We start from the raw sequence: 72089 nt of genomic DNA, 5'->3' as shown, positions 1-72089 counted from the left end.
AATCAAAATATATTTGATAGACTCATTAAAATTCATTACTTCTAAGGAGTGGTTTTCATGCCCAATGTATTTCAGAACATAATTTTATCCAAAATAAGGTTCTTCACTTCCTTAACTCTAATATCCATGTGGTAATAATCAAATAAAATAGTACTGCAATGGTTCTTTTCAGTTCATGGTGTTGGTTATTTAAAGCCCTGCATGGCATGAGTCCAAGGTACTTGAGGAACCATCTCACCCCAATGGGACAGGCCCACTTCACCGGTGCCAGCAGAGGAGGCATGTTGCAGACTCTGTCAGTCAGGGATTACAAACTGGCAAAGCCAGGAGAAGAGCCTTCTCTGCTGTCACTCCTGCCCTTTGGATCCTCTTGCCTCCTGAGGTGAGATTGACACCCATCCTCCTGACCTTCTGCAAGAACCTGGAGATCTGGCTCTGCCAGTAAGGCTGGGGCTGCAATGGAGAATTTTTTTTTAAATCCCATTTATATCCCACCCTTCTCCGAAGACCCAGGGCGGCTTACAATCTAAAGCACAAATCAATGTGCTTAGCAATAGCCTTCATTCTATGTATATGCCTGCTTATTAGGGCTTTCAGGGGGGGGGGCAAGCGGCATTATTACAAAGTCAGCTTAATTGCCCCCAACAATCTGGGTCCTCATTTTACCTACCTGGGAAGGATGGAAGGCTGAGTCAACCTTGAGCCTGGTGGGATGCGAACCTGCACTAATTGCAGGCAGCTGGTGTTACTTAAGGAGGCATTAGCCCACTGCTCCACCAAGGCTCTTTATCACACTGGAGGTGGTTGATGGGACAATAGTACACCCCACCTCCTCCCCTGCGCATCTGCTTCCTCTCCTCCCACCTTTTAATCATAATTTTTATGTTTAATGTGTAGGTGTGTGTGTATTTACTGTTTTTAATCCTGTAAGCTTCCAAGAGTCATCTTGTGGCAAGATGGACATTAAACCAATTTAATAAATAAATAAAGCAACCAACATCATTTAAAAAGATTTCCCTATAGCACCTTCATTTTCTCTCAGGAAAATCAGATTCATGAGTTAAAATGGCATCCTTAATGGTGGGGAAAGACTGGAGCTTACACTGGTCAGATAAAATGCACCAGATCAAGACTGCCAAGTCAGTCTTGACTCCTGGCAATTGCCCAGACAAGTTCCTTCTTCTTTTTTCTTTTTTTCTTTTTTTTTTTTTGACAAAGTTTTAGAAGTGGTTTGCCCTTGCCTTCTGTTTTATTTTATTAATTAAATGTACATGCCATCCATCTCACTCAGAAAAGCAACTCTTCTTAGTTTTCAGAGAACAGCTGATCCAAGCTGGCAACTGTTAGCTAAGGTAGGGCTACAATTCATGGTCACCCAGTTTCAGGACCAGTGCTTTAAAATCAGTGTTCCCCGCTCCCAATCTTTTGGGCACCAGGGACTGGATCCATGGAGAGAGGTTTTTCGGCGGATTGGAGGGGGTGTGTTTTTGCCTGCTGCCTGCATCCTGCGGCTGGAACTTAACTTGTTTGTGTGGCCCGGTTGCTGGCAGGGAGTTGGGGACCCCTGCTTTAAAACTGCTGCAGCAAAGTGGCTCTCATAACTTTAGGGTACTGAAACTCGATGATGATCTGGCTGGACTCTTATGAATTATGTTTGAGAAATGAATTTGAAGTGCCGGATGACTCAAGAGAGCATGTTTTCCCTGTCTTCAGAGTGTGGGTGGCAGAGAGATTCCGGAGGACAGGAAAACAGTCTGTTGGATATTGCCACACAGGTAGTTCTCAACTTACGACCACAACTGAGCCCAAAATTTATGCTACTAAGCGAGACAGTTATTAAGTGGGTTTTGCCCCATTTTATGATCTTTTTTGCCATGGTTATTAAGAGAATCATTGCAGTTGTTAACTTAGTAACACAGTTGTTAAGTGAATCTGGCTTCCCCATTGACTTTGCTTGTCATAAAAGTCGCACAAGGTGATCACATGAACTTGGGACACTGCAACTGTCATACACATGAGTCGGTTGTCAACCCTCTGAATTTTGATCATGTGACCATGGGGAGGCTGCAATGGTCATAAGTGTGAAAAATGGTTATAAGTTCCTTTTTTCAGTGCTGTTGTAACTTCAAATAGTCACTAAATGAATTGTTGTAAGTTGAGGACTACCTGTATACATTATTTACATATTTGGATTTTACAAAACCATAACAAAACACTCCACAATGTTTTGATTTTCTAATTAGTTAAGCTTAGCCTTGATGGCTTATCAATTAAGTGGATTCATAATGGGCTCAAAGACTATATCAAAGGATCAGGGATTCCTCATCAAACTCATATGAGGTATCAAGTCCTGGGATCTCCTTTTCAGTGCATTAATTAAATCTTTAAGTCAAAAAGGTAATGATGAGTATATCATTTAACGGACATAAATGCAGAGCTAGGAGAAAATAAATAATACATGCAGTTATATGACATCACATCTTATCATAGTAGGAGCATAGTACTTGTGGTGATGATGATGATGATGATGATGATGATGATGATGATGATAGCATTGGAAGGGACCTTGAAGGTCTTCTAGTCCAACCCCTTGCTCAGGCAAGAAACCCTATACCATTTCAGACAAATGGCTGTCCAGTCTCGTCTTAAAAACTTCCAGTGTTGGAGCATTCACAGCTTCTGGAGGCAGGTTGTTCCACTGATTAATTGTTCTAACTGTCAGAAAATTTCTTCTTAGTTCTAGGTTGCTTCTCTCCTTGACTAGTTTCCATCCATTGCTTCTTGTCCTGCTTTCAGGTGCTTTGGAGAATAGCTTGACTCTGTCTTCTTTGTGGCAGCCCCTGAGATATTGGAACACTGCTATCATGTCCCCCCTTGTCCTTCTCTTCGTTAAACTAGACATACCCATTCCAGTAACCATTGTTTATTTTGGTATTGTATCTTGGTATACTTGGTATAGATGTTGGTATAGTAATTAACTAGAAACCAAAGTGGGATGTGACTGCAAAAAGAGAGGCATGAATTCTCTTGCAAGATTTTTTAAAAATCCCTAACCTAAAATCCAGCACTGAACCAATTGCCCAGAAAAGTAGTAGATTCAAGCAAAGATCAGAAAACCATCTCTCTCAAATATTTGGGATTCTTGTACTCCAGAATTCTCTGACTAGTTATGAGGTCTTATACATACTGTATCTTCTTCCTTTCTAAATTCACCCTAAACACCAGTAAAATAAGGTAGGTTTCCTGGGAGTATGGAGAGGAAGTCTCTGTGAAAGACCAACAAACTAAATTTATTTATTTATTTATTATTTTGACTTCTATACCGCCCTATTCCCGTAGGACTCAGGGCGGTTTACAGGGCAATTAAAACCATACAATGCAAAAGTTAAAATAAATTTAAAACAAGTAATTAAATTTAAGCCCAAAAATTAAAACTTTAAAACCCAATTAAAAACCCCTCAGTCCATCCTGCCCATCACAGGATTATCCCTCTTTCTTGCAAATTCTATCTTTATTTTAACTTTTAGCCTCCAGTAGTGAGACCTGTGTAAGGTGAAGATAATGCTAAGCGTTACTATTTGAGTATGTTGTCATAACTGGGGAAAAAAACTCTTCCTTTTTTTTAATTAACCCAAGGAGTTGTGAAAATGTTATTGCTCAAGGATGAGTCCTTCCCTGGGTTGCCAATCGGAGGATAATGAGTCAGAGCAGAGATAAGTTTTCAAATTCTATATAAACTGAGGATGGTTGAAACCCAGAAACATTCAAAGGGAATAAATATTTTATAGGACTGGAAGTGTCTGCAGTGATTTTAACTATGGCAGGTCTCTCCGTTTGGATGTTCCTGCTTCTCACCTGCAACTTTTCTGCTTTTGCTGCTCCAGCGAATTCACCAATCAGTGATGCTGACTTGAATTTAGTGAAGGTAAATAAATATATACTCAAAATTGCTGAAATTTTAGCTGTTCCCTAATGATACTGAAGTCTAATTTTAACTTTTCTCTCCTCAACTATTTCCCCCCCCCCGTTGATATTATATTTACTTTTGTGTTTTGTGAGATGTGTCTCATCTTTTTACTCATACTTTGTTCATTAATTTAATTACTTAAGATAATGGATTAGGCTTCATTTCTGCAAAACAGACTATCCTCCTTAAATTTGCACCATCCTTAAAAAAGCTCAATCTCTTTAGGACAGGGGTGTCAAACTGCCAGTCCGCAGGCCAAACGCATCACCAGGAAACCACACCCACCCCATTGCCAGCAATGAGAAAAAAGCTCTGATATGTCGCACGATGTCACGTGATGTTGCGAGTTTGACATGTCTGCTTTAGGAGTTCATTTTTTTTTTTTTAAAAAAGTGAACTCTACTTTTTGGGACTTTAGCTTCAAATTTATGTGAAGAATCTTCATCCACTTCCCCAAAACCATAGAATGATTTTTGGATATGCTGGATATTATTTTATGTTATTAATACTCATATGTATTACTAGAAAGAATTTGAGAACCATAGAATTCCATCAATTTTCCCCTTGCTTGGTTTCTTTTCGTTTTAGCTTATTTTTTTAAAATTCAGAGTAACTTTACTTTTGTTTCCTAACAGAAATACTTAAAAAACTTCTACCAATCCAACGATGAGAGAAGCCCTAAGATCCGTATGGATGAAAATGAAATCTTGAGTAAAAATCTCAGAAAAATGCAAGAATTTTTTGGCCTGAATGTGACTGGAAAGGCTGACTTGAAAACTTTAGCAGTGATGAAGAAGCCAAGGTGTGGCGTACCTGACTTGGGGTCATTTGTGCTTTTAGATGGCAATCCTAAATGGGAGAAAACCAGTATTACCTACAGGTAAAAGGATTGAGGTACTTTTTTTACAGGTATCAAATTAACATACAGATAGCAGTATCGGGGGGGGGAGGAGACAAAAAAATCAAAATCTCAATCACATGATTGAAGCCACACCCCTTTTGTATGTCACATGATTGTGTCTGTCATCTTCCCTTTTTTGAGCCTCCTTCCAGCAGATGCCCCTGCATCAATAGAAAATATGAGCTTTGATTGATCTTGGCATCCAGTCCATTTAGTGAGGAGAAAATTCTATTAATGTTTTCCAAACTTTATTTCATAGCACATTTTGCATTTTCAAGAGCTTATTTAAGACCAGGAGATATTCAGAAGCAGGATTCCTATTTAGTACATCAGGGATCAGCCTGGCCTCTCTTTAACACACAGTATTTTCTTTCTGAAATAAGGGAATGTTTATCAGTCAAGTAAAAGCTTTAATATCGATTTAGCTGGAAGCAGATATGGGCCATCACATCTACAGTAACAGAATCTCAAAAACAACCTGTGGCTGGAAAAGAGGCAACATTTGCACCAAATCACATCTAAATGCCTTTTAATTTAGTACAGTATTCATTGTTTTTAAAAAAAGGAAACCCAAAGAGAAAGTTCAGAGCAGCAAATTAAATCAGGACCCTAAAAGTGAAAAAGAGGTCCCTTTCTGCTCACTAGGATCCAATTCATTCTTAGTTCTGACTTTGTTGTTGTTGTTGTTGTTGTTGTTTTTAAACGGAAAGAAGCATATTGCTTTAAGCCCTTATGAAGAGAAATTAGAAAGTCTCTATTGAATATGATCAATTTCCATTTGAGCCACTTTGGTCTAATGGCTAAAGCAAAAGACTAGAAAATTGGAAACCATGAATGAGTTCAAATCCTACCTTAGCCATAAAAGCTGGCTAGGTAACTTTAGGCCAGTTATTCTCTCTCCGCACAACTCACCTTGCAGGGTTATTGTTTGGGGAAAGTAGGAGGAGGAAGGTGTGTGGGATATGTTCACCCCCTTGAGTTATTATAAAAATAATAAAGGTGGGATATACATAAAATACATTTTAGATTCAGTAAGAAAGCATTACTTTCTATGTAAACCAATCCTTTCCTGCAGGCTCAGACAGAATTGGGATAACTCTGGAATCTTGGAAAGCCGGTGTGACTCAGTATCTCCAATGCTGGTTTAGATAGACCACTCTTGTGGCTGCCTAATAATTTATTCCGGTTTCATTTTAAAGGATTGTAAGTTACACTTCAGATATGCATCCATCTGATACAGATGAAGCCATCAGAAAAGCATTTGAAGTCTGGAGCAATGTGTCACCTTTGAGTTTCACAAGAATCTATGATGGTGAAGCGGATATCATGATCTCTTTCTACACCAGAGGTAACCACATAGGTTTAGCCCTGAGCCGAGTCTGGTTTCAGGGACCACTGTTTAAGCAAAAATTAACTGCCTAACTGAACTCTTTGCTTCTTCTACATTTAGACCATGGTGATAATTCTCCTTTTGATGGTCCCGATGGAATCCTGGCACATGCTTTTCAACCAGGGCAAAACATTGGGGGAGACGCTCATTTTGATGAAGAAGAATTTTGGACAAAAGATGGCCCAAGAGGTACGTCTAAATCATTCTTGAACTGTAAACATACAGATTATGCAAGGACATAAGCACCTGAGATTTATCTACAGATGCAGCCAGATGAGATGGTAGACCTGGAAATATCGGCTAGTTTCCCAATATGGGCTACAACCCCCAAGAACCTAGATGAACATGACTAGGAATTACAATTTTACTTAAAGTGTAAAACAGTAGTTATCGCAGGTAGTGGGCCGTCACTGAGCAGGATGAATGGTACAGAAATTAGACCCAGTTCTAATTCAAATCCTGCATGGCTTCCGTTCCATAAAGAGGAGTTTAGCCTTTCCCTTCCCATGCCCCCAAGTCTTCAGATTTATCACCTCAACCCACAGTGCCTTCTGCGGCAACTTTGTTCTGTTTCAAGAAATGGAAATGAAGTTTACAAACAGAAAGGGGTTGTTGCTTTTTTTTTCAGACAAATGAAACATGTTTTAATTGCCTATATAGGTTGTGGGTGGGAACCAACCCCTTCTCCTCCCCTGTCAACTATGATTACTAAATCTAAATGGGACTATTCCTTTTTCTTTACATGCTAAATGTTTTTTTTAATCTGATCAGTTATGAATTTCTTATTGCTTTCTACAAAAAGGATTTTCTTTTTTCTTTTTTTTTCTAGGCCGCAACCTGTTTCTTGTTGCTGCTCATGAGTTTGGCCATTCGTTGGGTCTGTCTCATTCCACGGATGTTGGGGCCTTGATGTATCCTACCTACTCCTACACAGCGCCAAAATTATTTCGTCTTCCGCAGGATGATATCAATGGCATTCAAGCAATCTATGGTAAGGCCAAGAGAAACCAAGGCCTAAATTGAATGCAAAAGCGTGCCTTTTGCAACTTGACTTCTAAATGTAAATGAATACTTGTAAAGCAGTGCGAGCATTACTAACTGCAAGATCCTGTTCATTTAAGTAGGATTTCCAAAATAAAATTTTCTGATACCGTTATATTCCTTAAAACACTGTCATAATTAATTTCATTCTAGCTAGAATTTCCCACTATCAGCAAAGATACATTGGAATTTGCACTACTCCAAACACTAATGTTAAGAAAACAGATCTTGATCATTACAATTGTTTTTAGTATCTATTCGATAGCTTCCATATCATTTTTTTATTATTATTTAGGAAAAAAAGAGAGCCCAATACAACCAACAGGGCCTTCTACACCAGAAGCGTGTTCTGCTAAGACTACTTTTGATGCCGTTACCACCATGCGTGGAGAATATTTGTTCTTTAAAGACAGGTGAGTTGCATTCTTAAAATAATTCTGATAGTTTGAGTACTATTTTCCCAATAAATGGGATGTGACCCTTAATGCTATTTTTATGATATGGAACTCCATCTAAATTTCCCCTCTTTGAAAAAATGCCACATTGGGTAATGTGCCACTTCTGTTTTACCACTAGGCATTTTTGGCGTAAACATCCTCAGCTCTCCTATGTGGATCTCTATTTCATTTCTCTTTTCTGGCCAACTCTGCCTTCCAATATCGACGCTGCTTATGAGAACTTTGTGCAAGATAACATTTTCCTTTTTAAAGGTGAGTAATGACTGATAAATTTGTCGAGACTTGCTCTTGCCAAAGGGGGGGGGAAAGGTTTTAGGAAAAAAGAAGGAGGATCCTTTGTTTGTTCAATAAACCAATGTCTACTTTGTTAGTCTTTCTTTTTAGGTTATTCTATCTAGTGTTTCTTAATTGTTCTTCTTTTAGGAACTCCTTCCACATTTAAAAATTGTGCAGGACCCCAAAAGAGCTTTTGTTTATCTGGGTTATATTTATCAATGTTGATCATATGAACAATTAAAAAATTAAGCATTCATTGTCGCTACAGAGTACCTTAGGGAGTACCTTAGGGAGCACCTGCTGCCGGCATCAACTTCCCTCTGCCCTGTGCGTTCCCACAGAGAGGGCCTCCTCAGGGTGCCACCAATCAGAGAATGTCGATTGGTGGCCCCCAGGGGGAAGGCCTTCTCTGTGGGCGCCCCGGAGCTATGGAATTGGTTGCCGGTTTAGCTCCGGATGGAGCCCGACCTTCGCTCCTTCCGTCGTGATCTGAAGACACTCTTATTTGAACAAGCCGGCCTGGCCTGATGGGGGATGGGTGGGGGTTTTATTGTCATTTTTAATATATGTATTTACTGTTTTTAGTTGGGCATATGTTTAATTCTTTTTAACTTTTGTATTTTTATATTTTTTATGTCTGCCTTGTTCATCGCCCTGAGTCCTTCGGGAGAAGGGCGGTATATAAATAAAATTATTATTATTATTATTATTATTATTATTATTATTATTATTATTATTATTATTATTATTATTATTATTATTATTATTATTATTAATTATTATTTGTCACAATTGTTTGATGGACTATTAAAACTGTGGTGAACAAAGGTGAATATACGTGTCCCAGAATAATATTGCAGGATCCAATCTGAGTCAGTCACCAGGGAACCTCTCTCTAGCGGAGTGTGTATTTTAAAATTGTATTATTTTTTTTAACATAGGCTGGGAAATAATTTTGGCTTGGTGGATCTTTGATAGGGTCTTGGGGAAGGGACCCCCAGTGGTCTTAGAACCACATGTTAAGAAGCACTGGCTTAGGCTAAATCATACAACCTAGTAACTGCTTTCAGTGATCATATTAAGCCAAAAGCCAAACACGCACCCACACCCACACTTCAAATTATGGTTTACTACACTGTCTGAATTTATCCCATTTGGTAAATTATTCAGAACTACTCATAGCCTAGTCTGACTTTGTGCTGGCATTTCTTTAGTGTGACTGGAGGGCAGATAACTCAGTTCTTGTCTTCTCCTGTTCTCCCTCTGCCTAATTTTCCAGCTTGCCTTCTGCTTTTTCTTTGCATTTTATCAAGATAGCTTGGCTGGCAATGCAGAACTGAATTTCAGCCTGCTGAAAAGACCTAAGCCAGATCCCAACTCCTTACAGCTGCCACTTGGTTTTTTTTATGTTAGGATGGTGTAAAGTCCATAGAGAACAAAGGAGTCCCCTTTCTTCCTAACAAGCATTTATTGCTAGAAATAGACATACAGACCCCTGAGCTATGAATGCCGATGTATAGAATTTTGAGCGTCTAAAAAAGCTTCATCTTTCTTTTAAAACCATTATCCAGTTTCTCCAGATGCTGCATGTAACAGTGGGAAACATTTTTTTTATTTTTTATTTATTTTTATTTTAATCCCATTTATATCCCGCCCTTCTCCGAAGACTCAGGGCGGCTTACAATTTAAGCACAAACCAATGCAATATGACAAGGCTCAGAATTGATCATTTTTTTTCAATATTGAAATCATATTTTTCTTAACCAAACCTGAGGAAAGCCTAAGAGTATCACAAAAGTATAATTACATTTAATATTACTCCATCTCTTTTTAGGAAACAAATATTGGGTTCTAAGTGGATATGATGTAATTGACCAGGCTCAAAGTATTTACAGATTGGGATTACCAAGAAATGTGAAGAAAATTGATGCTGTATTCAGTGATCCAGAAGCTGGGAAGACCTATTTTTTCATTGGGAACAAGTATTGGAGGTATGGCTCAGTGTTCTGTGATCTTAATATGACTTGCTTACTATGTGGTTAGTCTTGAGATATTAATCTTTAATAAGCAATATTTAATTGAAATGTAATATATATAATAGTGTAGCAATAAGATAATAAACAAAAGAGGTCAAAATTTGCAATATGGTGGCCATGCATTGCGATCCAAGCTCAAGGCCTATTGTACATGATAGAGCATGAAAGTATAACATAGATTTCCCTTGACTAGCAACATGTGATGCTGATCCAATCAGCTTCTATCCTGGGGGAACACAATCCAGAAGAACATACTAGAGATTCTCATGTTTCAGTTCTGCTTACATCGATACGGTCACATAAAGCAAAGTATATTTCCCATAAGGTTCTTTTAATGCCTAATACAAATGTGTGAATATTCTGCTTGAATATTTGATTCAAAGTAAATGCGGTTGAATTTAAAATCAGGGGTTTTTTTCAAAGGAATCAAGCAAACAGAATAAAATCATGAGCCTTCAAATCTTCCGAGTAGAAAAAGAATTCTTTATTTCATTCTGAAATCCAAACAGATTCAGTAATTCAGTTTGAATATGCAATTCAGTCAAATCTGGAAATCCAAACTGAATCAGATCACAATTCCAAAGCAACAAATGGAAATAGATATTCCCTGATTTGCCCATTCCTCATACTTAATATTGGAACAAAACCCTACAGCTTCTTAATCTCTTCTTCCATTTGAGCCACTTCCAACGATGGCATTAAGCAAAGATGACTGGAGATAAGAAAGGAAAGGAATACTTTCCATTTGCTAGTCCTTTCTTGGAATAACAGTCTGAATCTTGACTGGCTCCTCCTCATTCAAATGTCTCTCCCACAGTCATTTTTATCATTTGAAAAGATACCAGATTGGACTCAGACTGTTGAATGAATCTATTTTCCACTGAAATCCACTGGACTTTAAGCATGATTAACTTCTTTAGTGGGAACTAAATCCAGCCATCTTCACTGGACCTTTCCCACAGTTCTTAATGGCAGGCAGCAGTTTTAATCAATACAGCTGTCATCATTCTTATGTACTGGGCTTTTTGAGGGAATACCATGTGGGTTGCTGGAGCAGCTAACGGCTCTCCAGCAACCTAGACTACAAGTCTCCTGTGCTGCAATTGGCTATCTCCAGGCGGCAATGGTTGATTCAAACCTATTGGCTGCCGCCTAGGGGATAGACTATACATTGCGGCTAGTTGCAGCCATTTCTCCAGTACAGTTCCAGCACAAAATAAACAATGAATTACCCTGTACTCCATTCTGCATCTTCATTCCTGTGCCAAAGAACCCTCTATTTAACAATCATAATTCAAAAGCTGTGATTGGTTTTTATGATCCAGAGGATGACTGATTCCCTGCACCTTCTTTAAAAGTACTGCAACTGCTAAACATCCAAAATTTGGAAGTGGTTTTTGAGATCACCTGGGTGAACTTTTCCAGCATGGAAACTTTGAGATGTCCAGGCAATATCAGGACTGTAAGATAAACTGCAAAGTTTTAAAACAGAAGAAGGTAGTGGCAAGTCTTCGTGGATATGCCCATGAAGTCATTTTCTCCTTAGAGAGAAAAGTACCGGTATGTTGAGGAAATTTTCATTTCCTGTATTTGGCTTGACTTCTTCGATTGATCAACTTGAATCCTTTTTCCTTTAACTAAAGTGCCTTCTATATTGCATTTCAATCATGACATTTGTTATTTCCATTCAGATACAATGAAATGGAAAAAAGCATGGAAAAAGGATACCCCAGAAATATAGCCCAAGATTTTAAAGGGATTAAACCCAGAATTGATGCTGCTTTGTACGACAATGGTGAGTAAAAGAGTCAGTTGGTATGGCAGAAAAACAAGGTTTACTAGAACCCAGGTTGACTTAATTTGCATTTATATTATCATCAGCATTATTAAATTCTTTCTTCCTAGTATAACCGCACTGGGCATTATAACTTTTAAAACTTCTGCATTTAACCTTTTAGATAGTGGTTTCTATAATAGTGCTTTAACCATTTTGAATTTTTTATATAATCGTCATTTTAAAAAAATCACAAGAGACTTGTGGCAGCTTAAAGACTAGCAAAAGTCCACAAAAGCTTCTATCCTCCATTAATTCAGTAAATGAAAATAAAATAAGCCTGTAATTATATCCCTGCATGGCCTTAAATCTACGTTTTTCTGATTCATAGTTTGTGAAATAAAAAATGAGCAGGAATGACTTAAGGACTAAATCACAATTGGCTGGATTTATAATTGGTTGTTGGTCATGTGGCTTAATATCTGGTACGAACCCGGGCACTAATATCTGTAAATCATGATTTATGACTTACATATTTGTGTATTGTACAAGCCTAATCAATCACTGATTCATAAATTATGCTTGAGCGGTGGCTCAGTGGGCTGGGACGCTGAGCTTGTCGATCAGAAGGTCGGCACTTTGGCGGGTCGAATCCCGAGTGCCGCGTAACAGAGCAAGCGCCTGTTACTCATCCCAGCTTCTGCCAACCTAGCAGTTTGAAAGCACGTAAAAATGCAAGTAGAAAAATAGGGACCACTACGGTGGGAAGGTAACAGCGTTCCGTGCACCTTTGGCCTCTAGTCATGCCAGCCACATGACCACGGAGACATCCTCGGACAAACGCTGGCTCTTCGGCTTTGAAACAGAGATGAGCACCGGCCCCTAGAGTCAGAAACAACTAACACGCATGTGCGGGGGAACCTTTACCTTTACCTAAAGTTTAGTCAATATATAATCCAAGTCTCAAAGGCAGACAAAATATACCTTTGCTTTTTTTTTTCTTTTGCATGTTACTGTTGGCTTGAAATTTTAGAATCTCAGCCTATCTTAAGAACAAAATCTTTTCTATATGGTCATGAATGTTTTTGCACACATAGCTCAAATCTTCCTAAATTCGCATTAGAAATCTGTAAAGAGGAAACTTATCTTTGGGTCTGGAAAAAACCAGTTTTTTCATTTATGTTTCTTTCTTTTGTTTCTCCCCAGGATATATCTATTTTTTCCGAGGAACAAAAGTGTTTCAGTTTGACCCTAAAGACCAAAGAATTGTTTGGCCTATTCGCAGAAGCAATTCTTGGCTGAATTGTTAAATCTTTTAATCAATGCTACCTATTGGTTATAACTAATTTTGATGTATAGACAACACAGAATTCAACAAGCTTAACTGAGAATGCAGTAATAACCTGTGGTTTTGTTTTTCATATAAATGTAAAGCAGGTTTAAGCTGATTAACTGTATTAAATTCTAATATATAGATATAATATATTCTGCTCTCCCATAAACTATTTATTGTGAATGATATGGTGTTTGCTTCTTTTGTTTGACTGCATGCAAATATTACTACAGTATTACATAAGATTACATAGCTGTACTTTGGAGTAATTAATTTAAAAAACATATAAGCTGCTGACTAAATTAGCCAAAAGCACAAAAAAAGAGAAATGATATTTAACCATATTAACCTCCACATATAAAATACTTCATTTATCTTGAGTTGAGTTGAGTTGAGAAGTCAAGATAAAATGTTAATTGAAAATGTTAATTCACAATGCAAAAACACAGCATTTATACTTAATGTGAGACAATGTGAGAAATTCACATCTGCTGTTTGATGTATAATATTACTCACAGATGTAAAAATTGCCAACAACACATCTTCATAGTACAGTCATGAAATGATGAAGTGCATTTATGAATGAGACTGTCTGCCATCCTGATTTTGAGGATAAAAAAAACATACCTAAAATATTTTGCAGGATACCTCATCTACTACGTACTATATACTATGCACTCCAAAATAATACACACCATATCACTATTGTTTCCGCATCATAATGTATCCTATAGAATTCAGTCTGTACATTTAGGCCTCTAGGTTGCTCTTAGTGGAGGTAAATGCTGATAATGTCCACAATGTATTTTAGAAAAAATAGAAATATTGGTAAGGTAAGAATTCTGGATTAGATAAAATTCTTATCGGATACTTTTAGAGATGCAACACAACATTCTGTGTAGAGTGCACTTTTTAAAAAGAATTTAAACAGCTACAAGACAAAATTGCCATCAATTCAGTATTTTAGATATAATCTCAGAGTTTCCTTGGTACCAAATGAAAGCAGTTTTCTCTGGATATCTTTGTGTGTGTGGGGTGTTTCTGAGCTTTATATTATAGTTATGTGGAGAAAAAGGATATTATTGAGCTTGTTTATCCATCAATTTGCAGCTTCCCAGACAACTCACACTTCCTGCTTTGAAAATGTCCCACAAGCAGGGTTGCTTCATGTTGTCCTCCCTTGGTCTAGAGCTAGTTCTCACACCAGTGAAAAAACATGGCAACAAATCTGACTATTGCAGAAATGAGGAATAGAGACAAAGAGGCCTCTCCCATCAAAAGGGGGAAGACAAGCCATCTGTCATGCAGAACAAGAAGGAAAAGGAAATGCAAGAGGGTTCGAGTGCAAAAAAACAGAATGAGCGCAGTACTTGAGTTGCAACAGGGGCTGAACTTCTTTGGGTTATGGCTTCCAAACTTGCTACAATAATTATTACTTGTCACTTCATTCTTGGATTTCCTTGTTACAAGAAAGTTTCTAAGAAACTTGTTTGAGTGCTCCAGTCCTGAATGGAGGCCAATAGTGAGGAATAGTTTGACAAACTGGGGAAACTACAAATGACCAGAAAGATGATTGTGCAAATGAATGTCAAGCCAAATCTCACATAAAACATGGCCGCCTCACAGCCAAAGCCCATCACATCCTTGATAAAAAGCAGACCGAGCTTTGATCTCACTGTTTTGGCTACCATATTGACTGTTGTGTAGCGGGTTCTTTGGCGCAGGAATGAAGACGAGGCAAGTGAGTTCAGGAAAACTCATGGTTTATTGCTTGCAAGATCTGAACTGAGAATTGGTTTGTAACTAGCCGCAATATATAGTTTAGCCCCTAGGCGGCAGCCAATAGGTTTGAAGCAACCATTGCCGCCTAGGGACAGCCAATAGCAGCACTGGAGACTTGTAGTCTGGGTTGCTGGAGCAGCTAACGGCAGCCGTTAGCTGCTCCAGCAACCCACGTGGTATTACCATTGAGCCCAATACATATAACATTGACCATATCATATAGATGTTCCTGAATGCCGGAAGAAGAAACATTTAGCAATGTGAACCCTGCAGAACTCTGAATTGCAAAAGAAAGAAACACTCCCATTTCCCAACAGCAATTACTCTAAGTCAGCTAGGTTTAAATTCCTTGAGGGTTCAGATGTTGAGATGATTACCAGCACTGCCAATCAGTCATGCCTTAAAGCTACTGCTTTTTTAATTTAAAAAAATGACATTATTTTCAGAAGAATGGTAGAAATAGTAATAGCAATAGCACTTAGACTTATATACCACCCTATAGTGCTCTCTGAGAGGTCTGCAATGTCAGCATATTGCCCCCAACAATCTGGATCCTCATTTTACTGACCTTGGAAGGACGAAATGGATGCCTGTTTGGCGAAGACAATCTGCAAGATTAGAACAGTCAAAGAGGTTCTTTCAGTCACAGGGCTTTTGAAAAGCAGTCTTCTGTTTCACTCAGAGTGATCAAGAAAGGAGCATGGACACCCCCAACATGGGTCTGCCTTACTTCTAGGCCAAGTGACAGGAAGAATTGTAAAATTGGGGGGGGTGCTTAGCAAGTTCATCAGAGGAATCCTGAAATTCTGACTCTGTATTTTGGGTTTTTTTTAATCAGGTGATATTGTCAATAGTTTTGGCCAAGTTTCACCTTCTCACCCAAGTGACAGGAACTGTAAATCTATTATTGTTATTTTAACCCATCTTCAAAGGACTGGCTGCCTGGGCTCATACAGTACTAACAATTTACAAATGAAGAATTCCATCAGCTTGAATATTCACTAGGTCAAGCTCTAATCCTATTACTTGGAGGGAGGATTAGTGAGCCTTGAAGAGTGAATAAGTGTATTAATGTTAGGAAACTGCCAGCTAGGATGAAAGGGGAGAGAAGGTCAAATGAGGGTCTAGCTTGAAGTCATTGCACAGTGGCAAGTGTCATAAAGCTTTACCTCCCCCAGGAGCCATGAAGTCATGAAGGTCGTTCCCAAGGGAAGGCAAGTAATCTGGTGAAATTCTTGTAGCAAAAGTGGCAGACAATAAAGTCACTGATTTCAGATATTCAGGTGTGGCACTAGTTGCTTGCATCTGACAATTAATGGCTAAAGTTAAAATATCATTTTACTTCTATATGCCCTCACCACATTTCCAGAAATGCTGGAACATGTCTAAAAGTTTAGACTTATCTCTTAGAGGAAGTTCTGCAAAATGAAAAACGTAAGTTGGCTACAGCTTCCAAGACATTTTGCATTCTTACTGTAGACTGTGCTTTAAAACCAAAACAGCTGTGTTTATACCACATTCTTGGTAATTGTGTGATTTGTTTGGTTCTGCTGAGTGTGTTGGGTGAAACTTTGTGATCATGGTTTATTCAGCATACCAAAGTTAACTGAGAATGATCACAAATGAGAATCTCATTTTTGAAGAAAGATACACAGGTTTGTACTACAAATCACCATGCTTTCAATTATTTTGTCCTCAAGAGCTTTATTATAAGTACTGGAAAACAAAAACTTGAAAGAAGACTTTCTTAGTAGTTAGACCTACTTCACTTTTTTTAAAAAAAAAGTAACAAAAAACTTTGGCTTACTTTTATCTTCCAGAAAACATTTCACCAGCAAGGAAATACAATTTTATTTAAACAGGATTTGGCCCTAAACTAATTTTAAATATATCATAGTTGTATAAAAATTGTTTTATCGACTGATGCTTTGCTGTTCTGAATTTGTTTTCCATCACTTCGCATGTAACTGCTTTTTGTTCTTCACACAACATGCTTAAAGGTGAAGGCCGAGCAGCTGCATTCATGCAACATAATAAATTTTGCTAATCTTATCTTGTTTCAAGGGACGTGGTGGCTCAGTGGGTTAGGACACTGAGCTTGTTGATCAGAAGGTCAGCAGTTTGGTGGGTCAAATCCTGAGTGCCACGTAACACAGTGAGCACCTGTTACTCGTCCCAGCTTCTGCCAACCTAGCAGTTCGAAAGCACGTAAAAATGCAAGTAGAAAAATAGGGACCACTACACTGGGAAAGTAACATTCCTGTGGTCAGCCATTAACTGTTGACAGCCGAAGGAAAAAAGCACCATTTAACACATTGTAAACAGCAGTGGCTCAGTGGGTTAGGACGCTGAGCTTGTCGATCAGATGGTCGGCAGTTTGGCGGGTCAAATCCCGAGTGCCGCATAACAGAGTGAGCGCCTGTTACTCATCCCAGCTTCTGCCAACCTAGCAGTTCAACAGCACGTAAAAATGCAAGTAGAAAAATAGTGACCACTACGGTGGGAAGGTAACAGCATTCCGTGCGCCTTTGGTGTCTAGTCATGCCGGCCACATGACCATGGAGATGTCCTCGGACAAATGCTAGCTCTTTGGCTTTGAAATGGAGATGAGCACCAGCCCCTAGAGTTGGAAACAACTAGCACACATGTGTGGGGTAACCTTTACCTTTTTATCTTGTTTCAGTTTTTTAAGACTTAGTGCATGTTATATAAATAAAACTGTTCTGCTAATTGTAAACCTGTAGGATAAACAACAGATATGCAGAGGGATCTACGAAGGAGAGTTTAAAACAGTCAAATGGCAGCTATGGCAATATAGAGGAAGCAATTACATGGTCATGCCTGATATCAGATTTTTTTCCAGCCCCTCTACGAAAGCCTCTGAACATTAGGCAAATAACCAGTTCTCTCGAATAAAGGTATTTAAGCCTAATCTATTGGAGACCCACTCAAGGCTCCAATACCAGCCAAGGAAAAATGTCTCCAGAAAAATTCTGTTTCTAAAGTACCCAAGGAACCCTTTCTCACTCATGAGAAGTGTTGCTTTTGGCAGTTTAAGAAGTGTCTACTTTGTTTTATAGCAAACTCTATCTCCACCCTCTGACATCTATGCTCCTTGATTTCTCTGTTAAAATCGGAGAGAAAGAACTCTTCACAACTCTTCACTACCCTCAAAGGATCAAGATGTCCACTTTTGCCTCAGGATTTCTTGGAGCAGGTACCTCATGACTGACTTGCAGCTCCTATTTTCCCCCCCTCCAAAAAAAAGGATACAGAATATAATTTAATTTCTTAATGCTTAAATGTTTTATTCATCCTAACACTCCTTGGGGAAGTTTGGTTCTTCTGTGGCCCCCAAACGTTTTAAAACATATAGGTAAAGGTAAAGGTTCCCCCGCACATGCGTGCTAGTCGTTTCCGACTCTAGGGGCCGGTGCTCATCTCCGTTTCAAAGCCGAAGAGCCAGTGCTTGTCTGAGGACATCTCCGTGGTCATGTGGCCAGCATGACTAGACGCCAAAGGCGCACGGAACGCTGTTATCTTCCCACCGTAGTGGTCACTATTTTTCTACTTGCCTTTTTACGTGCTTTCGAACTGCTAGGTTGGCAGAAGCTGGGACGAGTAACAGGCGCTCACTCTGTTACACGGCACTCGGGATTCGACCCGCCAAACTGCCAACCTTCTGATCAACAAGCTCAGTGTCCTAACCCACTGAGCCACCACGTCCCTTTTAAAACATATACCTTATACCTAATCAGGAAATGGCATACTAATTTGGGAGTGCGCTTAAGGTAAGAAAGAAGAATGGGCTCTGTTTGGGCTCTTTGAGGTCTAATGTGTTTGCTAATCAGCAAAGCACGTTATGCCATTAACCAGATGCTGCACTGCAAGGGTATAAGCTTTTGGTTAGGCAAGAACTGCAAATGAAGCAAAACAAACAGAAGTATTGCCTCAGTGTGATGAAACACAGAGAGACAGGAAAATTGGTAAACAGAGTAGCCTTCTACATTTACAAAGAAAAAAATCCCATGTGGTTTTGCTTTAGTGAAGCCATAAGTTTAGTATTTTCCATGCACATTTCAAATTTTTGAAGAGTGTTATCATTTTCAAAACCTTCCCAGGACATTTGTCTTATTTGACCTTAGATGCATAATATTTTTCTTTAAACCATTCTCCATTTCTTTTTAAAAAGATGTCTTTCTCTCTTTTTTTACTAAACCATGAGTTTACTACAACTTAAATTAAGCCAAAATTCTATAAAAAGATATCATGGTAACATTTCATTTAGGTAAAAAAAAATCACCAACAAATCAAAACAACAGTTAACAGGTCTGCCTGGACCACACAAAGGGAATCTGAGGTTTGCACATAGCTAAAATAGGTTCTGCATAATTTCCCTTTTATGCTTTTTTCTAATCTTATGACCTTGGCTAATCTCATAAGCTAAGCATGAACAGATCTGGCTAATACTTGGATGTATGTCCATTACGAAAATTGCTAAGTCTAAGTCAGAGTGAGAAACTGGGGGGGGGGGGACCTTACAAGAAACCTTACAAGTTTTAAAAAAAACAACCATACATCATGAGAGATTTTTATGGGGGGGGGAAAGTCTACAGAAAATTACTTCTAAACTGTTGTTTTAAAAACATCATGAGAGTTGTTATATTTAAGCTAACAATTGATTATTACTTTCTTGCCAATATTTAACTGACAATCATGGACGGATAAGGTGATATAACAATATCTTCTCTCCCAGATAGTTAATATTATTGTGTCAAACATTTTTTAAAATCAATGTATACCTTCTTGATAGTTTTTTTCAAGCAGGGAAAGGATATTCTGAAATTATTCTTTACTCTTGGCAACTGCCTAGCCAAATTCATGTGGTTTTCTTGATAACCCTTTCATCACTGGTTTGCCATTACCAGAGGGTCTGGCCAAATTCACCACCAGGCAGAACTAAAACTCACAGTCTTCCAGTTTTTAGCCTGGCATCTTTAACCTTATTAAGTTATTAAGTAATTAAGTTAGGTGAAACCTGGGTTAGTAGTAGTAACTGAGAGGGATCTTGGAGTCCTAGTGGACAATCAATTAAATATGTGCCAGCAGTGTGCGGCAGCAGGCCATATTTAGCGGACTGATTGTTGAATTAGGATCTAAGTGGCATGGTGCCCTAGTGGTGAAGACACTCACCTCTCACTTGGAAGGTTGAAAGTTCAATCTTAGGTAGCAGCAGATGACTCTCTTTCCTAGGGCACAAAGAAAAAATATCTGCTGTGAACTCTGTATGGCATCAGGAAGGGCATCTCGCCAGTAAATGCTCAGCTCCCTCCAGTTGCCCCAACTCTACCCTAAATTAAGGGATTACAGGGTCATAAAAGGGAATTTTCATTGTTAGATTAGGATCAGCACCAATTGTTGTACTTTAACTTGACTTAATCATCTGTTATGTTAGTACTAATCACCAGTCTTATCACTAAGGCAGAATTATGGGGTCAGAGCATATTATGCAGGCATAGTTTCTACCACTGTGTGGAAAAAGCCATGTTAAACCAGCTATCAAGTTTAGTGTTACTAACCTGCCCAAACCTGTTTCTGTATATGAACATGTGCTATTTCCTTGGAAATTATATATGTTTGATTCACGATTACTCTCTTCCAAATCAGACAGTATTTTCTCTTTTACTACATGAGGAAATCTGTCCTTCCCCCATAAAAAAAAGAAGTCAAATGGCTAATCAAAGGGTTTCTTTCATTAGCATCTCGGTATCTTTCAGAATGCCGAGTCATCAGCACCACTCAATCAGAAACAAATTGTCAGGCATTGTGTGATTTTTTTGAGACATATTATGCTACATTACTCAACAGAGGAAATACTACACTCTTGTGGTTAATGATGAATTCAAAATGAGTAACAGCTGCTGGGGAGAAAGATCAAAAGTGTTATTTCTCCATCGAGTACCCAAGTACGCATCTGAATAGTGGAAGTTTATAGTATCAGACTAAACATAACACATTTTACTGCCTCTGTCTCATTCACTCTTTCCATCCCTTGCTTGTTGGCAGAGTAGTGAAGGCTACTCGGTTTTCCTCACATAAATATAAAATAGGAATTTATCCATGAATAAGTTAGTAATAATCATACAAAAAAGATGTTGAGACTTCGGGAAAAGTTCAGAGAAGAGCAGCTAAGATGATTAAAGGCCTGAAGACTACAACATATGAAGAACAGTTGAAAGAACTGGGTATGGCTACACTACACACTGTTGTATAAATCATAGTTTATGGACCACAATGCCTAACCTCATGTAACAATGAAAAAACCACATTAATGTAATGATTAGTGTAATATGTTAGTTTAGTTACAGTGTGGGTAGGAGTTGCAATACTGTATATGTAAAAGGCACACCTTAAGAAATTGAAAGATATTTAAAGGTAGCCAGAGAGACTTAGAAAGTATTTCTGCTAGTTCAGTGCTATAAAGTTTTATATAATCAAGATTTTAAGTCTACTTGCACTGTGACACCTTCTCCTGGCTGTATGTGCTTTCTATTGCTAATCAGAACATGATGAAATGTTGAGTCAGTCCACAGCTGGCTTTATGAAACATAAAGCATAAAAATTTGAAAGCCAGATGAGCCACAATAGCTGAGGCAGAAACTTTGCTGTTCTGTAAACAAGGCGACCCAGTTTTAAGATGAAACATACTTTGCTTTTATTTTGGTGTATTGCATTTTCTTATGGACTCCCCATCCTTTCAGAGAAGAGAAGCGAAGAACAAAACCAACAGCTTGCACAGGTAACAATGCCACTGGGCTGAACTGAACTGAACTTGGGCTGAACTGTTGGGTTCTTCATATTTTTTGAGCTTGCTGTTTTCCTGCAAATGTTTAGTTACCGGTCTATGTAACAACCTCAGTGCATAGGAGAGGGAGGTTTGCTGGTTTTATAATGTAGGAACTTGCCTTGCCAGTCTCGTTTGGAGTCTGGTTTTTTTTAATTGGTCCTTGATTAAAGTGTTGTTTCTTCCCTTACTTATCTGAGTTCTGATGCTCTGACTTTGCTTAAGACGTCATCCTAATTTTGAACAGTTGTTACAGAAATTGTACAGAAATTGTAGTGAGAAATTTGTGATGTATGGTGGCGGGGTAGTTATCCTTTTTCATAGGTTGTAATGGTTATGTTAATGCAGGAGTCTTCAAACTTGGCCCTTTTATGACTGATGGACCTCAACTTCCAGAATTCCTCAGTCAAGCACGCTGGCTGAGGAATTCTGGGAGTTGTAGTCCATGAGTCCTAAAAGGGCCGACTTTGAAGACCCCTGTGTTAATGCAACTCCAAAGATCAAGTAATGCTACCCCAATCCCAAAAAACACAGATCACCTATCACATATGTTGCAAAGACAGTAAAAACGTCTACATAGGATGAAGAAATAGGAAATTGACAAAAGACATGCATGAACATATGGGTAGTCCTCGCTTACAACAGTTCATTTAGTGAGCATTTGATGTTACAATGGCATTGAAAAAAGTGACTTATGACCATTTTTTCATACTTACAACCATTGCAGCATCCCCATGGTCACATGATCAACTGACATGTGCTTGGCAACTGACTCATATTTATGACAATTCCAGTGTCCCCGAGTCATGTGATCCCCTTTTGCAGCCTTCTGACAAGCAAAGTCAACGGAGAAGCCAGATTCATTTAACAATTGTATTACAACTGTGGCAAGAAAAGTCATAAAATGGGGCAAAGTTCACTTAACAACTGTCTCACTTAGCATCAGAAATTTGGGCTGAAATGTCCTAAGCCAAGGACTACCTGTATATATGACGGTCAACTGACAGTCACAAGATGTGATGAGCATTCCTTAAATCTCAGCTCATAAAGAAGCACAATTAATCTCAGCAAATAAGAGCCACAACTAAACCGTTGACATTTTAGGTCAGGCAAATTCCAAAATTCATGTCAGCTTGGCATTCTGACAAGTCACATCAACAGATATATGGATTAAATCTTGTATTTGGGAGAATGGCAGGCAGAGCAGACACCTTCACTCAGTATTAACTCCTAACATGGACAGGATCATTTGTTTTACAACTGCTCAAACTTATGGTGATGCTGAACAAAGTGACATGACCAGTCCTCAGATATATGACTGCTGCAGTAACATGATCAAAATTTGAGTGTTTGACAACAGGCATGTATTGACAATGGCTGCAGCATCCCAGGGTCCCATGATGGTCACTTGCGGTGTTTCCAAGGAGTTTTTAACAAGCAAAGTCAATGGCCACTTAATGACCACCTGATTTGCTTAATAACCATAGCAAAAATGTCATAAAATCCGGTGCAATTCACCTAATGATCAAATTACTTACTAATGGAAACTCTGTTCCCAATTGTGGTCATACGTTGAGGACTACCTGTAGCAATATTGCTAAGAAATTGCAAAAAATGAATATGCCATTACAATTCTACCAGCCAAACATAAAATATGTTATAGTGTATAACAAATTAATGTGAAAATCATGTATTAATTTGTATATCTACATGCTTTTCTGTTTTCATCAGGCATATATCAACCAGTTTTATGAGCAAAAAGCTGATCTAAGGCAGCGAGGCTGGAAGATAAATAATTTATCCTTTGTGGATAAAATCAAACAAATGCAAGACTTTTTTAGATTGAATGTAACAGGAAAGGTTGATGCTGAGACGCTAGAAGTTATGCAACAACCACGATGTGGTGTTCCTGATATTGGACAATATGTCCTGGCTCTTCCTGGATGGAGAAAAACCAAGCTCACATACAGGTGAAAATATTTTATTGATAGACCAAATAAATGAGATGACATCAAGAAATTCTTAGAGATATCCCCTGAATTATGTCCACATGCATCAGATAAGAATAACATAGTACCTCCTTAGTTGTATACATAATAGATCTTAAGTAACAATGATTTTGTCATAAACTCAGCATTTATAAGTTGAAAAATACTGAAAATTAAATGTCACTATTAAAACTTTATTTTAAACTGCAAAAAACCAAACTTGAACATTTACAATATAGATATACAATTTAGGATTTTGGAATTGCATTGTTTCTCCTGAAAGTTTGGGAGAACTTTAAAGTTCAGTATAAATAGTATTTTTTAATATGATAGAAAAGAGAAATTTTTAAGTGCAAGCCTAGGCACGAACCATATTAATCCATTTAATTTGATTTGGTTTAATAATTTAAATGAAATGAAATAAAAGGGAAACTAACTTATGCTTTAGCCCTACTCACTATACCCCCAAACCTAGCCTTGGATAGTCCTGTTTTGCAAAAATAATTCACTGGAAGAAAATGCCTTAGGCAGCGGGAAAGGGAATTCATTTTGCTCACATCTCAATAAAAAAATAAAGGTCATATGAATAATTCTATCCTGGAACTGGGCAACATGAATTGGAAAAATTGTAGCCATTTGTCTCAATCTACTTGCTTCTGACTTGCATATTCATTTTTCAGTCCAGATCATTATTTGCCAGAGTAGTGCAAATGATTTTTTAACTGTTTTTCCCACCTTTATTAATTTTATGAATAACTCAAGGCAGCAAACATACCTAATGCCCCCTCCCTTCTACTATTTTCACTCCAACAACAACCTTGTGAGGTGGATTAGGCTGGGAAAGAATGACTGGCTCAGGGTCGCCCAACCGGCTTTCATGCCTTAGGAGCAACTAGAACTCACAGTCTCCCAATTTCTAGCCCGGTGCTTTAACAACTAGACCAGGGGTAGACAACCTTGGCTCTTTTATGACTCGTGGACTTCAATTCCCAGAATTCCTGAGCCAGCCAAGGTTGCCTACCCCTGAACTAGACCAAACTGTTTCAGTGAGAAAGTGTTCTGCATTATAATTTTCTTAGAATTATGAATTACACACCTGACATGAGGAGAGCAGATGTGGATGCCTCCATCAAGAAGGCTTTTGAAGTTTGGAGTAAGGTGACGCCTTTGACTTTCAACAGGATTCACAGAGGGAGAGCGGACATCACGATAGAGTTTGCAACAAGAGGTAGTAGCACCTTAAATCCCACAGCAACTTTAAGTTTCTTTAAGCTCTTTTTATGACAAAGTGTGAGTAATCTCATATCATGTTGTCTTTCAGTGCATGGCCGCTGCCCGCGGCAATTTGATGGACCCCTTGGTGTCCTTGGGCATGCTTTCCCTCCCGGTCATTACTTCCGTGGAAATGTGCATTTTGATGAGGATGAAACTTGGGTAGCCAGTTTGTATGGTAAGTAGTAATAAACCTTTCAGTTTTGAAGTTGCAAGAGCTATTTTAACTGTAGCTGTAGACAATCCTCCAAAGAAGACAATCCAGAATAATAGTGCAGGCATTAAAATGTGTACGACTACATGGTTATCTGAGCTGAATTCCACTGAACCAAGTATGGAGCTTACAATTATAGGCAATGCTCATGTTACGACTGTGAGCTCACAATTACGGTTGTAAGTCATGACGGTCATAAAATGGGTCCCAACGTGACTGGACTCAATTATATGACATTTTTTAAAGTGGCTGTTAAGCAAATGTGTTGATCGTAAAGCAAACAGGGTAGTTATTAAGTATAATCCATGGTCATTATATGAACACCACATAGATCGGGCTCGCAACTTGGGGGTCCTTCTAGATTCACAGCTCTCCTTAGAAGATCATATAGGAGCTGTGACTAGGGGGGCCTTCGCCCAGGTTCGCCTGGTGCGCCAGATGCAGCCCTATCTAGACCGGGATGCCTTGCGTACAGTCACTCATGCGCTCGTGACCTCTCGTTTGGACTACTGCAACGCTCTCTACATGGGGCTGCCCTTGAGGACCACTCGGAAGCTTCAACTGGTGCAGAATGCAGCCGCGCGAGTGGTGGTGGGGGTCTCCCGATACTCCCATGTTACACCTCTGCTCCGTGAGCTGCATTGGCTGCCAGTTGCCCTCCGGGTGAGATTCAAGGTGCTGGTAATGACCTATAAAGCCCTACATGGCATGGGTCCGGATTACCTACGGCAGCACCTGCTGCCGGCATCAACCTCCCTCCGTCCAGTGCGCTCCCACAGAGTGGGCCTCCTCAGGGTATCTCCGATCAGAGAATGTTGATTGGTGGCCCCCAGGGGGAGGGAGTTCTCTGTGGGCGCGCCAGACCTATGGAACTGCTTGCAGGTTGAGCTCCGGATGGCCCCCGACCTTCGCTCCTTCCGGCGCGATTTAAAAACTTATTTATTTGAACAATCTGGCCTGGTTTGATGGGTTTAGGGTTGGATCTAATTTTAACATAGTTTTAATCATTGTATTATATTGGGCATGATTATTTAATTCTTTTAACTTCTTTTAACTTTTGTATTTATATTCTGATATTTATTGCCCTGTACACCGCCCTGAGTCCTTCGGGAGAAGGGCGGTATAAAAATTTAATAAATAATAATAATAATAATAATAATAATAATAATAATAATAATAATAATAATAATAATAATAATAATAATAATAATAATAACAACAACAACAACATTCCTTAAGCAAACCTATTGTTGACTATGGGTCCATTTTTCCAGAAACTGGAAGTAAACACTGGCTGTTGTAATGTTGCAAATTGTAATCATATGACCACAGGGCACTGCAAATGGCTGTATGTAATTGTAGGCTGGTTGCTGAGCATCCAAAATGCAGTCACATAACTTCAGAAAGTGGGTGGACATCAGAACTTTGAAACCAGGTCATAAGTACCATTTTTGGGGTCCGCCATAACTCAAATGGTTGCTAAGCAATGGGTCATAAGCTGAGGACTACCTGTACGTAAATTCAGTTATTGTGGGATGGTAAGTTTGAAGGAAACTTTTTCATCCATGAGGTTTTTTTGAGACAAAGGCAGGTTTTACAGCTAACCAAGATAAATAAGTAAGTAGGAACTCCATCAAAAGGAAAACAGGGAGGGGGAAATCTCACCTCTAATTATTCTGATTATTTTATGGCTTGCTCCTATCACTCAGAACTAGGATTAGTTGAAAGTGACATTATTCCTTCATTTATTTACAGAGCAAAGAAGATCTAGAAATTCTCCTGTTGCTCCAGCAGATGATGACAGGACTCCTGTTTTGAAAAAAGCCCCAAAGCTGCATTCTTCTGCTGTTCCTCTCCCTTACTCCACCATTAGTAAGTTTAAAGATTCTCCACTCCACTCTACAAAGGAATTCTTCCTTGTAAAAATGGGGGAATATGATTTTATCAGTACTTATGGCAGTGGAAACAGTCTACACCAATGCAAGGTTCTTCTTGCATTTTTTTAAAAATGAACACCTATGGCTGACTGAAACTTTTTTGTAAGTTTTCTTTGTATGGAGTTCTTCAGCTTCCAATATAAAATTATAGTAAATGCTTGGATAAGGAATTGGTCTCTCTTGACCATCAATACAGTTCTCAACTTCAGCTGGAGCTCACACTGGATGGGAAGCCAGAAAACTGCTGATGGAGCTTCATCAGCCAGAGTTAACACATGCAAAGCCCCAAAATGAATGTTCTATGGCAGTGATGGCGAACCTTTTAGAGACCGAGTGCCCAAACCGTAACCCAAAACCCACTTATTTATCACAAAGTGCCAGGGTTGCATCAGCATTGTGGTGCCCTCATGGGGGATGGGGGGCGTGGCCCACTGGGTGGGCATGGCTGTGCTGGTATGGCACTGGGTGGGCATGGCCAGGGTGGGCATGGCCACCTTGATGTTGCTCATGGGGATCCTGTGTGTGGGGGCTGGGCAGGATTGGGGGAGATCCAGGGGGTCTCTGGTGGGTAGAGCAGTGGGCAGGAGGCTCATCCTGCAGGGTGAGGCTGGGGGTAGGGTGGTGATGCCATTGCTGCAGGGCAAGGCAAGGCGAGGCAGGGGTGGATGCTGCCTGACACTATCAGCCCCCACACACAGAGGCCAGCGAGTGCATGGGGGCATGCTCTACCACCTCTACTCGAGCTTGCTAGCCGGTTGCTTCACCTCCTTTGTGCTGGGTGGGGCTGCCGCTCTGGGCACCGGCAGTAGCCTAATGGACCTGCACAAGCTGCTGGCGGTGGCGGCAGGTGTGCTCACAAAGAGGGCTCTGAGTGCCGCCTCTGGCACGCATGCCATAGGTTTGCCATCACTGTTCTATGGGCAAAAAAGGAGTAAGGATGGACAGCTTTGAAAAGATTAGATCCATTTATCCTTTTTTCCCAAACTCATCTGATTTGGGTGTCCATCTTCTATGTGAGCCCCGGAGCTACCCTACTGATTTGCTGTCATGTTCAGCATGGCTGTCAGTGGAAATGATTACAAACATAATGGGGATTATTACAATCCACTGCATTGAACAGAGTGGAAAAACAAATATCCCACCACAATCTGCCTTGACCATCATGCCCTGAAAATGTTGGGAATTGGGATATAGGAATCAATTGCTCCAGGCCCAGCCATGATTGCTTGCAAGGACACCTAAGAACACTTTAACATTAGAATTGTTGTATTAGTTCATCAAGTCCTGAGGCCTGAACTACAGGAACAAGTCATGGAATTTTATCAGCAACACTTTCAAAAATGAGGGGTCCTTGGTGGTCTCTGAGCTTGGTTGTTGTTGTTGTTGTTGTTTTGCAGACATTTCATTATCCAAACTAGGTTAGCATCATCAGTGTTACCTAATTTGGGTAATAAAATATCTACAAGAAAACAACCAAGCTCAGAGATCACCGAAAACCCCTCATTTCAATCCTGAGCTACAAATATTCACTTTTATTGGTACTTTCAAAAATGGCTTGCCAGTCATTCTTCCTAGAGCTGAGATTGTCTGGTCCAAAGTCATCCAGTTAGTTTCTCATGGTCTCCCAGCTTAACTACTCAACCAAATTGGTTCTCTTGAATATAGGTAAATTATGGATTTTGAAAAAAATAACTGTTCCTTACATAAATAAAACAGTGTTCTGGTATGTAATTCTTTGTGAAGTTCTTTGGCATATTATATGCATGTATTACAAATATCTCATTCTCTCCACATAAGCCCCAAATAGAGAAGTCATATGTGCATTTACTTGAGACTGAATCCCATGGAACTCAGTGGAACTTAGGTATGCATCTACAATCCATGTATAATTATGTTTTATTGGTTTATTTTTTTATTTATTTAGAATTTAACCTGTTCCTTGTTGCTGCACATGAGATTGGGCATGTACTTGGCCTCGCACATTCTAATGATCCAAGAGCCCTGATGTTCCCCAATTATAAGCCCATTGACCCTGATGAGTCCCCACTGTCTGAAGATGATATTAATGCTATTCAGGCCATTTATGGTAAGAAAAAAAACAGATGATCAGAAATGGATGATAACAAATTATAATTATGAACAAAAATTAAAGGAGTCTCATGGGTCATCTGACATGCTAGTATGATGTAAGAAAGGAATGTTGGAAAGCATGTCCAGTATTTTTCCAGGTCCTTTTGACTACAGATAGTCCTAGACTTATGACCACAATTGAGTCCAAAATTTTGGTTGCTAAACAAGACAGTTGTTGAGTGAGTTTTGCCCCATTTGATGATCTTTCTTGCCATAATTGTTGAATGAATCACTGCAGTTGTTATGTTACTAACAAGATTGTCAAGTGAATCTGGCTTCCCCATTGACTTTGCTTGTCAGAAGGTCACAAAAGGTGTTCACATGACCCCGGGACCCTGCAACCCTCATAAATACATACCAGCTGCCAAGCATCCGAATTTTGATCCTGTGACCATGGGGATGCTGCAACGAGTGTGGGAAAAAGATCATAAGTCACTTTTTTCAGTGCTGTTGTAATTGGTCAAAGGGTCACTAAAGAAGGACTACCTTGAATTCATGAGTTCCTGTATGATTGAGTTTCTTATAACTTTCAGAGAAGTGTCAAGGAAACTATCCAAAGGTGCTTTTTTCATGAGGCAACTGGACTACCATGTTTTCTTTGAAGACGTTTGGCTTCTCATCCAAGAAACTTCTGTCAAGCAAACTAGTTTTTATCATTTTAGGTTAGCCAATTAATGAATACCTTCTCCTTCCCCCACATCTTACACCAAATCATTGCTGAAATAGGCACCCCTTCATCCTCTTCACATTAAAAAAAAGATACTAGCATTTTCCTCTCTTATGCTTCATGTTGTACAGGTATATTTATTTAATTGATTCTCCATTGCTTTCCGAAAGTTTAATATTAATGATAGATATTCAGAATGGCCAAGTTCCAGATACTGCAGGCCTTGGCTGAAGTTGCCCCAGCCGAGATAAACCAGGTTGAACAAAAGCCATCCCTCCTAACCAGAAATATAGGAGAACGGAAACTTCTTGGGTTAAAAAAAATAAAACCCTTTCAAATTCTGAAACACAAAACCTTTATGTTGGTGTTTATAGTTGCCAAGGTCACAGTTGCTATGCCAGGCCTGCCTACTTTATTGCTTGCAAAAGCAACAGGAATATGATTAGTTTCAAAAATCCCCTGCAAATTCAATATGATATACTATGTTTGGGCATACCACGATACTGTTAATTTTCCTTTGGCTTTGCATCTTGTGTGAACTCAGGAGATCATTGCGTATTCAACAAGCTATGATTATATATATCATGGTTTAGTTCAACATGAGAACACAGATAGTACGCTGGCAAGACCAACCTGTTGAATTATTGTGACAATACAGAGAAATTGCAAGCAATAATTAGGTCTGAACATGAGCATCCAAAACAAGCCCATGATGACATTATGTGTGTCATGAAAGCATTCTGGAAATGATGCAATTCTGTAATTAGATAAAAATTGCATATATTGCATAATTCGCTCCATTTGTCCACAATCTTTCCACTTGGAGAATAAGTGTTATGATTAATCATATTCCATCTGATTATTTTAGGACCATCACAAAATCCTTCAAATGAACCAGTGAAGCCAACAGTATCAAAAGCTTGTGATCCCAAGCTAAAGTTTGATGCCATCACTACCTTCCGAAGAGAAGTGATATTTTTTAAGGGAAGGTAAACAGGATTCGCTTACTATAAAAGGAGAAAGAAGGAATTGTTGCGTAGTACATATGTGGCATGTTGAATAGCTTGACATTGAAAATAAAATCTTTTCCACTCTCGACCCCCACCTAGTGTTCATTTGTTGCCTCATCATAGTTGTCCCAAAGGTTCTTTTTCTTTTTGATTTTTCCTTGAAGACATTTTCGCTTCTCATTTAAGAAGATTCTTCAGTTTTGAAATGAAGAAGCTTGGATGAGAAGTGAAACATCTTCAAGGAAAAACAAAGAAAGTCCAGTTATCTCTGGGGAAAAACAGAGCAGCCATGACCTGGATGACTGAGGATGTCCATAGGCCTTTTGCCTCATCATACTTTTCTGACTCCATTGCAGAAAGCTGGCAACTTTGTTCCATTAAAACATAATTGTAACTGTAAGTAATTTATTTACTCACTATAAACCTTAGAATAACACCAAGATTATTTTCTTCCAAATTGCACGTGGATTAGAAATTAGAGGGAAACAATCAAGGTAGGATTTGCATCAAATAATACATGGCTCAACCATTAGATTACAGAACTATAGGTTTCTAGCTCAAAAGGATTCTTATTTTCTTAGTCCTTGAAGCCTGAAATCTAACTAGGATGACTCTCCAGAAAACATAGGGGGCCTTACTTCTGAGTAAATATACAAGCCATTGCACCATAAGGTGTTCTTATGTTCAGCTTTTGTCCCTAATTATACCCTTCTGACTTTGTTAGACTTTTTCCCTTTATTAGTAAATTGATTTACCATAGGACCAGTTGCCTGTTTTAATTCACAAAATAATTATTTTTAGTAATAGGAAATGCACCATCATATTCTTTGCAGGAACATCTGGAGAGTGTATCCTACTAGCTCTGAAGTGGACTTGGAATCAATTTCTACTTTGTCACCTCTGCTGCCATCTGGAATCCAGGCAGCTTATGAAAATATGAATGATCAGGTTTTTTTCTTTAAAGGTAAGACATTAAGGCTTATGTTATTTGAATTAGAAGTTTAGGAATGAAAAACCTGCAGTCCTGGAGTGATACATATGGCTCCTGCACTAATTTCAAAAGCTCTGTGCAAACATACCATTTGGGTCTCTGAGAATAGTAATGTCTCTAGCAACCAGCTGTTGGAGAAGAGGAAACGAGATGTAAATAAGAAAAAGAAAAGCAAAAAAGGGGGGGTTAGACAAAAGCAGAGATGGCACTGAATTTTCAAGGCTAATAGTCAAGTTCATTTGTGGCGAAGGAGCAAAAATCTGCATGATGATTTGACATAGCTCTCCTGAGCTGGCTAATAGCTTGCCTGGGTGTAGGAACTAAGGGAGATTTAAGACAGGGACATGCAAACTGAAAGGATTCTGTAAATGAAGAAGAATGTTTGCTTTTGATGAAAGACTCTTGTATAGAACTCACACTGGGTTTTGCTTTAAGAAAACGACTGAGAGCTGCCCACAGTTGGTTAAAAGATGGGTGGCTATAAGTGTTTTAAATAGAATAAATGAATTAATGAAATTAATGAAAAATAAAGAGTCCTATATACTTAGAGTGAGCGCCTGTTACTCGTCCCAGCTTCTGCCAACCTAGCAGTTCGAAAGCACGTAAAATGCAAGTAGAAAAATAGGGACCACTACGGTGGGAAGGTAGCAGCGTTTGGCGTCTAGTCATGCCAGCCACATGACCACGGAGACATCTTCAGACAAGCGCTGGCTCTTTGGCTTTGAAACGGAGATGAGCACCGGCCCCTAGAGTCGGAAACGACTAGCACGCATGTGTGGGGGAACTTTTACCTTTATACTTAGAGGGGCAGCCATCATTCATTTAAATTGATTAGATAGATATAGATAAATAGACATAGATTAGGTTGACTCAGCCTTCCATCCTTCCGAGGTAGGTAAAATGAGGACCCAGATTGTTGGGGGCAATAAGCTGACTTTGTAATAATGCCGCTTGGGGGGGGGAAAGCCCTAATAAGCAGGCATATACATAGAATGAAGGCTATTGCTAAGCACATTGATTTGTGCTTAGATTGTAAGCCGCCCTGAGTCTTCGGAGAAGGGCGGGATATAAATGGGATTAAAATAATAAATAAATAAAAAAATTAGATCGATCGAAAGATAGATAGATAGATAGATAGATAGATAGATAGATAGATAGATAGATAGATAGATAGATAGATAGATAGATAGATAGATGTATACTGGCAGATCAACAGTCAGGTAGACAAACAATGGAGATTATTAAATTTGAAAACCTTTGACCTTTTTTCCTCCTATATCTTTCAACAGGTAATAAATTCTGGATGATTAGTGGGCTTCAAATGCAGCCTGGGTATCCCCAGCCCATTGACAAGTTGGGATTCCCAACAAGCACAGAGAAAATTGATGCTGCTGTTTTTGATAAAGATACTAGAAAAACTTATTTCTTTGTTGGTAACCATTACTGGAGGTAAGTTCTCTTAAAGAACCCCTTTGAAAAATAATAAAAGTCACACTGAGCCTTAGGAAGAAAAGATGGAAGGGAGATATTAAAGTGATTTTTAAGTACCATTTTAAAAATATTTTATCGATTATTTATTATTGTTTTAATAACAATAGTAAAAGAAAATGCAGAGTACATTCAGAAAGAAGGGAAAGGAAAATAAAAAAGACTTTTAAAGCAGGGGTCCCCAACCCCGAGGCTGTGGCCCACCACTGGGCTACGGATCTTTCAGGACCAGGCCACAGAAGCAGCGGGTGAGGTGTGCACACATGTAGCTCCACTAGTGTGTGCAGTGGGTGGGCAAGCATGTGTACCTCCATTTGTGTGAGTGGTGGGCCCATATATATATATATATATACACAAACTTTTAATATGTTTATCTGAAAAGGAAATGCACAACCTACAGCCTACAGCCTTCGGCTCATTGGTGCAGTCCTGGGATACCTTCAAAAATAATTTTTTTAATTCAGATTTTTTACAGGAGAAAAGACAAGTATTAATATTATGTACATTGTAAACAATTCTTTAACTGTATTTAATTATTTTCAACTTTAATTGTTCGTGTTTAAACCAAAACAAATTTAGCTTTATCTCACATCAAACCAAATTCAATTTTTTATTTTAGCATTATCCACTTTTTGGTCATAGTCTACTTTCCCCCACACTCAAATGAAGCTAGCATACCTCAGCTTTCAACCCCTGTCACAATTTTTATGCATCCTTGTTCTAGAACTCATATGTGACAATAGATTTCATCTTCTAAAGCAACTGTTCACACCCTAAACATAACACAAAAGCACTAACAAACACTGCATCCAAATGTACTGATATGAAAAGCAGAATATGGATATGAATTATATTCATAAATATATTCATGAATACATAAATCAATATTTATGTAAATATATTTCCTACATTTACAAATATTTATATATTACTTTCCGTTACTTTCCAAACAATCAGCAAATAGAATGTGAGTCATTTGTGATGTATTGCATTGTTCTCCACCTGAATCTGTTCTCTTGTATCTATTCCATCGTTACATATTACACCAACAGCTGTTCTCACTATCTGTGTGATGGCATAGTGGTTAGAATACAGTATTGCAGGCTAATTCTGCTCACTGCCAGGAGTTTGATTCTGACCGGCTCAAGGTTGACTCAGTCTTTCATCCTTCCAAGGTCGGTAAAATGAGGACACAGATTGTTGGGGGCAATATGCTGACTCTGTAAACCACTCAAAGAATGCTGTAAAGCACTATGAAGTTAAGCAGTATATATGTCTAAGTGCTAAGTGCCATCTTACACTAGGACCATGGGCTGAATTTGCACCAGGCACATCTTGCATCTAATATGTTCTTTAAATTGTATTTTTCAGGTATGATGAAAATACTCAGTCCATGGATGAGGATTATCCAAGGAATATAAGAGACGATTTTCCTGCAATTGATGAGAAGATTGATGCTGCCTTCCAGCTCAATGGTAAGGGAAAAAGGCATTTTCTAATGTGGATCTAAAATATGGATCATGGACTTGCTCACAGACATAGGAACTTGTCTACTATCATTATTTATTTGTATGTCACTTTCCCATGGCAGTGGTACTTAAAAGTACTATACTGCATCACAAGACAATTCACTTATAATTACCTTTATAAAGAAAAATTGGTTAACAAGGAAACTTAAGCAGTTTCACTAAACGGCATGTTGGTACGCTTTATACAGTGGTCTTCTGTAGTCAGTATTAAGGACTAAAAGCTGAAATGCAGAAATCTTATTCAGAAACAAATAAAAAGGCTTTGAATTAAGTTCATATTTTTGAATGAAACTTGCAAAGATTTGTCACTTTTGAGCTTGCCTTAGCATCATGTCTACAATCACCACACAGCTGAAAGAGCAGAGACTGCCTCTACTAATCCTTTGTCTATTATATTTCCTACACAGCATTTACAAATTTGGAGGGAGGGATCCTTCTTTGAACTTGGTTGTTTTCTTGCAGACATTTCATTCCTTCACTGGGTAACATCATCAGTGTTAGCAGTTCAATTCAACAATTCAGCCCTGAGCTACAAATATTCTCCTCTATTGGTTTATAAATTTACAAAGCCTGCCTCATGCCATCCATGTTTTTTAAAAAACAGATGGCACTGTTTCGATGTCATGTTTCTATCATTTTTCTATAATACAGTATCTTTCCTTTTAGGTTTTTTCTATTTTTTCCATGGGTCCAGGCAGTGGGAATTTGATCCGAAGACTAAACGAGTGATTCGTGTAATGAAGAGCAACAGCTGGCTTAATTGCTAGAAATTGTCTTAAAAGACAGTTCCTGTAAGACGAAAATAGTATACAGATGATTCTGTTAAACAACTATGAATTGTTATATATCACAGATAATACATTTGGGAAGCAAAAATTCAGAGGATCACTAGATGGTAGTAAAGAAATATTGAAAATTAGCTTTTTGCTGTCCTCAGGATGGTTGCAAAACTGTTACGTGCTCCTGTTTAGTTATAAAATGTGATCTTTTTTTAAACATCTGTATTTATTCAGTGCATATAAAGCTTTAACAAGACATTTAACTGCTTATAAAGAACGTTTGCATTTTCTGCTGTGATTTGTACACAGTAGGCATGATTGTAACCTAATAAGCAACACTAACTTCTGAGATATGTAGTGGCTGGGGAATATGCGCAAGATTGCCAATTTAACGCTATGCATTCTGAAATAGATTTGCCATTTTACAAAAAACACCATTTGCTTTTAAAATAAGACAAGAAAATAACAAAAACAAAGTGTTATATTAGAAAATGTTTTTCATATTAAATACAGGGTGCAGAAGTTACACTTAGAAAAATATTACTTAATAAAGTTGGGTTGAAGGTTCTGAGTAGATGTAACGCGGGAAACCCAGCCTTCAGATAAAGAGACATGTTAACAAGTTTCGGTCAGGAAAAATCCGTTTTTTTATTCTTGTTTGTGAACTAGTTAAACAAATGACATGATTTGCAAATCCAGTCAGCATAAAGTCATTGCCTCTATTCCCAAAGGGCTTAAAACTGTGCTTGCACATTGTATTATATACCATAGCTTACTTTGGCTAAGTACATAAGACATGCTTTTCCACCTCCTCCTCCTCCTCCTCCTCCTCCATCAACATCAACATCATCATCATCTCTTTGTGTGTGTGTGTGTGTGTGTGTGTGTGTGTGTGTGTGTGTGTGTTGATCTGGAACAGCAAACGAAGGAGGCTTTGATTAGGTTTCACACATTTTTCAGGGCAAGACATGATATAATGAGGATTTTTAAATCAGGAGAGATGAATGAAGGGAGTAAACTAGCACTTTACAGTCAAATAGAACCTACTGCTTTTATGCATACACAGTTGTGTAAAACTCTATCATGTCTATCCATCCCTATTTTTAAAAAAATTCCCTTTATTGGAAGTATTGAGACTTTTTGTTGTTCAGTCACTAAGTCATGTCTGACTGTTTGTGACCCCATGGACCATGGGATGCCAGCCTCCCCTGTCCTCCACCGTCTCCCTGAATCTGCCCAGATTTATGTTCATTGCATTGACGACACTATCTAACCATCTCATCATTCCTCTTCTGCCTTCCATCTTTCCCAGCATCAGGGTCTTCTCAAATGAGTCCTCTCTTCTCATTTGGTAGCTAAAGTACTTCAGCTTCGGTATCTGTCCTTCCAAAGGACACTCAGGGTTAATTCCCTTTAGGATTAACTGATTTTATCTCCTTGGACTGCAAGGAACTCTCAAGAGTCTTCTCCAACACCACAATTTGATAGCATCAATTCTTTGGTGCCCGGCTTTGTTTATGGTCCAGCTCTCACAGCCATACCACAGCTCTGACTATATGGACTTTTGTCAGCAAGTTGATGTCTCTGCTTTTTAACATGTTGTCTAGGTTTGTCATAGCTTTCCTCCCAAGGAACATGTGTCTTTTAGTTTCATGGTTGCTGTTATATACTGGGTTCTTTGCTTGATTGACAAGATGAGGTGAGTAAGTTCATCAAGAATCATTCTTTATTTGCTTACAGGAACTGAACTGAGAAACAGGGCTGCGAATGCAGCTATTTACGGTATACCCTGACCTCTAGGTGGCGGCCAATAGGTTTAAAGCAACCTATTGCCGCCCTAGAAGTATCCAATGGTGGTGCTGGAGACAGGTTGTCTGAGGAGCTGGGAGCCGTTAGCCAGCTTCCCTGCTTAAACAACCTTCCAGCAATTAACCCCACGTGATACCCTTTAGTAAGACAAAACCCCAATACATTACAGTCGCAGTCACCTTCTGCAGTGATTTTGGGGCCCAAGAAAATAGAATACTGTCACTGCTTCCATTTGTTTCCATTCTATCTGCCAGGAAGTGATAGGACCGGATGCCATGATGTTAGTTTTTTAAAAAATAGTATTGAAAGTAGGAGCTCTCAAATATTTGGTGGTCTGTTTTCAACACATTTTCAACTCCATGACACAACTATGCACACTCCTTCAATGAAGAACATTTTAAATTTATAGAAGTACATCAGAATATTAAGTTTATTTCCACTCCATTTTTCTGATATGTTCTGTTCTTCAGAGGTGCGGCATATTTTTTTTCTAATACGTGTGTTTTTGTGCGCATACATCTATGTGCACAAAATTATGAAATCAATGTGCATCACTTTACTTTTCTTTGTGCTGCTTCATTTGTCATTTTTGTGGTCACTCATGCATGTTTAGGAAAATCCTTTTGGAGCAGATCACAAATCCCTTGAAGAACTATTCAGAATAAAAAAAATAATTTAAACATTCTGCCATTCGTTTATCACTTCATGATCTGAACTTTGAACTCAACCACTCCTGCACGAATAGTGAACAGATGTTATTATGGAACTGATGCCCAGTAGAGCATTTTAATATGTAAAAGAATTAAAGCAACAGATTTATGTTCAGAAAGCACAGATGTACAATAGCTTGCTATTTTCCATAAGATGTGTCTTCAGATCTGTGAATGGTATGCCAGTCCACTTGTGCCATCTAGTGGATTTACTGCTTTTTAAAATTTCCACCATCTGGACCATTCCTAACACCCTATGAAGAGTTTGAAAATCCCTTTTTCTCATTCTTTCTTCCAAGTATTCAATTCTAGAAGGCTATGCTCAACTGATTTGATTTTTTAAAAGAATAGAATTTAGGAACACCCACACTGTATATCTTTAATTTTGCTAATGTAACACATGGAAATGCTGCAGCAGTGATGATCAGACAGGTATCCACTGAAATAAATTCTAAAAGAGTCACCTTGTTAGTTTGCTGCTGCTCAACTATGAACTATGGCACCTTAAGGACTAATAATGTGACCCTAAGTAATCACATAATTGCAATCACTTTAATAGATATACTGGTAGTCCTTGATTTACGACCACAATTGAGCCCAAAATTTCCATTGCTAAGCAAGACAGATGTTAAGTGAATTTTGCCCCATTTTATCATCTTTCTTACCACAGTTGTTAAATGAATCACTGCAGTTGTTAAGCTAGTACAGATATTAAGTGAATCTGGCTCCCCCATTGAGTTTGTTTGTCAGAAGATCACAAAAGATGATCACATGAATCCATGACACTGCAACTGTCATAAATACATGCCAGTTGCCATGGGATCGGTGGTGGGATTCAGCCAGTTCGCACCACTTTGGTAGCTAATTTTTTGTTGCCCAGGCCCAGAATGGACGTCCAGAAGCAGCATCCACACAGAGAACCGGTTGTACACATATTTGAATCCCACCACTGCACGGGATGCTTTAAAGATTGTGTGAAAAATGGTTGTATGTCACAGGTTTTTTAGTGCTATTGTAACTTTGAATGGTCACTAAAGAAATGGTTGTAAGTTGAGGACTACCCGTATAGTGTTTTGTCCTGAGAGGCCTGGCTGCCAGGTAAGTCGGTGCAGGACCCTATCCCTGCCCTAGTTTGATTTTTAAGTGTGTACCTCACCCCAAAGCTAGGGCTTATTTTGGGGATAGCGCTTATATTAGGCCCACCCACCCCCAAAATCAAGCTAGGGCTTATTTGGGGGGTTGGCCTTACTTTCTAGGAAATGCGGTATCTACTATTTCACAACATCTTATGTGTGGGGGGGTGGGGTGTCAAACATCCAGCTCGAGAATCCAAATAAAACTCCAGGTTCATTCCATTTCCGAAAATCTTACTGTTTATTGAATACACGGCATGGTAATGTCAAAGCAAAACTAACTCTGAGGTTCCCAGACACTAGTTCATAGAATTAAACAATAATTTCTCTGGCCAAACCCCCACCCTCTCACATAATCTCTTGTTGGAGCAGTGGGCTAATGCCTCCTTAAGTAACACCAGCTGCCTGCAATTAGTGCAGGTTCGCGTCCCACCAGGCTCAAGGTTGACTCACCCTTCCATCCTTCCGAGGTAGGTAAAATGAGGACCCAGATTGTTGGGGGCAATAAGCTGACTTTGTAATAATGCCACTGGGGGGGGGTGAAAGCCCTAATAAGCAGGCATATACATAGAATGAAGGCTATTGCTAAGCACATTGATTTGTGCTAGATTGTAAGCCGCCCTGAGTCTTCGGAGAAGGGCGGGATATAAATGGGATTTTAAAAAATAATAATCCATGTAAACAATTTCACTTTGTTACAGGAACCGTCTGTTCCCGTAACCGTCTGTTGTCATAACCTGCCAAAGTTTCATTCACAACATGGGGATTTCTTAACAAAAGTATGCCTCATTAGGATTGGTATGCCATAGGAAGAGTCAGATGAGACAGTTCTCAAATTTGATGAAACTTCAGCTCACTTTCCCATCTCATTCAATCAAAGAAAAACTTCTGGTAAGTTTCAGAGGAGAAAGGAACCTAAGACAGCCAACTTTTCTATAAAAAGCATAGTGATATTTCTGCAGATTCCCCATTATGTATTAATCATTGTAATTGGCCCATTCAGTTGGCTATCTGTCTAAAGCAGGACTAGAAGTCCCAGTTTCTAGTTTGTTGTGTTAACTATTACACCAAGCTTGCTCTTAAAACATGCAAACAGAAGGTGAGAAAAGAGAAGAGATAGCAAAAATTCTATCTTGTAATTAAAACTTGTGCCGGTTTGTTAAGAATTGGGTTTTCTACTGTAAAATGGACAAGCTTTTTCTGTCTTTTGCATTGTGCACTCAAAAGAAAGGTGGTACATGCCTGGATTAAGTGACTGCACAGTTATGGGCTGGATTGGGGAGAAATTCTAGGGTAACCATGCCATAGAATCTCTCAGGATATATCTAGTAGGTTAGAAGGCTATAGCTTTAGTCTGGCAAGTTTCTGTCCATTAGATATAAGAAAATAAAGGATTGAACTCAACTGGATTTTATCTCTGTCTCATCTCTGGGCTTGGCCTAACAGAGGATCACCAGATGGATTCAGGAAGATCTCTAACCAGAGGGAAACCTTCTGAGAAAAAAAATCAAAACTGAGTTATTCTGGAAACCAAAAAGCAAAAAAAAATATTTTACAGCTCCTGTTCAGGTTGTAAGGCAGGTGACAGGTTGTAAGACAGATTGAGCGTTGAGTGGCTTCCAAGCAAAACACTACATGACAAAGGAACACTGTTTTAATATTGATAAGCTAGTCTGAGATTTTTTTGAGCTAATAATAATAATAATAATAATAATAATAATAATAATAATAATAATAATATCTGAGATTTTTTTTTGAGCTAGTATAATAGGCAGAAGGAGTAGCATGGAGGAACAAGAGGAAGAGCCGTTGCCAAGACAACAGTCAGATAAAAGAAGTCCAGGACAAAACAGTAAGCCAAGAAACTATCTCAGATAGGATCCTTTCTAGTTCTCATGAAGATAAAGGAAGGTGCATCTGGACTATAAAGATTCATTACTATAAGTTTACAATAAAAGTAGTTTTAATATGTATTATTTTGATTTCCTAATCTGAGCTACCTTAAAGGGCTGACAATTACAAATGTATTCAAAATAACTAATAATGTGTGAATAATTTCTGCCTTCCTTCCTTCCTTCCTTTCCTGTCATATAAGGATACAGTATGTGTAATTTTTAAAAAATCAAAATACATTATTGGACCTTTTGGCTTTATGTCTGTGCTTCTGGGAAGATATACAGTCATGGTGGTTTCTGATTCCATCACACAAATAGATTATAGGATATAATTGCTGTGCCTAAAATGGAGGCTGCAGCCTGCATATTCATTTGCTTTTTTAGCTGCACCACCTGAGATGCAAAAGTATACAGGTACAAGATGCAGACAGAAGAACGACACCCACATTTTGAACACAATTGTAATTTTAAAAGTGCTGTGGGTTTCTTTGCTGAACATACCTCTTGACACTGATGATTCTTTCACCAAGGTGTCTTGCCATAGAGAAATACAGAAGAAAATTATTTCAAGAATGAAATCTTGCTCTCTTTATCTCTAAACTGAAGATTTCTCACAGAGCCATGCTACACATCATGGGAGAATAGATAGAGAATCACAATGGTCAATTGTATCATAGGCTAAAGAATAAGAAATTTTTACCCTTGACTCTCCTCCGAAATATTATGCTGACAAAATTCAGTGCAATGTTAATGAAATTTCAGGCCATATAGGGAGGCCAGCCCTGAGGGGCCACTTACGCAGTAGCCTTCTGGTTGGTTAATGTTGGTGGTACTTTCTACTTTATGGGTTAGCAGCTACAAGACACTGGGAGTATTAGACGAAGAAGGAGAACTTCATTGGCTGTAGGAAAAGAGCCATAAAAAGGAAACGTGACAAAGTTCCTTCACTGTAATTAGCTTGTTATAAATTTGGGAAGTTATTACATGTTTCAAGATTGTGATATTACCTTGACTAGCATTAAACCTTTCTTTCTGAAATCTGCGTGGTTCTTGTTTCTTGTGTTTATCCCCTATGATAACAAGACAACAAAAAGGCCAATAAAAGAGAATTGAAAAAAGATCTCCAAAAGTAGAATCACAGAGGCTAATAGAGGATGGTTCGCAGCATGTTTATATAATGTGTTTGCTAAGTATTTAATATACCAATAATACATTTAGTAATGCAGTATTATTTCAGTAGACCTGTTCCAAGAAGCCAACTTTTCTTGCTTACAATACAGTGTATTCTACTTAATGTCTACGAAAGCATGTGCAACTTCTCCAACTTCTCCAAGAATAGAAGAAAGTTTGGGCTCCCAGACAATAGAAGCACAACACAAGTAGAATACCACCATCCTATGACACAACTTTCTTCTTCATCTTGGAGTTGATGAAAGAAGCAAGAATTGCTCCAAAACCTGGACTAGCCTTTGAAAAGCCTTTAAAAGCTGCAATAAACTATTTCACTCTAACATGATACTTAAACATAACTGGGTATATTTCAGAGGGAGTTCATATTCATTTAGAAAAATGCTGATTTATGTGTCAAAGTACCATGTAATTTAGTAAGCCGATACAGGGCAACAACACTGCAATGCATCCAAAATGGGCTTTCATTGTGTTTTTTGCACATCATACACAAACTACGCTATAATTGTGCTGGTTGTTTCATAAACATCTTTCAAAATATAACCCAGAAAGCTTACACTTAGGATAATTAACAGTAATAGGAGTTTGTCAAACTATTCATATGTCTTTGAGAGTAAACACATTTATATATCTTTTTGCAGTACTTTCTAAGTAGGTGAAAGTAGATAAATTAGAAGACCCATCCAACAGACACATGCAACAGACAGAGAATGTACATAAGCACAAAGACAATCTTTCCTCTTCACAGCACTTGCATCTGCTGTGATTATGAAGCTTCCTTCAGTCCAATACCTTATGCATATGCTTGCACCACAACAAATGTCTTCATTGCGGTTGATGTCTTTGGGTCATCCTGTTGAGGTATACATAGATCCCTCTTTGCTTCTATTGTCATGCGTACATGCAAGAGAATTAAGTGATTCCATAAGGTCAACTTTTTTGTGAAGCAATCGCTTCACAAAAAAGCATAACAGATTACGTTCTTCCACTGACTGTTGTATCTCTTCAAGCAACAGCCTTTTTCATTCACAGTATACATACAATGATAGAAAATGGCTATCCTTTGAAGAGATAAGCAAGAAGGATGATCCTTCTTACATATTTGATTATACTATTCTTACTGACCTTCCCAACTGCCTTTGATCAAAGTTGTTTCCAAAGCCTATGGTAAGTTTAAGTAATGATACCAATGATGCTAACTATGGCCTCAAATGACATGACTGTTGTTGTCACACCACACCTGAAAGAGGAAGAAGATTTGTACTAATGACACCACATGCACCAATAAAACAATAAAGCATATGTCAGCAATAACAGGGTAAATTTCTGCCATAGAGTATATACATACTAGAATAACTTCTTCATATAGAGTCTGGCAGACCTATATCATCTAAGAATGAGATAATTTTCTCATGCCCACCCTAAAAGAAGCCAGAGGGGTTGATTAAGACCTTCTCTATGGTAGACCTGTCCCTCAGGAAAAGGTTACTCCATGAGGTTGGATGAGCCTCTATTTTGACAGTGGTTCAAAAGATTATGAAAACAGTTCTCTTTAAGAGCATTTGGAATCATGTGATAGAAATCAGAGATTTATTTTTAGTTTTTCATAGTTTTGTTTACCATGTATTGGTTTTATGGAGGAAACAATCCACTGTTATCAAGGATTTTTTTCCTTTGATGTCCCCCATGTTCCCATCATGCAATGGTTAGAATCAGGTAGTGTGGTCATTCATTACACTTGAGAAAGGCTCATTTCATAGGTAATACGCTTTATATGATATATGGAATAAGTCCTCTGATATTCCGAAGAGGTTCTTAGAAGGGGCGGTAGATGTAATTGGAATGTGAAGAAGCAATAAGTATGGTTATAAAACTGATGTTCTGCTCTGGATCCAACACACTGAATTTCTGTAGCATTCTATAATGTTTCTTTCTTGCCTATGTTTTTTAATGAGTTAGAAAGAATCCAACTTTTCCTCTAAGTACTGGTGTGTTACCCCTTCATCAAAGCTTTAAGCTGTGTAATTACCTTCTGAGACATGAGTCATCTTAGCTCTTAGCTTCCAAACCAGGTTTCCTCTATAAAAGGAGAATGGGATCTCTTTGTCTGCTCTTCTCAAGCCACTCTTCATATGTAGGAAGAAATGGAGGTGTTTTGCATCTTCTCCCCAGCTTTACTTTTGATATTTTGTTTGAAATACTCAGCTGCAGCCCCGGCTCTTTTTGCATTGCCAAAAACATCCAACTGGAGTGATTTCTACATTGCCCAGGTTGGTAATGGTTTGCATGCTTTAATGATTTAGGCTGCAATTTTAGGTGTACATTTGAATGCCTAAGTCCTACTGTATTTTTCAATTGAACTGAGCTTAACTGTTAGCATAACTGAACAGAACAGAATAACAGAGTTGGAAGGGACCTGAGAAGTCTTCTAGTCCAACCCCATGCTCAAGCAGGAGATGCTATATGATTTCAGACAAATGGTTGTCCAATCTCTTCTTAAAAACCTCCAGTGTCTGAGCACCCTCAACTTCAGAAGGCAAGTTATCCACTGATTAATTATCTGTCAGGAAATTTCTCCTTAGTTCTAGGTTGCTTCTCTCTTTGTTCAGTTTACATCCATTTCTTCTTGTCCTGCCTTCAGGTGCTTTGGAAAATAGGTTGACCCCCTCTTCTTTCTGGCAGTCCCTTAGATATTGGAACACTGCTTCATGTCACCCCAGTCATTCTTTTCATTAAACTAGACATACTCAATTCCTACAAATGTTCTTCATATGTTTTAGTCTCCAGTCCTCTGATCATCTGCCTACCATATACCAAAAATAGGTTGTGTAGGTATCAACAGGACTTAATTTCAATGCAGCAGAGTTTTGTTCAAATGTTATGATAAACAAGTTATAGTTTTATAGATTCCGCCCTTAGTAGCCCTATGAAGAAATTAGGAAAGATGTTTTAACTCTTTTCTATTGCATGACAAACATTTTTATCCTGCTGTGTATGTAAGTGAAACACTGCATTTCTATCACAAATGATGATACCATTGTCACCATTTAGAAGAAGACATGTGGTTTTGTTATTTCCTTTTCCCGTACAATTGGGGGAAATAGGCTTTAAATGTCAACAGGGTCTTAAGTCTTGAAGACTCATACTGGAAATATAACAGAATCTTGCTTTAAATATTAAGCCTGCACTTTATGCAACCTGTAACTATATGGATCATTAGAAATGTTAAGCTACTGGAAATTCAATTTCATAACATTTTAATAACTTTAGGAAAGCATTTTTGGAAATTGTTAACCTGCATTAGAGTGACCATAATTCTAAATGTTAGTAAGGAAGGAAAAAAATGATATCTTCCTATTTGCATGTTAAGATGCAAAGTTTTTATGCTTTGGTTTACAAATATGTAAATCATAGGATTCAGGTCACACTATAATAAGGCACATTTCATCTGTTTCCCTCGTACACATAGACACCAAACACATATGTCTGCTTGGCATAGTGATGATATATATTTCAATAATCTTGCAGCTTCCGGATTAACATCTGTTGGCAACTGATAATCTTGAGAGCCGCAATCCCAACACATCCGGGAAATTCCAGGTTGGAGAAGACTGTCAAATAAATGATAAAATAGCCATGTAATGTGCTGAGTCACAATATAGTTGAGTTTTACAAGTTGTGTAAACCAAACCAATGTGGCTGATGTATGATTATAATTTAATGCATACTACAAATCCATTGCATCTTTGATTTGTTTAATACACCATAGTTAAGCAAACTATAGCTACCTCACTAAATGGACACTGTAAATGCAGAGATTACAACCATCATTTTAAAAGCAGCAAACTGTTATTTAATTAACTATATCACACCGGGCTTGAAAAACCTATCCAGTTTAAATAGCTATAGAATATTTAAAGACTTCTTGAAAACATCGTATACAAAAATAATAAGGAGCTTTAAAGTTTCCGAGCCACAATGATCAACTGAACAATTGAAGACAATATTCAGAGCACCAATTCACATAAACATTATATTGATGATGATGATGATAATGATGTCAACTTTTATTATACAGATAATTTAGTAGCGATTGGAATCAGTTAATATGTACTATTCGACTAGGTTTTAAATTTTATTTCTATCTCATTTTGTAAATTTTGTGTACGGTAATATTGTCACAATTTAGTTTGAGTATTTCACTCTGGAATTTAGTATGGTAGTTTTGGGTTGTTTTATTGTAACCTGATGGAAGATTATTTTTTAAAGAAGAGGGGTTACTAAATAGATGAACACAGCACAAGCAATTCAGGAATACGTTATAGCAGACATAGATCTATACAGTATTTAAATGAGGGCTTCCTAATTTTATGCAAAGCTGTACATTTGTTTGTCATCTCCTTCCCCCTCTGATGTATAAGAGGAGAACTTACTCCTTTACGTCTCTGCCTTTAGGAATACCTTGACAAATACTACACACCAAAAGGAAGACACCAAGCTGGAGAAATGATCAGTGACGGCAATTCCATGACAAGGAAAGTCCAGCAGATGCAAACTTTCTTTGGCTTACAAGTCACCGGGAAGTTGGACCACAGCACTATGGATATAATAAAGAAGCCTCGCTGTGGTGTCCCTGATATAGCAAACTATCGACTTTTCCCAGGAGAACCTAAGTGGAAGAAAGGGACACTGACATACAGGTAATGAATTAACATTCTTCAAATATCTATATTGTAAAGTCGCGTGCTTCACATAGAGACGGACACAGAGCTGGGGTAAAGATGAGTTTATTCTGAACAGAACAAACTGGGGAAACAGGGAAGCCTGGCATCTATTTGTACCTGCCCAGGTGGATGGCATCCAATCAGTTCAAACCTGGGCTTCCTGCCAGTGCAGGTGACAATGGGTGTAGATCCTGGCTTCCCACCAGGCTGACCATGCCTGGGGCTGTCAACAGCTTAAGTCATTAGGCTTATCCTGAGTGAGCAGTTATCGCCCGGAGCTGTCCAGCCCCTCTGCTGATCTGCACCATCAGCCTCCTGCTGTGCTGTCCTTTGTGTATGCTGGGAGGCATACACTGCATATATTATTTGCTATTTGCTATTCTGCCATTTAGATGTCTTCTTGTTTTGCCAGTCACCTATGCATTACAGATTATAGAGGTATATCAACATTTGCCATTTGAGGGAGGTGGGCAAATCTCTCTCTTGCTTATTGACTGCACAAGTAGCATTTGCCAGTACTTCGGTGATATAGGATTTTAATATTTCCCCAAAGGTATGACCATCAGGAGTCAAACATCACTAACAAACATACCAACCTATATTTGCAATAGTGGTTAATATCTGTAGCTCGGGTGTAGGATGAGGGTGAAGATTTGTTCTCCAAGCTTGTTGGTTGGTTTCTGAATGTTTCGTTACCAGGCTTGGTGAAAATGTTACCTAGCCTGGTAACAAAACATTCAGAAACCAACCCACAAGCTCGGAGAACGAACCTTCATCCTCAGTCTATATTTTTCAAAGGAAGCTACTCATATATGCAGGTGTAAGTTTAAGATGTGAGATACATCCTTATGATATTTCAAATAAGATACATTCGCGTGAAAATATCCCATCTTTCATACCTTACCTTCTATCTTTCAATATTTTAAAAGTTCATATTCAGATAACACAGTTGCATTAAAAAAATCTAGACAAAAATTGAAAAAGAAAAAAGAGGGTTTTTTTTCCCCCTTCATCAAGATCCATTGACAAGTTGAGTGGGCATTACATGAAATTTTTTTCTGACCAACACCATCAGAATGATTGATTCAACTAATAACTCACAAATAACTAGAGCGCCATCTACAGGATGCTTAAAACTATCACTGCAAACTATCGTAAACAATTGTATGGCTTTAAACTATGAACTGCTGTTTACAGGCTTTTCCGTCTATTAAATTTAAAGTGTTGCCATGCAATAATTTTTTCATAGATTTTTTTTAATCCAATTTCTTTTGAAAATAAACAATGCAGGTAATCCTCAACCACAACTGAGCCCACAATTTCTACTGCTAAATGAGACAATTGTTAAATTTTGCCCCATTTTATGAACTTTCTTGCCACAGTTATTAAGTGAATCACTGCAGTTGTTAAGTTAATAACACAGCTGTTACATGAATTGAGTTTCCTCACTGACTTTGTCAGAAAGTCACAAAAGGTGATCACATGGCCCCGGGGCACCTGCAACTGTCATAAATATGAATCAGTTGAAAAGCATCTGAATTTTGATCTCATGCCCATGAGGTTGGTGTAATGGTTGTAAGTGTGGAAAATGGTCAGGAGTCACTTTTTTCAGTGCTGTGTAATGGTCACTAAACTAAGTGTTGTAATTCAAGGGCTATCTGTAATTCCTTGTTCCATAGATCAAAATAAGATCAAACTATTTCCCTCTTTCTTTTATAACTTTTTTCTTTTCTTTTCGTTTTTGCTTCTCTGCCCTTTCTTTTTTGCAACCATAATGCCTGATGAAGAATTCTGCAAACCTCAAGAAAAACCTCCAAATAAGAACATTGCCTTGATGTCCATAGTTATGATTGCTTTATAACTGCTTCACGTACTCTGAGACCCTTTCCCTAACTAGCTACATTATAGTCTCATTCCCATCTTTTCATATGTGCTGTCAAGCACAGGAAATCAGGAGTCCAGGCGGTTCAAATGAATATATAGTTTTATTGCAAACTTAAGCTCTCTGCAAGAATCTGAACCACTAATGGTCAAAGCAAATTGGTGGTAGATAAGAGTCAATGGAATTCAAGGTGGGCTGGACTTAGAAATCTTGTGGGCTTGAAGGGACTTGAGACTAATGACCCATTTAACCCCTCCCTTGGGCTCAGCCTTGTTATATTCTTTTGGCATGGGTCCGGATTACCTACAGCAACACCTGCGGCCGGCGTCAACTTCCCTCCGTCCAGTGCGCTCCCACAGAGAGGGCCTCCTCAGGGTGCCGCCGATCAAAGAATGCCGATTGGTGACCCCCAGGGGGAGAGCGTTCTCTGTGGGCGCACCAGACCTTTGGAACCACTTACCAGTTGAGCTCCGGATGGCCCCCGACCTTCGCTCCTTCCGGCGCGATCTCAAAACATTCTTTTTTGAACAAGCTGGCCTGGTCTGATGGGATGGGGTTGGGTTTTTAAAACTGGTTTTAACTTTAATATGTATTGATTTTATGGGCATGATGTTTAATGGCTTTTTAATTTTTGTATTCGATTTTTATTGTGTATTGCCCTGTTCACCGCCCTGAGTCCTTCGGGAGAAGGGCGGTATAGAAATCAAATTATTAAATTAAATTATTAATTCTGCATGTGCATTCTTCTCCACAGGCTAAAAAAATACACGTCTAGCCTAACTCAGGCAGAGGTTGACAAGGCTGTAGAGATGGGTCTGAGAACATGGAGTGCTGCTGCCCCACTGAACTTCATAAAGGCAAAAACAGGAGAAGCAGATATCATGATCTCATTTGAAAATGGAGGTAACTGCTCTTGGTAATATCCCTCATACCAAATTTCAGATATTTGCCTTTATTCTTAATAGGCTAAGTTTATACTGGGAAAGAGCTGACAACGTTTTCAAAATAATGCAACTATTGTGTTTATAAGCCCTTTTGGGTTGGAAGACCCCCTTATGAGTATGGATAAGGTGAACGTGGGGTATCTTTTAGGGAACACTTTCATCTGTTGAAAAAAATATGATGTGCTATATTTCTTGTGATATTTAAAGTGGTAAGTAAATGTCTAGAAGAAGTCAGTTTGGCAAAAGTAAAGGAGAAGGCATTTATTCTTCTTAGCCAATAGCTGCTAAGATACAGGACTGGTAGAGATACAGAAAAATGTAAGTAGAAGAATGTGAGGGAGAAATTTATCTGGCTCCTATTTTAATAAGAATCCTATCTAATTTCACACTTTTAAATCAATTTGTAAAGTGATGCTCAGTAGCCCTTTGAAATATACAACTTCTACAGATAATCCTTGACTTACAACCATAATTGGAACTGGAATTTCCATTGTAAATTGTTACAGTTATAAAGCGAGTCATCTCGTGGCCAGATCTCATTTTATGATCATTTTTACTACTGTCATTAAGTGAATCACTGTGGTCGTTAAGTGGATCATAAGGTGAATCCAGCTTCCCAAATTCAGTTTGCCTGTCGAAGCCAGCTGGGAAGGCTGCAAAATATGATCGCATGACCACAAGATGCTGCAACCATCATAATGCAAGCCATTTACCAAGTACCCAAATTCTGATCACATGTCTGTTGCAATGGTCAGAACTTCAAGGATGGGTTGTAAGTCACTTTTTCCAACAGCATTATAGTGTCAAATTTTTGTTAAACATAAACTTGTAAGTGAAGGAGTACCTGTATTAATTTTGCTATACAGGGAGCCAAACAAAGAATCCAAACATGAAGGAAGGAAGGAAGGAAGGAAGGAAGGAAGGAAGGAAGGAAGGAAGGAAGGAAGGAAGGAAGGAAGGAAGGAAGGAAGGAAGGAAGGAAGGAAGGAAGGAAGGAAGGAAGGATATTATTTCAGATGATATCCTGGACCTTCTGTTCTGATTCACTGAATGCTAGTGGTAAAAAAAAAATCCAAGTTAAAAACTGCATTCTAATTTATGAAGGATTGTCTTAAAAGGAAATGGCTATTTGGTCTTTGTATCCAGTCACTGGTTTATTTGAGAGCAATTCTACAATTATTGCCAAATTCCACGGAAACCCTTCCATTTATAGCATTCTCGTATACTAAGGATGAAAAAACACCACACAGTTCACAATATGTCCTAACTCTCTAATTATTCTAAGGTCACATTTTGTTTCTATATTCTGATAGACCATGGGGACTCCTACCCATTTGATGGGCCACGAGGGACCTTAGCACATGCTTTTGCACCTGGGGAAGGTCTAGGTGGAGACACTCATTTTGACAATGCAGAGAAGTGGACGATGGGGATGAATGGTAGGCATAAAACTATACCCTAACCTGAAAATACTTTAAAAGGGCAATTTGTTCAAAACCAGACCTCTGTATAAATAAATACACAAGCAACCATAAATGAACTGAAGAAAAGGATTCATCTTGGTCCTTCAGTAACAGGAAAATCACTATATTTTGCAATGCACAAGGTTTAGTTCAACAGTACAGTTTGCTTTTCAGTAGATCCAGTACAGATCTTCCTTGATTTATGAATTCTTCCCAACCCTGGAAGATCAGGGCTATCAACTGTTTATAGAGCTTGTCAATCAGAAGGTCGGCAGTTTGGCGGGTTGAATCCTGAGTGCCGTGTAACAGAGTGAGCGCCTGTTACTTGTCCCAGCTTCTGCCAACCTAGCAGTTCGAAAGCACGTAAAAATGCAAGTAGAAAAATAGGGACCACTACGGTGGGAAGGTAACAGCGCTCCGTGCGCCTTTGGTGTCTAGTCATGCCGGCCACATGACCACGGAGACGTCCTTGGACAAGCGCTGGCTCTTCGGCTTTGAAATGGAGATGAGCACCGGCCCCTAGAGTTGGAAACGACTAGCACACATGTGCGGGGGAACCTTTACCTTTACCTTTTTAACATATGGCTTGTACTTCATGTATATAAAATCTCAAGAGCTACATTTTATGGGGGGGGGGGAAACAGCTAAATTACATGAACATTGACTTAAGGGGTCCTTGGTGCTCTCTGAGCTTAGTTGTTTTCTTGCAGACATTTCATTATCCAAACTAGGTGACATCCAAGCTCAGAGAGCATCAAGGACCCCTCATTTCAACCCTGAGTTGCAAATATTCTTTTTTATTGGGAACATTGACTTACAAAGCTTGATTTTGCAACAGTACAGAATATAAATATCCTTCTTAGTTTTTTTTTCCCAAAGAATGAGAAATTCCTGCAAAATTAGCATAGAATTTTATTCTCTTTTATAAATTTGAAGTCTTAAATTGCTGTTGCTGTTGTTGATAGTCAATCATGCTAAGCACGGAAGGAAAGCGCTAAATGAAAAGTAATTAATTAATTCAGTTGTTCCAAAAAGAGGGGAAATATCTGTTTTCATATTTACTATACAGTCCAGCATCCATTTCTGCTTGTACAATGTCATCATATTCAAACTTTTTGCTTTATCATACATATACTGCAGAATGTTGTTTTCAGCTCTATTGTAGCTGGAAATTGTATCATCAGACTATTATCGGACAATAAAGTTATGACTTTTGGCTTTGAGTACTTAACTCAAATGATCCCTAGTTATCATCACAATCAGTAGCAAGGAATCCAATAAACCTATAGATATTACTAATATTAACATTATATCTTTATTATATAGGATTCAACTTATTCACTGTTGCTGCTCATGAATTTGGCCATGCACTGGGCCTTGCCCATTCTACTGATCCATCGTCTTTGATGTATCCGACCTACAAATATCAGCATCCCTTTGGTTTCCGACTCCCAAAAGATGATGTGAAAGGGATTCAGGCATTATATGGTAGTTCATATGGCTTTTTAAAAAAGTTTACCTCTTAACATTTAAATTCTTTAGATTTAATTTATTTACTTCCTTACAACTAGTCCTTCTTTTTTTTAGTAACTCATGCAAAACATTTGCATTCTTCGTTTATGCAGTGCTATCTCCATTTTATAAAGTAGGACATATTAATATTAATTGAAATAAATTTCTAATCTGGCTATGATTAATTAACACTTACTAATCATTACCAGATGTCATCATACTAAACTTTAGAAGAGAATATTTTTAATTCAAGGTTGATCTGTGGGGAATCTTGGGCTGTTACTTACTGTTAGCTTGTTTGTCTGAATACCATAAACAACAACTTAATCAAGGGATCACCACTCCCACCAATACCGACAGGGCAAAATGACAGCAAACCCCATTCCCCACTAGCACTAATGGTGTTACCTAGTTTGGTAATGAAACTTTTGGAAGAAAACAGCCAAACTCTGGGAGCACCAATGACTCCATACTAAATTATGGCTGTTGAGAAACCACAATTGGCTGAGTTCAACCAACTTTCTAGCTCAAATTCACATTAAGATTTCTTTGTTGGGTGTATAGACATAGATGCATTTAGAGAGCCTTGGTGGAGCAGTGGGCTGATGCCTCCTTAAGTAACACCAGCTGCCTGCAATTAGTGCAGGTTCGCATCCCACCAGGCTCAAGGTTGACTCAGCCTTCCATCCTTCCGAGGTAGGTAAAATGAGGACCCAGATTGTTGGGGGCAATAAGCTGACTTTGTAATAATGCCGCTTGGGGGGGTGTATGAAAGCCCTAACAAGCAGGCATATACATAGAATGAAGGCTACTGCTAAGCTTGTAAGCCGCCCTGAGTCTTCGGAGAAGGGCGGGATATAAATGTAATAAAAAAAAAAAAAAAAAAAATTAACTACCCTATGCTAAACAGTCGTTCACGTTCTTCTCCAGCCCACATTTTCTACTTTTATTATGAGGTGATTTGGGAAAATGGACAGAACATTTTTGTTTCATTTTAATTTCCCCAGGAGTTTGGGGAAAGATTCTCTATTATGGTCTAAACTTGATTTCCCCCCCCCCACTTCTTACATGATTTATGTTTTAAAATGATGAGAAACTCTGCTATCAGATTTTCAGCAATTGTATCAAAGGGGCTTCAGATATTACAAAGGTCCCCAGACACATCTGGAAGGTATGGTTAAATATAAAGATGGTGGCCACTGACCGTGTAATTGCTAAGCACATTGGTTTGTGCTTAAATTGTAAGCCGCCCTGAGTCTTCGGAGAAGGGGGGGATACAAATGGGATTAAAATAAATAAAAATAATAATAATTGAAACTACCTGTTTTTTGTGTGTGCCATGGGTAAGTCTTTGATCATATCATGATGGCTGCCATCTTGACTTTCTTAACTATAACTCCATGGATACCCAACCACAGTTCTAGGGGTGCAGATTATGTATAACTACTGCAAAGCTCATGTTAAAACACTATTTTCATTTTTTCCGCTCTCCTATAAATAGTGTTAACAATTAATATCCCTTATCAATGTATACATTTTGCCACACATTCTGCAACTGAAGAGATTTGGTTTGGCTTGAAATATATTTCAGTACGACTATTTTAATGGAACTGGGTTTTTTTTAATTAGAACTGTTCAGAAGTAATACTAATACTATATAATCTCTATCTTTCTATCTATCCCTCCATCTATCTAATTCTGGAGGATTGCAAATGTGTAAGTAATACAATATATCAGCCACATACAATGAGTTTTCACTCCTAGTTCAAAGAGAATCATCTTCTAGGGCCAAGGGAATTTGGATCCCGAAAGCCTCAGGTTTCACGTCAACCTTTTTCCAACCTACCAACACCATACAGTCCAGATCATTGTGACTCCAAATTTTCATTTGATGCTGTAACAATGCTGGGGAAAGAGTTACTTTTCTTCAAAGACAGGTAAGATTCTTTCTTTATTCGGTGTCCCACAGTAGACAGTAGACTATTACGTTTTATTTCTAGAAGAGTAATACGGTCTTGGCTTGTTTGTTTTTTGGAAGGCCAGTTTTCAGCTATATGGGAATATATTGGGAATGAAGGCAACATCCCCTTTGACAAGATTGTTTCACACACAACTCTTGGTTCTGAAAACCCACCTAAAAATCCCCTTTTTCTGCTTCCTGCTGTGGAATGACTCAATGATTTTGCCATTCGACGTGACTTCTGTCGTGTCTGGCAGAGAAAAAAGGAGAGAGATACAATGACTCACATGAAGTGTTAAAAGATTTATTTTCTGTGCTGTCTATTCTCACAGTTTTAGGCAGCTTAAATAAAACATCAATAAAATACAAAGTCAAGCCCTTAAAAAACAATCGGTGCTATTAATAACAACTGTAACTAAAAACTGTTGTCATAGAATGTCCCCTCTGAAGAGTACTGATTTCAGCATATCTACCTTATGGGGGTAAACTGATCCAGAGAGATGGGACTATTGCTGAGAATATCATTCTCTGGATCTCAGCCCCCCAGTCTCTATCAGGCTGGATCCTGCAGCATCCTCTCCTTACTAGATTGTGTAAGGCAGGTAGATTCTGCCTGAAGAGCCTTGGTGGAGCAGTGGGCTAATGCCTCCTTAAGTAACACCAGCTGCCTGGAATTAGTGCAGGTTCGAGTCCCACAAGGCTCAAGGTTGACTCAGCCTTCCATCCTTCCGAGGTAGGTAAAATGAGGACCCAGATTGTTGGGGGCAATAAGCTGACTTTGTAAAAATGCCGCTTGGGGCCCCCCGAAAGCCCTAATAAGCAGGCATATACATAGAATGAAGGCTATTGCTAAGCACATTGATTTGTGCTTTAGATTGTAAGCTGCCCTGAGTCTTCGGAGAAGGGCGGGATACAAATGGGATTAAAAAAAAAAGAAGACAACAATTCATAGAAGTGTTTATAGATAAGCATCAGTCCCTTGGCTCAGAAGTCCACCATCAGTCAAGGCAGGGTCCTGCAGGAAAGTGTTATTCAACTGGGTCGGCACATTCTAGGCCTTCTGCAGTTTTTGTGACATGTTCAAGGGCAGTCCTGGACAAGGCAAATTGTAGTAGTCTAAATGAGAAGATACAAGAGTATGAATTTTTGTCTTTGGTGTCTCTGGTCCAGCAAAATGGTCAGTTTCTAGATGATACCATGATCATTTTTTGTGTGTAGAGATGTGGATGGATGAATATGGTGTAGCACTAGGAAAATAAAGAGAAAGCAATCCCAGCTCCATTTATCTCTGAATTTCAATAAAGAACTTGGGAGGGAAGGGCATGGAAATTACTTTTACAGGTAGTCCTCACTCACAACTGAACCCAAAATTTCTGTTGCTAAGTGAATGGGTGTGGAGCCTTCTTGGAACTGTTGAAAGGACTGTCTGGTAGACTGAAGATAGATGACTCTCTAAAAGAATGCAAATGACCAGCTGTCTGCAAGCAGTATAAATCCTTCCATTCCCCACTATCCAGTCAGAGCTAAATAAGCTTCTTGGATGAGAAGCGAAATGTCTTCAAAGAAAAAACAAGAAAGTCGTGAACAAAGCATCTTTGGGATAACTATGACCTGGATGACCTGGATAGACATTTAACAATACCAGTAAATAGAAATCCTAAGTATTGCATGAATTTCCCAGTGTTAAAATGTCCTCCAAAATAAAGGGTAGGCATCTTCCCTGACACTCCCCTTCCCGACTTCTTATTTTTCCTCAATTTTTAATAGGTATGGGGGTGGATGTTGACCCATGCAGTTTCCTTAATAACATTTTTAGAAGTGCTTTGCCATTGCCGCCTCCTTCCTCATGCTGACACAGAATGACTGGCCCAAAGTAACCCAATAGCTTTGTGCATAAAGTAGAAGTAGAATTCTGGTTTCAGTGCCACACGTGCTGTATGTACAAAGGGGGGCAGAGCTTGGAATGCATGATTAAATCTATCACATTGGCCTTTTGGCTTTTCTCTGGATGCCTCTAGCTAGGTGGTAAATGTGTATCTTTGGATTGATCAAGCTCAACTTAGCACCTATTTTATGAATAAGCAAGCTTCCCATAAAGTCATTTTGCAAGCTCATTACCATGTGCTCTCAAAAGTCCTAGGGTATGTTTGCTGTGCAGTAAGCCTCCCCTTTTCTTTTCTTCTCTTTATCTTTCTCCGTCTCAATAGGTACTTCTGGAGAAGGCAGGCTCAACTCACAAGCCATGTGCAACCACTCAGCATTACCAGCTCTTTCCCTCAGCTCATGTCAAATGTGGATGCTGCCTATGAAATAGCTGAGAGAGGAATTGCATTTTTTTTCAAGGGTCGGTCAGTTTTGAAAACATATGTTGTTTTTGTTGGCGTTGTTTTCTTAGGAAACTAGATCTGAGAATGTGTATTCATCATTTGTGTAATAGTAACCTTTAACCAAGGTTCTAGTTTACCTTAAAATCAGTCTTGTGTGAAAGACTGCTATTACTGCCCCTTATAATTACTGGGCCTGTACCAGCAGCACAGTGGAGGCAGAGAAAAAAGAAAATTTCTACTAGCAGTTGCTCTTTTTCAATCACAAGCAGGAGGCATAACATTTCCTTGATGGATTATGCTCAACTTAGTCAATCATATAACACCACATAATTTTGAAGGAGATTCTGGAGAAAAAGTGTCAATAACAATGAAGACTGCTGTTCTGCAGCAATCAACACCCAGATTACTACCAGGATTAACTCTAGAGTGTTAAGAGTATTAACTAGCAAGTCTTTCCCAAGGATTTGGGCTAGGCAGATGTTGTGGTTTGATGATATTAAAGGTATCATTGAAAAATGTAAGCTGCTCCAAATAAAGCTGCCTTTTGTAATTGATATTAATAATTATTGTTGTTCTATTCTGCATCATTATTTGAGTTGCTTAGTGTAAGAATTGCAAAAATAAAAACTTCTACTTAGAAGAGGAGGTTGCCACCAACATCTACACCAAATGGCATTTTCAGGTATTAAAAATAGAGTAGCAATTGTGCCATTTGGTGTAAATGTTGGTGGCAACTTCCTCTTCTAGGCAGCAGTTTTTATTTTTACATTTATCCCACTAAGCAACTTCAAATAATGATGCATCTCTCATGGTCCATGAAGTTTTGTTCAGACTGAGTCAGAAATTGTGAAAACCAAACAAGGGCAGGTGATCACACAGATTTGAATTGATTCCAGAGCATTGAAAAGGCTTTGTGTGGAAGTACCCAAGGATATCCAATTAAAATTGGAAATTCAAATTACAAGGTTATGTAGAGTCATCATATTTATTTATTTATTGTTCTCCAGGTCCTCATTATTGGACAACCCATGGTTTCCACATGCAGGGCCCTCCTCGATCTATTGCAGATTTTGGATTTCCTAAAAATGTCCTACACATAGATGCGGCCGTCTACCTGAAAGATGAAAAGAAGACATTCTTCTTTGTAGAAGATGAATTTTACAGGTTTATTGTCTCCTAATAATATAGGCTTTAAATAATCAGTCATGAAATTTCATTCCTAAGTGCTGAACAAGAGACCAAGGGGAAAAATACTGTCTTGTTCATAATACTGGAATATTGCCTCAGCCAGTAAAAGAGATATCCTGCATCTATTTAGCCAACATATAGAAAGGTGTGATTGTACCCTTAATTACATAACTTTTACATTTCTCATTGTGATTGCATTGTTTCTTTCCTAACATGCCTTGAAATTTCTTCTTTCTTTATCAGTTTACAAATGGGAAAGTTACATAAAAATCAAATGCAGATTTCCTTACATGAATCAGATTGAAACTGGATTTTTCCTGGATTAATTACTTACAAATGGGCAATCCACTTTCTCCTCTTTTCATTTCTTGCCAGGAAAAATGTCAAGATAGCATAGGAGCATGATTTTAATTGATGAGATTTTCATTCAGTAGCATTTAAAATCTTGGCCCTAATAAGTAAATATTGAGGTGCATATTCAGTTCATTTTGCAAGTCATATATATCCTGTTCTAGATCTTATCTTGTGGCAATGGAGGTGGCGAAGCATGCTCACTTTGCCACCCTCATTGCATCCACAGATAACTGCCCAGCCGCCCTGTTTAGGGTGACCAGCTCCCTTTTAAATCAGGGGACGGGAGAGGACCCCTTGCGGGGACGGGCCGAGGAGTTTAGTGAGTATCTGGTGGATAAAATCGCTCAGATTCAGGCTGGCCTGGACTCCGACTGGGCAGTATCTGACGAGGGGGAAGCGATGGGTTTGTCCGATAATATATGGGAAGAGTTTGATCCTGTGACTCCGGATGAAGTGGACAGGATCATGGGGAAATTAAGTGCTGCCACGTGTTTGTTGGACCCGTGTCCCTCCTGGCTGGTTTATGCGGCTCGGGAGGTTACATGAGGCTGGCTCCTGGCAGTTATTAATGCTTCCTTGAGTGAGGGGTGCTTCCCTGCCACCTTGAAAGAGGCGGTGGTAAGGCCCCTCCTCAAGAAACCTGCCTTGGATACAGCTATTTTAAATAACTTTCATCCTGTCTCCAACCTTTGCTTCCTTGCGAAGGTTGTTGAGAGCGTGGTGGCACGGTAGCTCCCTTTGGTCCTAGAGGAAACTGAGTATCTGGATCCATACCAATCAGGTTTCAGGCCCGGATACAGCACGGAGACGGCATTGGTCGCGCTGGTGGATGATCTCTGGCAGGCCCAAGACAGGGGTTATTCCTCTGTCCTGGTCCTATTAGACCTCTCAGCAGCTTTTGATACCATCAACCATGGTATCTTGCTGTGAAGTCTTGAGGGGTTGGGAGTAGGAGGCACCGTACCTCTCGGGCCATTCGCAGATGGTGTTGGCAGGAGGGCAGAGGTCAACCCCTAGGCCCCTTAATTGTGGGGTGCCTCAGGGGTTGGTACTCTCACCTCTCCTGTTCAACATCTATATGAAGCCACTGGGTGAGATCATCTGTGGTTTCGGGGTGAGGTATCATCAATATGCTTTTCATCTCCACCCTGAACCAACCCAGCGATGCCCTCGACGTGATGTCCCGTTGCCTGGAAGCGGTACGGATTTGGATGGGGAAGAACAGGCTCCAGCTCAACCCGGCCAAGACTGAGTGGCTTTACGTACCAGCATCTCGACTTGTCCAAGAGGTTCCATCTTTGGTTATGGTAGGAGAGGTGTTACCTCCTGTTGATTGGGCATGCAATTTAGGCGTCCTCCTGGACTCACGACTCAGTTTTGAAGATCATATTGGGTGTCGTGGCGAGGGGGGCATTTGCCCAGGTTCGCCTGTTGCGCCAGTTGCGCCCCTATCTGGACCGAGATGCCCTACGTACAGTCACTCACACACTTGTTACCTCCCGTATAGATTATTGCAATGCTCTCTACATGGGGCTGCCCTTGAAGACCACCCGGAGGCTCCAGCTGGTGCAGAATGCGGCCGCATGGGTAGTGATGGGAGCATCCCGATACTCCCATATTACACCCCTCCTGCATGAGCTGAATTGGTTACCGGTTACGACTTCCCATCACCCAGTGCGCTCACACAGAGAGGGCCTCCTCAGGGTGCCGTCGGCTAGACAATGTCGGCTGGTGACCCCCAGAGGGAGGGCCTTCTCTGTGGGAGTGCCAGCCCTGTGGAACCAACTCCCCCTTGAGCTCCGGATGGCCCCGGATATCCGGTCCTTTCACCGCGGCCTTAAAACATTCCTTTTTCATCAGGCTGACCTGGACTGACGACAGGGTTTTAAAAAATGTTTTTAATTTTTAATTGTTTAGTTTAACTTATTTATTGGGGCTGTTTATTTAATTTATTTTACCTTTTGTATCGTTTTTTTATTGTTGTTAGCCGCCCTGAGTCCTTCGGGAGATAGGGCGGCATATAAGTCCCAAAAATAAAAAATAAATAAATAAAATATCTTCCACATTAATTAAAGATGTTGTCCAAAGCAATGGACACGTGATGTCACAAATGGACAAATACAGGGCACCACATATCTAAATAGGTTTAGTGAAAATAGAATTAAAATATTTGCAACTCAGAAAGATAAATATTTCCTTCACATACACATATATATTTGCTATAATTCTCTGCTTGGAGGTATAGTGATGACCATTGACTTCGATGCTATTGTCAAGAGTTGTACAGCATTTGGATTCAAGTGTATATATTTAAGAAAAAAGGCAAAGACATAGTTAGAAAAAGGGCTTAATTAAACCCTGTGATATTGCAAGAATTATAACAAAATAAATTTCTAAGTTCACCTCAACTCTTATGTAACACTTTTTTTTTCAAACACTACATTTATACATAGAACTTCCCCTTTACAATGTTCCTTTTTTTCAAGCTATGATGAATCAAAACGGAAGATGAACAAAGACTTCCCAAAGAGTATTGAGGATGAATTTTCAGGAATTAGTGGTCGAATAGATGCTGCTGTAGAGGTTAATGGTAAGTATTTTATCTATCATGTGATTTTTTTTCAAGCAGGTTTTAAAAACATTCTTGTTAAAACCTCTTTCCATTTAATTTTTCTGGATGTTTTTCATAATAACTCTGTTTTTGATTTTTGAATCATTCTTTAGTTATCACATTTATTCTAAAGTATGTATTTTCCTCATCCTCCTTTTATTCATGATATGATGCTGTAGAGCAGGGGTCAGCAACCTGAAACAGTGAAAGAGCCACTTGGAACCGATTCCCTCACAAAAGGAAAAACTGGGAGCCGCAAAAAATATGTGCGCATGCGCATACATGCACACATGCACAGAACAGGGTTTGACTGAAGAGTGGAGCCAAGGCGAGATATGCACCTACCCTGCATATTTGAATTGATTGGTTGAACTTTTTTAGTCCCACTTTTTTTTTTACTGCACATGGCAGAGGACTGGGAGCCGCAGGAGACGGCTGAAAGAGCCGCATGCGGCTCCGGAGCCGAGGGTTGCAGACCTGTGCTGTAGAGTAAGTAGGCCAACAGGCCAAACTCAGTTAATTAGTTATTTTACCAGGGATGGTGAAGAGGACTTAAAATGGATTTCCTACTCCCAAAGCAATATTCTGGTTCTTGTCTAGTGGTTAGGACAGTCCAAGAGCTGCCCATGCTAGTTGGGATTGATTGACTTACGAAGACCTACAATTAAACAAACAGCAACCTATTGTATCTGGAAAGAGAAAGAGAGAGAAAGAGAATGAGAAATGTTCCACTAACCAACACAACAAAATATTCAAAACAAGACAAAAATGAAACAAAACAAAACAAGGGGACTCCAAAATCACTCTGTTCCCCAAGATCTGGGAGAACAACCACTTCTTCAGTGGTTTTCCAAATGATCTATTCTGGAACTCACTGTCCCTGCACAACTGACCCTCCATCAAAAAAGGCTCATGTAGCCATTATACAACATTGGCACTTTTTATGGAACAGCAATAAATTCCTTTAATATAATTACATGCTTTTGGCTTGTGGCTGTATATTCATTTATAAATTAAAAAATAATGAAATAGAGTTTGTAGATAGAAATATCATGGGCCACTGTTGTATAATCTATGATAGATTGACTATATTATCCTAATCGTGATAGGCATGATTTCTTTGAGTTCTTCACTTTCTATTCTTTTTCTTTTCCTTTTTTAGGATTCATTTACTTCTTTTCAGGCCCCAAATCCTATAAATATGACAGAGAAAAGGAAGATGTGGTTAACGTTGTGAAATCCAGCTCTTGGGTGGGTTGCTGAGGCTAAAATGCTCATCAGAGGATGACAAATCAGCTAACCGATACAGAAGCCAAGGCAAGAATTGCAGTCCCTTTGGTTTTACATTCAGAAAAATGACTACAGAGCACCATGTCATAGCTCAAATCCAGTGAAGAAAAGAAAGCAAATGAAAAACAGCAATTCAAGAAACAAACTTAATAGAATCTCAGTTACTTTGATAATCTCCAATTCACAGATGATATGAACTGCCCAAATCATATGAATAAGTTAATAGAAATCCTTACCTGATAAATGAATATAAGATTGCAGAAATAATACCATCTGTATTCTCCTATTCAATTCCAGTCCCTTGTTTCTATGCTTCTTCTAAGCAGCCCTATGTGAGTTTCTAGGGTTTTATCCATAATTCCTCATCAATGGCATATATTAATAACACAATCCTTCAGAGGATGTGATGTGCATGGAAGACCATTCATGGTTTGTGGCAGAGTAAGTGCCATTAGTAACAACAGTCCTCAAATGTCTGATAGTGGCCACAAAAATTGTCCACCAGTTTCCAAAGCCTCTTAAGTCTTCCCCAATTCATGTTTCTTTTTTCTTTCTTTCTTTCTTTCTTTCTTTCTTTCTTTCTTTCTTTCTTTCTTTCTTTCTTTCTTTCTTTCTTTCTTTCTTTCTCTTTTTGAGTTAATTTTTGACTGTTGGCAACTGCCTGGCCAAATCCTTGCAGTTTTCTTGGCAAGATTTCAAAGTGGTTTGCCATTGTCTTTTTCCTAGGGCTGATACAATGATGGGCCCAAGTTCACTCAGGTGGCTTCATGCCTCGGGTAGGACTAGAACTCATGGTCTCCTGATTTCTAACCTGATGCCTTAACCGCTAACCAAACTGGCTCTTTCCCCAATTCATTACCTACAAGAAAATTGTAAATCCTCTGTAGTGGCTGTAAGTATTCCTCAAGACAACCTATCGTATTGTCAGTTTGCTAATTAAATAATTAATTTCTAATCAGAGGGACTATGCTCGTCTCCTAAGAAGATTGTAAGCTCCCTGATTCTAACAGGACATTATGTTTCTTCTGAGCACAGGTAGAAAAAATACCATTTCTTGTCTGGAGCCAATGTACTTGCTTGCCTTTGTGGATGATGAGACGTAAACCCTTCCAGTGGTGTTCCTTTTCCTTTCATGAGTAAAAGAATATTCAAGAAGGATTATTTGTTGCAGGAAAGGGTTTGTGTGATTAACCTCAAGGCCCAGTTCTGACATTTTTGCTGTTTGTGATAGATGTACATTTTGAGGCCAACCATAATTAGTCTACCTATCCAAAACTGGTACAAATTTCCAAACTAAGTCATGAATGTTTACAGAGTTGTCCACAGGGGGAATGTCACAAAATTCAATGAAATCAAAGCATCCCTTTTTATATGTGGTTTAAAGTATGTAAGAATTTAATCATTACTATTTAATCCTTATTATTGCTCTCAAATTATGGAACAGAGAATAACAAAAATGGAAGGGACTTTGGCCTTCTAGTCCAATCCCCTGCTCAAGTAAGAGACACTATGCCACTTCAGACAAACTGATTTACATCTTTTATTTTGTGTTTTATATTGTTCTATTTGAAGAAAAAAATCTGTTTGAGGATAATTTTAGAACTATTTATTATAGATAATAAATACTGGACAAAAATAATCAAACAAAATTACATGAATAAACTATCTGCACAGTAAAAGCAATGGTCCTGAAATGAGATTCACTTTAATTGCATGAAGCCTAAATTAAATATATAATAATTTTATGTTACTATATGGATATCAAAGGCCAAATCTCATGTTTGCTTTTTAATTTGTTTTTGTTTGGTTTGAGGGTGGTAATTATGGGTTGGTTTGTTTCAGAAAATAATCCACTGAAAAATAATGACTAAAGAGTAGAGCAGACATGTCTCTGTTTTTCCCATTGACAGCAATGGGGTGGGCGCGGTTTCCTCGTGACCCGTCCAGCCCATGGGCTGGCAGTTTGACAACCCTGGAGTAGAGTTATGAAGGCGGTGGGTGGGGGGGACATATGCCTTGTGAACAAGCCTTCTCCTGTTAATCAAAGAAGTTTCATGATAATTGTTAAGTTTGGGACTGTTTTTATATAGGAGCAATGCCAAAAACTATTATGGAAAGGGAACAATTTTGAATTAGTGTACAATCCCATGAAAGCTATGTTTTTACTGGATATAACATGTTGTTTTATAGTTCATTATTTATTGGATTATCACAATTTATTTTGGATATTTTTTTTACCTTTCCTGTAAGAAAACTAGAACAGTGGAATGGATGCTCCCTACTTTATTTCCACAAGTAATTGATAGATGCAGTAATTATGTATGATTTCCCCAGGTTAAAACAGTAATCTTTCTGAGTGAAAGTGGATCAGAATGCATTCCCATGTTTTTTCGCTTTATATTAACATAGCTACTATCTGCCATATAGTCTAGAACAGGCATGTCAAACTCATGACGTCATGTGATATCGCACGACATATCGTGACTTTTCCCCCATTGCCGGCAATGGGGTGAGTGCAGTTTTGTCATGATACATCCGGCCCACGGGCCAGTAGTTTGACATATCTGGTCTAGAACCATACGGGTTCAATGTAATTTAAAGTTCCTCTTCCCCTTTTCCTTTCTCATTATAAATCAAACTGCTTTACAGCCATCCTAATTTGACACAATCCAGGCTGGTTGCATTAAAATTCCCAGCAACTCTACTAAGAATTACAGACATAATATTCTAACACATCTGAGTTTGGAAAGATTGAAAGTTTCAAACAGGTAATTATGAAACTCACCCACAAGCACCTCATGATTTTCTTCAGAGGCAATTAAAAAGTTTGCAGTGATAACAACTTGATCCCTGTGATAAAAACATTGCAGTTGCAGGGAAAGCAAACTGCAATCCAATGACAAGCCCCTCATATGTTTAAAAAGTATATGAAGATTATCAGTCATGCTAATTTATAATGTAAATAAATTTATAAGAAGGATTATTTTACTTAGAGCCAACATCCACTCAATAGAATAAAATTCAACTACTCCACCCAACAGATATATTCAGATCCCTCAGCCCTTTGTACTTTCTTCTTCCAGGTTTTACATTGTAAGCAATGTAAATTGTTTGATTATAAATAGTAACATTTCTAATCAGATTAAAATATAATTACTTATGAATAAAAACCACTGGTACAATACAACTGCAAAAACATTGCATTGAAGGAGTATGATTTACAAATTACAAGAGGCTCTGCCTGTTCTGTGTGTGCTACCTGCTCTAACATATGCCAATGAAAAGTGGACACTGTTGTGTAGTGAGTTCTTCGCACAGGAAAAGGAGATGAGGCAAGTGAGTTCAACAAAGCTCATGGTTTATTGCTTGCAGGATCTGAACTGAAAATTGGGCTGCAGCTTGCAGCAAATTATAGCCTGGCCCCTAGGCAGCAGCCAATAGGTTTAAAGCAACCCATTGCCACCTAGGGACAGCCAATAGCAACACTGGAGACCTGAAGTCTGGGCTGCTGTAGAGCTGTTAGCTGCTCCAGCTTACCACGTGGTGTTACAACTGAGCCCAATACATAACACCCCTCCCCTCTTAGATCAGACAACATCATAGCAATAATTAGCAAACAGTACAAGTTACAAGACTTAACATCATAGCACCAATACTGTTTCAGTACAGTGACAAATTACAGTACAGGCAACATTATAGTTCCTTTATTTTACAACATAATCAGTTAGATAAGAAGGAGGCTTGCGTGCCCTTGTGGAATGCCTTGGGGTTCCAGTCACTTTCCGGTCTACCAGCTTACCCATCGGGCCAGGTAGACCAATGTCCCTTGATGCACTTGAGTCAAAGGAATTAGATGCTTTCTGGCTGGCCTCTCCAGGTTGGCCCACCCCAGAGTCATACTGATCAGCAGAGTTGCCACAGCATTTGTTAAAAGTCTGGTTGGCTTGCTCCTTCAGGAGATCCATGATTCCCTGAAAAATGCCTGGAGCAACGCTAACTCCAAATTGTAAATGCTTTACTTTGAAATCCCCCCTGTGAGTCACGATTGTCTGAGCCGCGGCTGTGGCCTCATCAACCGGCAGTTGCTGATAGGCCTGTGCTAAATCTAATTTAGCAAAAATAGTGCTCCCTTGCAAAGAAGCTAAAATGTGGTTCAGCACTGGGACAGAGTAAGCGTGTTGTTTAAGGGGTTTGTTAATAGTACATTTATAGTCTGCACATATTCTAATTTCTCCATTGGCCTTAAGTGGAGTGACTATAGGAGTTTCCCACTCCCCACCATCAACTGGTTGTAAAACGCCCTGTTCTACAAGCTTGTCTATTTCTGAGTCAATTTTATGTTTGACGGCAAAAGGGACCCTTTGAGGCTTAACCCTAATGGGAACTACGTTGGGATCTAGCTTGAATGAGATAGGCGGGCCTGCGTATGTTCCTAGGGCTGAATCAAAAATGTCTGCAAAGTCCTCGCAAACTGACGAAAGATTTGCAGCTTGTGTCCGGTTGATACCAGTTATTTGAATGCCTAAAGTATCAAACCAATCAAGTCCTATGAGACTCATTCTCTGGCCCCCTACTACTATGACATCCAGGTGCCCATAAAACCCCTTAAAGTTTACGGCCAAGGTGGCTTCTCCCTTAACTTTGACTTGAGAGTTTTGAAAGTCAGTTAAAATTATGTCAGAGGGCCTTAGCTTGGCCCATTTTCTGCTGCGACTGCACATGAAATTGAAGGTGTCCTGGGAAATAATGGAGACAGCAGAGCCAGAGTCCAACTCCATTTTACAAGGAACTCCTTGTAGCTCTACCTGCAGTTTGAGTTTAGGTTTGAGGGGGCGCCGGGCGCCAGTGCGGCATACACTTCTATGGCTTCTATGGCCTGTTTTGCTGCAGGCCCTGCATGTGGCTGACCGGAATCTGCAATCAGCGCGTTGGTGGCTGCCGCCACAACCTTTACATCTAGGTAAGAGAACTGCCTTATAAGTGTTCTCTTGCTGTTTGCTGTTGCGGTGCTGTGCGTTGGGTTGCTTGTGAAGCTTGACTTCAGGATCTTCTTCCTCCGAAGATTCCTCTGAGTGTTTGGCGTCCTCATGGTGGACTGTTTCATCTTGTTTCATCGTTTTGGCGGGCTGGACAGTTTGGGCTTCATCTGCCATTACTTCATCTTGGGGTTCTCTGAAGGTTAAATTGGTGCACGCACACACACACTTCTCCATTTGTGCTAGTGGTGCATGCAGATGCCCTCCAGTCACATGAATGGAGCTTCATGCACGTGCAAAGGTCCTTGCTCTTGTACACAAAGCTCCATTCATGCAAGTAGCAGGCATTTGCCTTCACACATGAAGCTCCACTTGCACGAGTGGAGGGTGCTTGTGTTCGTGCACGACGCTCCACAAGCACCTTCTGCTCAGGCAAGTGGAGCTTCATGTGTGCTCACTTGCCCAATTCTCCTACAGCCAGGTTTCCAACAGGCCATGGCCCAGTACTGAGGGCTTGGGGACCCCAGACTAGAAAACTAGAAGACCTCCAAGGTTCCTTCCAACTCTGTTATTCTGTTCTTTTCTTGTATTGAAAAAGCAGATGATTAATCCTGTTGCCTTCGCCTCTTTGGGGAAAAGGCATCATTCTACAAAAAGAACATTATTATTTACTGTATATAACAGCTCATCCATCTGCAATTTGTTGAATCATTCCCCTCCATAAGGGCTGGTATTGCTACAAATTTCTGCATATATTACCCCAGCTCCATCTCAAACAATAGATGTAGAGGAGAGGGGAGGGGAGAGGAGGGAGAGGAAAGAAGGAAAGGAAAGGAAAGGAAAGGAAAGGAAAGGAAAGGAAAGGAAAGGAAAGGAAAGGAAAGGAAAGGAAAGGAAAGGAAAGGAAAGGAAAGGAAAGGAAAGGAAAGGAAAGGAAAGGAAAGGAAAGGAAAGGCCATTTTTTTTCTCCTGATAGTCTATCAGTGTTTATCTGTCTCCAGACACAGACATTGCAATATCAGTCTCCCTGAGTTGCAATCCTGACTAAGTTAGGAATTGGGCCCCAAAGCTAGATTAGGTCATATCTGTTCAGCCCTAGTTTGAAGATGACCAAGAGTCTGTTTCTTCTTTAAGATAAAAGAATTCCCTCATTTGCTTCCTGTCATGTAATGTGACACACCACTCGTCATTTTGCTGATCTTTCAACGAACACCAACTTTTTTTATGACTTGCAAATATCTCAGTTCTGGTTCGCCTGATTCTCCAAGATCTTAAACAAAAGAACATCCTTTTTTCACCTTCTCATTCATCGTTTTAATTAGTGATACTGGCTATCTGCAATATGCCTTACAACAAAGGTGTTAAGTCGTGGGCTCTGGAGAGCAGGAATGATGACATGAGGCTGAGTATAGAATAACTCATACTTTTATTCTTGCTGGAACTGTACAGGAGCTTGGACCACACCCAGCCACAATATATAGTCTAGCCCCTAGGTGGCAGCCAATAGGTTTGAACCCACGCTTGCCACCTGGGGCTGACCAATTGCAGGACCGGAGACGGCCTGTCTCGGTTGCTGGAGAGCCGTTAGCTCCTCCAGCAACGCACGTGGTGTAACACCACAGGCCCAATACATAACAAAAGGTACATCTGGGCTTCCTGTAGGAAAAATCTGGCTTAATTTAGAATTTAATTCTGTAGAAAAGTCCACAAAAATATCTGCTGCAAACAAAAGAAAAATGGACAGTAGAACCGCCTGCAAGAACTGTTATCAGCAACCTTATTTTGAAGATTTATTACCCCATTTGGGAGCCCCTCTTGTTCAACATCTACATGAAGCCTCTGGGTGAGATCATTCGTGGTTTTGGAGTTGGTTATCATCAGTATGCTGATGATACCCAACTTTTTATTTCAACCCCAAACCACCCCAGTGATGCCCTCGACGTGATGGAGGCGGTCCGGGTCTGGATGGGGAGGAACAGGCTTCAGCTCAACCCTGACAAGACTGAGTGGCTGTGCGTGCTGGCATCTCGGGAATTTCAGACTATTCCATCTCTTACCATGGCGGGTGAGTTATTACCCCCCGTAGATAGGGCTCGCAACTTGGGGGTCCTCCTAAATTCACAGCTCTCCTTAGAAGATCATATAGGAGCTGTGACTAGGGGGGGCTTCGCCCAGGTTCGCCTGGTGCGCCAGTTGCGGCCCTATCTGGACCGGGATGCCTTGCGTACAGTCACTCATGCCCTCATGACCTCTCGTTTGGACTACTGCAATGCTCTCTACATGGGGCTGCCCTTGAGGACCACTCAGAGGCTTCAACTGGTGCAGAATGCAGCCGCATGAGTGGTGTTGGGGGTCTCCCAATACTCCCATGTTACACCTCTGCTTCGCGAGCTGCATTGGCTGCCAGTTGCCCTCCGGGTGAGATTCAAGGTGCTGGTAATGACCTATAAAGCCCTACATGGCATGGGTCCGGATTACCTACGGCAGCACCTGCTGCCGGCGTCAACTTCCTTCCGTCCAGTGCGCTCCCACAGAGAGGGCCTCCTCAGGGTGCCTCCGATCAGAGAATGTCGGTTGGTGGCCCCCAGGGGGAGGGCGTTCTCTGTGGGCGCGCCAGACCTGTGAAACCGCTTGCCGGTTGAGCTCCGGATGGCCCCTGACCTTCGCTCCTTCCGACGCGATCTAAAAACCTATTTATTTGAACAATCCGGCCTGATCTGATGGGTTTGGGGTTTGGGTTTGGGTTTTAGCATAGTTTTTAATTATTGTATTATATTGGGCATAATTATTTAATCTGTTTTAACTTTTGTATTTTGTATTTTGATATTTATTGCCCTGTACACCGCCCTGAGTCCTTCGGGAGAAGGGCGGTATAAAAATTTAATAAATAAATAATAAATAAATAAATATTTTCGCATATTTTTGCTGGTGAATAGATTGAACCCTTTCAGGCTTTGTGTGTTCAGAATCTGAGTTGTCTTTATCTGGTTCATAGGTTGAAAAAGGCTCTATTCTATTATAGACACTACAATTGTGTGCCCAAATTACTACTTTGGTCAAACAGAGTAAAGGCAGTAAAACTCCAGATAGTGATTTTTTTTAACAACAGAAGTTATTTAACATCATTGCTTCTCTTTTTATATATAGTATCTTGAATGCAGTGCAAGGATCCTTAGAATATGCTGTATATAACTACAGTGAATCATTAAAAAAGTAAAAAGTTTGAAGGGATATACCTGCCCATTATCATCATGTAAGCCTTTTGAATATAAACAGTAAGATTATGCTAGATGCTATCACTTAATTTCAAACTATTTTTGAATCAGAATACATTTTGGCAGAACACAAGGCACATTTTGGGCCGAAAAAAGTTGGAAGGGACCTTGGAGGTCATCTAGTCCAACCCCCTGCTCAGGCAGGAAAGCCTACTCCATTTCAGACAAATGGTTGTCCAATCTCTTCTTAAAGACTTCCAGTGTTGCAGCATTCACAGCTTCTGGAGGCAGGTTGTTCCACTGGTTAATTGTTCTCACTGTCAGGAAGTTTCTCCTTAGTTCCAGGTTGCTTCTCTCCTTGACTAGTTCCCATCCGTTGCTTCTTGTCCTGCTTTCAGGTGCTTTGGAGAATAGCTTGACTCCCTCTTCTTTGTGGCAGCCCCTGAGATATTGGAGCACTGCTATCATGTCCCCCACTCGTCCTTCTTTTCTCTAGACTAGACATACCCAATTCCTGCAACTGTTCACGACATCAGCACATTTACCATGTTGCCAACCACCACACTGGAAGGTAAATATAAGAAAATTCCATATGAAGAGCAGCTATATCCATGCAAGCTGGATCTTATTGAAACCATAGTCATTTTCCTGTATTATGTTCTCTATAGGGACAGTTGCACATTTTTTATGTGTCCATTAACAGTTAATTTCCAGGACACTGAGATTTGTTCTGTTTTACTACCAGAATGACTTCTCTCTCTTTTTTTCTAAGTTCTGCTATATTGTCTGCAGAATGTGTACAGTCAGATTGTCTAGGTTTTAATCTTTGTTGAAATTGACATGATTTAACCACAATAAATACTATTTCTCAGAGTATTCTTACCAATGAACCAGTGTTGTTCCATAATTCCTGAACATGTCAAATTTATCCTACATCTATGACACTATGCAACTAAATAATAATTTTCTTGTCAATAACAGTGCTATGCATTTCTTCTTTTTATCTTTGATTACAATAAATAACTAATACTATTTCTCAGAGTATTACTTTACCACTGAACTATTCCATATTTCCTGGACGTGTCAAATGTATCTAACATC

The 72089-nt window shown here is 39.2% G+C and overlaps 3 protein-coding genes across 3 annotated transcripts in view; all 3 read left to right on the top strand.

The window, feature by feature from the left end:
• Positions 1–13186, top strand: part of LOC308668050 (uncharacterized protein) — a 35320-nt gene extending 22134 nt beyond the window's left edge. The window contains exons 12-21 of the mRNA XM_081327710.1: positions 3759–3925; positions 4603–4847; positions 6068–6216; positions 6319–6447; positions 7088–7249; positions 7595–7712; positions 7876–8009; positions 9868–10024; positions 11761–11864; positions 13050–13186. Of these exons, the coding sequence (XP_081183836.1) occupies positions 3759–3925; positions 4603–4847; positions 6068–6216; positions 6319–6447; positions 7088–7249; positions 7595–7712; positions 7876–8009; positions 9868–10024; positions 11761–11864; positions 13050–13153 (1469 nt within the window). The 3' untranslated portion in view covers positions 13154–13186. The remainder of the gene's footprint in view (positions 1–3758; positions 3926–4602; positions 4848–6067; positions 6217–6318; positions 6448–7087; positions 7250–7594; positions 7713–7875; positions 8010–9867; positions 10025–11760; positions 11865–13049) is intronic.
• An 8463-nt stretch (positions 13187–21649) lies between these two features.
• Positions 21650–35830, top strand: LOC308667136 (matrix metalloproteinase-27-like). The gene is made up of 11 exons (XM_081326263.1): positions 21650–21757; positions 23534–23772; positions 24870–25018; positions 25112–25240; positions 27032–27148; positions 29138–29299; positions 30879–30999; positions 31854–31984; positions 33301–33460; positions 34871–34974; positions 35695–35830. Exons 1-11 carry the CDS (start codon positions 21656–21658, stop codon positions 35793–35795), a joined length of 1515 nt encoding a protein of 504 aa, XP_081182389.1. The 5' UTR covers positions 21650–21655; the 3' UTR covers positions 35796–35830.
• Positions 35831–41244: 5414 nt separating this feature from the next.
• LOC308668049 (matrix metalloproteinase-20-like) lies at positions 41245–62770 on the top strand (the record flags this gene model as incomplete). The annotated part of the gene is made up of 12 exons (XM_081327709.1): positions 41245–41311; positions 43291–43403; positions 44681–44812; positions 46998–47242; positions 49903–50051; positions 51406–51531; positions 52882–53043; positions 54854–55004; positions 57235–57371; positions 58362–58518; positions 61383–61486; positions 62670–62770. 12 exons carry the CDS (start codon positions 41245–41247, stop codon positions 62768–62770), a joined length of 1644 nt encoding a protein of 547 aa, XP_081183835.1.
• Between the last annotated feature and the right edge of the window lie 9319 nt (positions 62771–72089).

The sequence above is a fragment of the Vipera berus genome, assembly GCF_964194415.1.
Source record: "Vipera berus genome assembly, chromosome: 4".
Taxonomy (NCBI): Eukaryota; Metazoa; Chordata; class Lepidosauria; order Squamata; family Viperidae; genus Vipera; species Vipera berus.
The sequence above is the reverse complement of the archived record's forward strand: the minus strand, read 5'-3'. Positions and strand labels throughout refer to the sequence as shown.

What these genes read in the sequence shown, in the direction of transcription:
- LOC308667136 (XM_081326263.1), top strand. Translation starts at nt 21,656, where the DNA reads ATGAAACATACTTTGCTTTTATTTTGGTGTATTGCATTTTCTTATGGA. An exon ending in TTGGGTAGCCAGTTTGTATG is followed by an intron (nt 25,241 to 27,031) that starts GTAAGTAGTAAT and finishes ATTTATTTACAG; the next exon opens with AGCAAAGAAGATCTAGAAAT. An exon ending in GTGATATTTTTTAAGGGAAG is followed by an intron (nt 31,000 to 31,853) that starts GTAAACAGGATT and finishes TATTCTTTGCAG; the next exon opens with GAACATCTGGAGAGTGTATC.